General features: G+C 38.7%; 3 protein-coding genes and 1 pseudogene across 6 annotated transcripts; 3 read left to right on the top strand and 1 right to left on the bottom strand.

Moving 5' to 3' along the window:
• The first annotated feature begins 2,953 nt into the window (after positions 1-2,953).
• SOG1 (NAC (No Apical Meristem) domain transcriptional regulator superfamily protein) lies at positions 2,954-10,101 on the top strand. 2 transcript variants are annotated; one of them, XM_088714325.1, is made up of 7 exons: positions 5,208-5,602; positions 5,697-5,803; positions 6,822-6,963; positions 8,381-8,567; positions 8,651-9,123; positions 9,272-9,628; positions 9,719-10,101. In XM_088714325.1, exons 3-7 carry the CDS (start codon positions 6,907-6,909, stop codon positions 9,773-9,775), a joined length of 1,131 nt encoding a protein of 376 aa, XP_088570451.1. In that variant the 5' UTR covers positions 5,208-5,602; positions 5,697-5,803; positions 6,822-6,906; the 3' UTR covers positions 9,776-10,101. The 2 variants fall into 2 exon arrangements, with proteins under 2 accessions (XP_008800750.3, XP_088570451.1); XM_008802528.4 differs by lacking the exons at positions 5,208-5,602; positions 5,697-5,803 and adding an exon at positions 2,954-3,183.
• Positions 4,898-5,671, bottom strand: LOC148699512 (uncharacterized; annotated as a pseudogene).
• A 1,376-nt stretch (positions 10,102-11,477) lies between the features above and the next one.
• On the top strand, positions 11,478-44,474 carry LOC103715027 (autophagy-related protein 2-like). 3 transcript variants are annotated; one of them, XM_008802525.5, is made up of 14 exons: positions 11,478-11,975; positions 16,594-17,642; positions 18,303-18,451; positions 20,086-20,339; positions 20,453-23,701; positions 23,791-23,903; positions 27,225-27,429; positions 28,570-28,683; positions 31,954-32,061; positions 32,164-32,296; positions 34,554-34,756; positions 42,963-43,159; positions 43,872-44,124; positions 44,204-44,474. In XM_008802525.5, the coding sequence occupies exons 1-13, from the start codon at positions 11,790-11,792 to the stop codon at positions 43,930-43,932; spliced, it is 6,021 nt and encodes a 2,006-aa protein (XP_008800747.3). In that variant the 5' UTR covers positions 11,478-11,789; the 3' UTR covers positions 43,933-44,124; positions 44,204-44,474. The 3 variants fall into 3 exon arrangements, with proteins under 3 accessions (XP_008800747.3, XP_008800746.3, XP_026663471.3); XM_008802524.4 differs by having other exon boundaries at positions 43,872-44,135; XM_026807670.3 differs by lacking the exons at positions 32,164-32,296; positions 34,554-34,756; positions 42,963-43,159; positions 43,872-44,124; positions 44,204-44,474 and having other exon boundaries at positions 11,603-11,975; positions 31,927-32,063.
• Positions 44,475-47,469: 2,995 nt separating this feature from the next.
• On the top strand, positions 47,470-60,321 carry LOC103715023 (cysteine-rich receptor-like protein kinase 43). Its single transcript, XM_017844710.5, has 5 exons — positions 47,470-47,641; positions 47,786-47,922; positions 48,009-48,225; positions 55,772-56,184; positions 59,754-60,321. The coding sequence occupies exons 1-5, from the start codon at positions 47,578-47,580 to the stop codon at positions 60,177-60,179; spliced, it is 1,257 nt and encodes a 418-aa protein (XP_017700199.3). The 5' UTR covers positions 47,470-47,577; the 3' UTR covers positions 60,180-60,321.
• Positions 60,322-62,866: the final 2,545 nt, after the last annotated feature.

Here is a 62,866-nt window from a genome sequence, read left to right as displayed (position 1 = left end):
TATTAGATAGCTTTCTAGATCTACTACGATGCCAATCCATCCTCTATGTCAAAATTGTTGGAGAATGGTAGCAGCTCTTCAGTTTTTTTTAAGTAAAACATATCTGCTGAGAAGCTAATAGTGCAGAAGACTAGATAGCATTACATATTGCTGCATCTACACTGTGGATGGCGGTAGCAGATATTTCTTTTCGGTTATCATTTATTTTATTTTCTTATGCTTAAGAATGCATATATTCTTGATTGATTTAATATATCTATTTTCAATGAAAAAATAAATAAAACAAAAAACAAAAACTTAGCGCATTTATATATATAATAGGAAACTTTTATCTGCGTCGGGTGATTCTTCATCTGTTACGATTGTTGGAAATTGTATCCTAATAGTCAATCGTCAACATATTGATGATTGAATTTTGTAAACGAATTGACAAATTAATAAAGTGTTATTTGGCATTATTCAGCATTTTACATCTTCAAATGAACTCTTATATGATGAAGTCTTTAGGACTTATTAACGATAAAGGAGGATTTATCTTCGAGTCCTTAAACTAGTTTGCGACCAAATGATATGTTGTTACAAGGACGACAGCATTATCGAGATTAGATCGTTGGGTGATATATACGTTGGTTGTCCTCTTAACCAAGGAGTGTGGAGACACTGGTATGCCACACAGGTGAAGTGTAGGAGTATATTTCACTGAACGTGACCAATTCCGGAACGCTCTACTGTCAAGAGATGTTCCGAGTGGATATGGGTATAAGTTTGGCCTTCTGACCTGAGACAGCAACCTGTGACTAGCAAGCAACTCATTGTACCTTGGTACCGGACTATCTAAATTTCCAATTCAGTGACGGAAGGTCACTGGGTGTAATCAAGTACTTGCGTAGTCAGTTGTGAGTCTAGATGGAATTGACCCCTCTTGAAAATAGGAGATAATGTCTTGTGATTAATTTAGCAAAATCTTGGCCAGGGTAATCCCAGTGAGGAGTCACGGGATATCTAAAGTTAATCACATAATGGATGTATTAATTATAGGGTTGACAGTGAGCTCTAAGTCATCCTAGCATTAGGAGTCAAAGGATTGAATTATACAGTAACCATAGTGCAGGGTTCCAGAATATTTGCTTCGCATATATTCGGCCAATCCGGACATCGGGTACCGTTGCTAGATGGTCACATCGATTAGTATAGGAAGACGTTCCTATACTACCAACTTAGGTTCGAACCTATGAGGTCACACGCATAGAAGTTTCTAAGTTGATCAAATGGCTGATTGATGATTAAGAATCATTCAGGGGTAATTTGGTCAATTCGATTGACAAATTATCCAAAGCAGAAGTTGCATTAAAATAATTATTGAATTATTGGAGGATTAATTAGCAATTAGATTGCTAATGAACTCAATTTGATTGAGTAATTGGGCTTAGGTTGAGCCAAATTGAATAGGATTCAATTTAGGCTGCATCAGGGTTTGACCTAATTGGATTGGGTTCAATCCAAGTAGATTGAGCTTGACCCAATTGATGGAACTTGACCCAATTGGATTGGGCTTGATCCAAATCAATTAGAAGACCTTATTTGATGAGGATTATGAGTCCAAATAATCAGAATTGGATAAGAAGAAGAATCCCTAAATTTTAGGAACCCATCCTTATCTTCTTGGAGAAGAATGACACCTTAATTTATCCCCAATATTTTCTATGCCTATCCTCTTTAGTTTTGGCCAAAAGTTGGCGTGAGAAGAGAGGGGGCGTGGGGCTATATTTTCTATAAAAATGACGCCTTAAATCTTTCTAGAAAGATTTAGATAAATTTTCTAATTTGTAGGGATTGCATGGCGCATGAAATAGGATGGTCTGCGGCTGAACTTTGGACGCATGAATTCTTATATTTTAGGGATCCAAAATATACAAAATTTGGATATGTTTATCTTCTCTTAGCTGCCAAACCACCGGAATTTTTTGAGAATTTTATCAGCCAAATTAGTTGGCTAAATTAGGTGTGAGGCCTGGGGTGGTCTTTTGGCTATAAAAGAGCTCCATGCCTTGGGTTCAAGATATACCATATTTAGAGGCTTCAAAAAATTCTGAAAAAATTCCCTGAGGGCCTCCATCCCTTCTTCTGCTTCTTCCTCATGTCCATCCTCCATCTCCTTGAAGAACAATCAAAGGTTGAGTGTTTAGAAGGAGAAAGCTTCAGCCATTGCTGCGTTCCTGCGCGAGCTAGCACTCCCGCGGAAGACGATCTACCTAGGGCTTCGCGTGTACTTCTCGTAGAGGCCATTCATGTGCGTGGCTGTGAAGTCAAGGATCAGATCCACAAGTTTCTTCCATCATAAAAGGTATTAATTCTATATTAATCTTTTTATTTTGGAGTCAGGGTCTAGGTCCGATTCCCTGAGGTTTTATCCTCGTTTGGGGCTTCTCACGGAATTATCTCCAGAATCCATTCGATGGATATTCGGAGATTTATCGGAATAGAGTGTTTATCTTTCAAATCTGATAGTTAATAATGCATGAAAATTTTAGCATAATTGTTTAAACGATTCCGGCATAATCTTATGTGTTCTTAAGGTGCTGATTTCTAGATTTGATCTTGCAAGCATGCATGAATTAAATTGTTTGATTCGGTTTTTCCGCTGTGTTTTAAAACTGAAAAAAGAACTATGTATGGCTTGATCCCTCTTATGAAGGGGTACGTAGGCAACCCGATCAAGTTCAGCCATGGTTTAAAAAAAAAAAATAGCATGCTTAATACCGAAGAATCTAGGATTCACAAAAAAAAAAATCAAACTTGATTTGGATTAGATTGAGTAAATCTTGATTTCAGATCATTTTAGATGTACATTGAATTAGGGTTGTGAAATCCAAATCCAACTTTACTTAATTGTAGCCTTTATCCGTAACTGCATAGGTTGGTCTACTAATTAAATTAAAATAGTTATCTGCCTATGATACGTATTATAATAAACAGAAAAAATATAGTTTGGAAGTGGGAACCCCAGTTGAGCAAAGTCTACTCGTCCAGTCGTCCTCTTGCTTTCCCCAACCCTAAATTGCTGGGCGTTTCCGGCGAGCGTCTAATCGTCTCCTCACCCTTTCCAAATCTATTCACCGAGCGGAGCCCATCGATCATCGACAACACTTCCGATCGTTCATTGATTCGTTAGAGAATGGCCGGGTACTTCTTTCTCTCTTGATTGTTTTGTCTTCTAGGTTCTCTTTCTGTTTTTCTCTGATTTCGCCGTTAAAGATTTCTTCTTTTTTTTTCGCTTACTATTCCGTGGTAATCGGTGAATTGCACTTTCTTGGGTTCTGTTTTTGGAATTAGATTTCAAAAATATCAAAGGATTCGTTTGTTTTTTCTTTTTAATTACTCAGCAATGATCTAAAATGTTCCCTCGTGATGTTTGGATTTGGGACATAAACTTCTGTTCCCCATCCCTCTCTCCTTCTTAAAAAAAAAAAAGTCCAGGTTTTCGACATTGGTGGAATGGTATACTACTATGCCGCCTGATACAGAAGGATGGAAGATGGGATTTTACCCTAGAAACTTATATCTTTCTTATATAGATAGTTTTAGTTATTAATATGGTGACAGGAACATATATTTGAATATTTAAACTGCGTATTTCAGTAACCTAAGCAAGTTCAACATCCCAAATCATCTAAAGCTAGCATACTTGATGTTGACGGACATGTTTTGATATATGTTCTACTACATGCTCTAATTCATACTGTGGAACAATGAAAAGGTTTCTGGTTTTGAGAAAACTAAATACACCATCTTTATTAAAACATTAGATGCACACTGTTATACGATGTCTTAAAGATGCAATGCTACCGCTGGTGTAACATAATGTGGTGGCATCTGATGATGTTACTTGGCAAATGTAGAGTTTGGTTTGATGCGAGGACTGTTGTGCCGGTACTAAACCCCGAACCGATTGCTCGGCGGCATGGGTCGGTATGGCCCCGTGCCAGGCCTGTACCTATGTAGTAGAAGAGGCGGGAGAGAGGGAGAATGGAAGAGAGGAAAAAAGAGACAGAAAGGGGAGGCCAATGGAGGCCGGCGGAGAGCCAGGAGGGGGTCGGGGAGCTGCCGCATGGAGGAGGTGAAGGCCAGAGAGCCGCCGCACAGAGGAGACGGAAGAAAGGCTCTGCCTCCGGTCTCTTGTTTTGAACTCCTCCGCATGACGGCTCTCCGGTCTCCACCGACCTCCACCTTCCTCTCTCTTCCTTCGTCTCCCTCTCCCTCCCTCCCCCGCTCTCTCTATTTCTTTTCCTCTTTTTTCTTCTTTCCCTCTATTACCCGTTCTCATTTTTGTTGCCGGAACTATCTTGGTCCGCCGTCGGTACGACTTGAGATACCCCGAACCTGGCAGTTTGGGATGGTTTTGTCGACCATAGTGATGGGGATATTAGAGCCCCTCATTCAGATGATGGAATCAATTTGTTGCTTTTGTTATTGGTCGAGTCAATTTGGTTTGTTTTATTTTAGTCAAGTCAATTGGGTTAGCTGTTGAGTCAAGTGATTTGATCAATTGATCATTGTAAGACCTAATTATAAAAGTCCAATTTTGGGTGTGATCAATTGGTTTAATGGTTTAATGTTAGTAAGGTTTAATTTGGTATGTAATCAATTAATTGATTTAGTCAATTAATTGAAGGGTCCAAATTCGGTTAGTTGTTAATTGTTTGACTTGGTCAATTCATGATGTAAGGCCTATATAAAGGCTACCCAGCTCATGAATTAGGGGAATTGAATGATTGAATGAAAACCTAGCCTTCTTTCTTCTTCTTCTTTTTCTTCTTCCTCCTCCTCTTCTCTTCTTCCTGCATCTCTATAACCTCTTCTTCCTCCTCCTTTCCTTCTTCCTCTTTCTTTCTTCTCCCTACAGTGGTCCTTCATCACATGGTTTCATGCATATTGGATATGTAGGATTGGCATGAACCTTGTGAGTGTTCTTTTCATTCCTTGAAAGAAGCCTTAGATTGCTATGGACAGACAAGATCTCTGGCTCTTTGAGATGCCGATTTGTCCCTCTTAAGATTCTTTATCATCGATTATGTGCTCCAATTTCTTTCACAACATGAAAAAGAGGTAGGTTGACAAAGCAATTTCCATGTCATACTTCTCAAGCTTAAAACATATTCACATCTTTCAAAAGATAAAAAGTAAAGCAAAGTGAAGCATTTATGAGTTACTAATATATAAAATTATGAAATGGTAGCATTGCCTTATCAGCCAATTGTTCTAACATGGAAGCATGAAGTCCATGGTTAGCCCACCATGATTGTGGAGGAGAAGAATATCTATCACGCATCACATCCCATTGTCCAAAATAATATTCATATTTTGCAAATTCTCCATATTCATTTTGTACTTGTTCCAGATATAATTCACTTGGAAATAATTGTCTAAAGGCTGCATTTTGACCACTTGAAATCTCTACATCATGGTGATGAGGCACCCAGCTACGTCCCTTAAGCAACCTTCTTCACTATGATGCAAGGGGTGCAAACAATGTGCAAGGCAATGAAGTGGATTTATGCTCTGTCTATTTCTCCACTAGAATTTCATGGGCCTCACATACAAGGTCCTTTCATCATTTATTAGATTCTTTCCTCCATATTTTGTGTATATCATCATGAACCTCTTCTATCATTTTGTTCCATTTTTCTTATATACAGTGTAGGTTCATCGGTATGGGCTTCTCTCAGCAAATTGAGAATTGGATTGCTAAATGAGAGCAAAAAAAAATCAATTTTTGCTCACCATTCATTGAACAACATTTTAGGTCCTATTCCAGCAACCTTTTCCAATCTTCTTGCTTATATTCTTCATCTCTCCTGATGCGTCAGTTGCTCTCAAAAGCTGTTAATGATGCTGAAATAAAATTTAGGATTTTTGAATGTACACCTTATAAATATCGAATCTTGCATGGATATCCTTTCAAAAGCACTATTTGTGGGTATACCCTTCAGAACCCTTTTCTATTGCACATGTGCACTTGTCATCGCAGTCTGCTGGTCTTAAATAGGGTTTAACTGAATTCAAGTCTATCTAGTCTGGTAATTTGACTGAGTTTGCCCTTGGTTAAAATGTTGTGCACTGAACTTTTTATTGCTTGGTTTGTGGTCATTTAAGTCTTTTTATTGTTAAATGACTAGTTTCTGCATGGCCAGCTAAGGGCGGAAGTGCAAATAGAAAGGATTCTAAAGGGTATAACCGCAAATAGTGTTTTTGGAAGGTTATCCATGCAAAATTGGATATTTGTAATAGTTTGGATGCAAAAAACCCAGAAAGATTTTATTGTTGGATAAGTCTAACGATCGCTCACAAGTGATGCGCCCAAGGTTCGCCGTACCGACGTATCGGTGCTGTTCGGTGAACCAAGCCGAACCGGTACCATACCGAAAATGCCACAGTGCGTGGCACTTAGCGCATGGCTTTAGCCATGCGCTGTCTCTCGTGAAGAACACCTCGTACCGGTGCGAACTGACCGATACGGGTATGTATGGTGCGAACCGGCTCGGTTCGCACCGGTACGGCCATGAACTGATCGGTTTCTGATTTCAATAGCCGTACCGTACCAGTGTCTGTCGGCACCGATACCGGTCGGTTCTGCAGACCATGGATGCGCCTTTATGATTTTTTTCCCTCGGGGCATCTCAAATGTGTTGTTTATTCTTTTAGGGCATTTTTGTGAAACCATATTGGTCATGCTCTGGAGAAACTGGACAAATCTACTCTAGTCATCTAATTTTATGATATTAACTTTGTACTTATATCATTCATTTATGCATCACATGCAGACCATCATGGCTGATTGACAGTAGAAGAATTGCTACAAAGATAAAAAATGCATCTGAACCAGTGGATTCTAGCAGATACAAATGGATGAGTAACCCAACTAAGGCTTGCCCGAGGTGCAACCACATAATAGATAATAGCGATGTATGTTTTCATCTTTAGATCCTTGAATTCTTTATTAAAGGACAACTAAACATATTTTGTAAATCATTAATCATGTTTTATGCCATATATGTTATATAAAATAATGAGGCAAAGAGATGTAAGAATATAAATCTTATTGTAAAGTGTGACTGGTGGATTCTTTTTCTGTCAATGTGGATTTCCTTTTGGCAAGATTATTGCTGCTTTGTTCAGATACTTACAAAGAAACCAAGAAATAGTGAAATGAAATGCCAACTCTTTCATGCATGAAGATTTGTTAGATTAAAATTAAATATGATTGTTGAACATTTACTTCCCATTTACAATAATACTGCCACAATAATGTAATTTTTGTTTCTCTCTGTTTTTTGGACATGGTGTCTACATTTTGCAGTACAAAGCTTTTTAGTGATGAACTAGACAGATGATTTAGCCAGTTTACTGAAATTCCATGGAATACGCTTTGCATTTAGCTGGGTTTTGGATCAATATCCTTTTCAAAATGAGAGCTGAATCTTTCACTTATACATGCTTTTACTGATACTGTTTAGATTTTTAAAATAATTTCTGTTCACACCAGGTAGGGTTATTCAAACCATTGACATATTTGCTATTTACCCCTGCTTAAGGTCCTGTTTGGCATTGCTTTGGGAGGGCCAAAAAAAGCTTCTTGGCGGTGATTTTGAGGTTTTTGGTAAAAAATTATGAAATAGCTTTCTTTCTGGCTCCTCCAAAAGTCTTCTAGGCAAAAGCTCTAATTTGGAGCTTCTGGGTGAAAGCTCTACTCGAGACATGTTGGGAAGCTGTTTCATTTTAATGAAATTTTTGCAAGGACAAAAATACCCATGGCAATTCATCACAACAATATATTATAATATAATACAATTTAAAGCACTTGAGTTTCACATGTTAATTTGAGTTTCTACACAATGTGCAATTTCTTCCTTGACTATTGTCCTTCATAGACAGAATTACTCTCTAAACAGAGGAATAAAGAGGGTAATACCATATGCATTAAATCATCAGCTGACATAATCTCCAAGCTCTAGCTTATCCTTGCATTACTTTCTCAAGATACAGGTGGGAACTTTTATACTATGCAGCGACTTCTGATGTCTTGGGTTGTTGTAAACTAACCTGATAATATGCTTATATTATATTCATTGTAAAATAAAAATATATTTTTGCATGGAGGTTGGTCAGTGATGTCCCATTAATATATGGCTTTTTAAACCTGCCTGGCAAGCCATGCCTTTTAACAAGTTCAAAGAAACAATGACCTTCAAGATATGAAGCAAAACATACTATGCAACTTAGGTTACTTTTGGATCATTTGAAAATATAAACTAATGAAAACACCTTGTGTTCCCATCATCTTATAAAATTTTCATGTTCTATATTATCCTTCTATGATCAGGTTGTCCAGGAATGGCCCGGCTTACCTAGAGGGGTGAAATTTGATCCATCTGATCAAGAGTTGCTCTGGCATTTGCTGGCAAAAGTTGGAAAAGGGGATGCAAAACCTCATCCTTTCATCAATGAGTTCATTCCAACTGTTGAGGAAGATGATGGAATATGTTACACCCATCCTCAGAAACTACCAGGTAACCAGCAGAAAAACCACGCCTTAATCTGTTTGCTCGAACATATATTGCATTTTTTTACCTTGGAACTTTCATTTTTTTAGGAGTTAAGCAAGATGGAAGCATGTCCCACTTTTTCCATAGAACTTTCAAGGCATATACAACTGGTACTCGAAAGCGTCGAAAGATAAATAGTGATGACCTTGGGGATGTCCGCTGGCACAAGACTGGGAAGACCAAACCTGTAATAATTGATGGAAAACACCTAGGTTGTAAGAAAATAATGGTTCTGTATGTGAGCAGTGTAAAGGGTGAGAAATCTGAGAAGACAAATTGGGTAATGCACCAATACCACCTTGGCACAGGAGAGGACGAGAAGGATGGCGAGTATGTTGTCTCTAAAATATTCTATCAGCAGTCCAAGCCTGGTGATAAGAATGGACTAGACCCGACCCTGGAGATTATGAAAACTGTTGTTGCAGATGTAGACCTTGTAGCTGATCCTGAATCAGTTTCCTCTGAATGTCATGTTGGTAAGCAAGATCTTGTTCATAGCCCTGAGCAGACATCTGATCAGGTATTTATTATTCAAACTGTATTCCAACTTTGAAGTTAGTTTTTTAATACCAGCTTGATAATCTCTGCTATACATATGCAAAAGACATACCCGACTTCTGGATGAAAAATGCTATAGCAGTTAACCGACTTCTGGATGAAAAATGCAGGTAAAGATGTACCATGAGAACAGAGTTGAAGAACATAATGCACAACTTGAATGTGAAAAGTTTAATGATCAAGATAACCACCCAACTGAAGATACAAAATGGTGGGAGGGTGAATCGCAGTTTTTGTTAGATTCTCAGCAGCTAGCAGAAGGAATTGCAATTTGTGATGAGTTTCTTCAGAGTCAGTCATCATGTGGTGGGGATGAAGCAAAAAAGAGCAGACCTCGCTTATCAGATTATGCTCACATGGGTGTAGAGGACTTGAAAAAGGATTTAGAAGCATGCCAAAATCTGAGCAATAATGATCACACAAACATTGAACTCGATACACCCCCAGATTTTCGACTAAGCCAACTTGTAATTTAAATTTTGTTTCTTTGTCAATCTTTTTAACTGAAAAGCTTGTCAATTTTTTAATTGAGCCAATTCTCAAATCTCTCTTTGTAGGAGTTTGGATCCCAGGACAGCTTTCTGGCTTGGGGTGGGAGCAAACTTGCAGACTGACTGAAGTCATTGGTTTCTTCTACTTTGCCTGATGTATCAACAAGCAGCTGTAATTTTGTGAAGCAAATCCCAGATTGATTATGTGTTGTATTTTCTACTTTGCCTAATTTATTGAAACGCAGCTGCAAGCTTCGTAAATTTTGTCCCATTGGCATTGTATGTCACCTAGCAGTGCGTTTTGTAAAACAGCCAAACTGGCTTCTGTACATCATCTATCATGTAAACTGTGAGAACATCATCAGAACATGTTGTAACAAATCTTAAAGGCAATGACATATTTGAACACTATATGTTCAATAGAATGGAGGTGTGTTAAAAAGATCAAATGAGCTTCATTACATGGAAAGATTTTTAATGGTTTCCACTTATTCACCTAACTGATGTTGGGAGTGGCTGCAGGCTTCCCTTTAGCGTGAATGTACTGCTGTGGTTTCTTTTCTCTCTCTCTCTCTCTCTCTCTGCCTGCTACCTAGTTGCTGTTGTTTTTAGGGGGCACTTGGCTACATATCTTTAAATCATGGATTGCTCTATTGCTCAATATAGGATGTTACGTGAAATTTAAGTTTGGGTCGGTATAGGTCCTACACCAAAGTATATTGAGGTCTATTGATGTTTGTACATAAAATAAAATAAAAAAAAAGATTAAAGAGCTTATTCGGTGCTACACATCTTCATGCTGCTCATCTTAATTTATACTTTAATTTTGTGCACCAGCCTCCTGCATATCTTAATGCCACTCATTGGATCTTAAGATACTCGAAGGCCTTGCCATCTCAAAAGATTTTACTAACTTCAAATTTCAATTTAAGTCTTTTTGCCTATATGGATTTAGATCCCAATTGGGCTAGCTATGCCATGACTATGTATTTAATAGCTGGTTACTTTCTTTAGAAACAGTCCCATCTTATGGTTTACTGGGGGACAAAGCAATGCCTCTTGCCTTTCTACCAAAACAATATGCACAGGCTAATACCTTTGTGCAAACTTATATGGCTATAATACTTGCTTTTGGATCTTGATATTGCGACAGCCACTTGACCTTAGGCAGTACATCCAACTCGATATTTCGTGAAGGAACTAAATACATCAAATTGGACTGTCACAGTGTTCGAGAAAAATTATATAATAGTGTCAATATCACTTTCTTCATTACATCTCAACATCATTTTGCAAATATCAAGGAAATTTTGCAAGGCTCAGATTCACATAATAATGGGCAAGTTGGATTTTCCTACTTTGCACCCACTAATTTTAAGGAGGCAACTAAGTTAAGCATATATATATTGTCATCTCTCTATAATTATAAAATTCATTTTTATATTTGTATTCTCTATAATTATAGAATTTTTTGTTTGTACCTTTTTTAAGGCAACCTAGTCAAGCACTTACTGTCTTTCATCTTTCGATAATCATTAAAAATCAATTTTCAAATGTATACATCCTACAACTGTGGACAATCAAAGGAATCCATTTCTGTATTTGTTCTCTCTTTATTTCATTTCCAAATTTGCACTCTACCATTAGGAATCCTTTTGTTACTAACTTTCATTATTGTATATGTCATACAGCTTTTTCTAATATTATGGATTTATATTTACATTTATACCTACAGTTTTTTTTTCATAGTTATAATCTATATTCGGATGGAATTTAGATTCGCTCGTATCCGTTTTCAGATCTAGTTACGCCGTCTCAATCAATCGTGACGACTTTATCAGGCGACAGAATTGGAGCGCCCTAGATCTCGCAGGTGAACAAGGACCGCAGGGACATCACCACCGTTAATCCTTTAGAAAAGCACTCAAGCGAACGGCAGGTGATTTACACGTGCAGGACCGGACTCCATCGGAAGAAGAGACAGATAAAAGATTCTCGCGCCACCTTCGGCCTCGACATACGCCTGCTCCTCCTCGCGTTCGATGGAGGGAAGTGGTGCCTCCTCCGCCCTCGACGTCGACGAATTCCGCGAACTCTAACCCTAGCCTCGGGTTCTTGAGATCGAGAGGGAGAGAAGATGTTCTCCCGGTGGGATTTATTTCGGTCGACGGCGATCAAGCGCGTGTGCAAGTTCCTATTGAAGAAGAAATTGGGGGAGTTCATCTTGGGGGACATCGACCTCGACCAGCTCGACGTCCAGCTCAGGGATGGGACGATCCACCTCTCCGACCTCGCTCTCAATGTCGATTTCCTCAACCAAAAGGTTAGGTTTCTTGGCAATCCTTTAAATCTCTCTTGTTCTAGGGTTTCTTTGATTCTTTTATTGCTGTTTGTTCGGGGATTGTTCATTTATTTCTGTGGGGAAAGACGTTTTAGGTTCGTTTTCCAAATTATAATTGGAAACAAAAGATTTTTATGAGAGAAAGGCTGAGTTTTGAGGGTTTTGGGTTATGCAACTGATGTTTGAGGGAATTAGTTTAATTTTGATTGTTATTTATCTTAGAAAAAGTACAGAGATTTGAAAATTCTTAGAGAACGGAGGAAAAAAAGGCAAGAATACACAAAGATAATGCTCCTCGAGTTTCCTTTCTTTTCTTAAGGGTTTCGACTACTCCATTATGTGTGAGGAGGAGGATTTGACAATTTGGGATAGAAACAGTTGTTATTTGAGAATGGGTGAATGGGCACGTAGAAAGTTTAAAAAACGAATGAAGGAAGAAGATCATGTAAAAATTATAAGGCTCCTCTAGAATTGCTCATTCTTGCCTGAAGATTTTTGGCTTGCTTGGCTTGTTTAATGGGCCGAAATCGTGCAATATCTGGTGTTATAACTATAAACCATGTGCTTCTAGAAATTGTATGGGGAATAGCACTGTGATTTATTGAGAAGGTTCCTTTTGGATTGGTTTAGGATAGCAGTACCAACATAAAACCTCAATACATTTTAACAAAAAGAGATAGGAGTAAGAACTGAAGCACATGAAACAGAAGCAAAAAAGAGTATCATAAGTATCCTTTGAGTTTTATGTTACTTTTGTGCAATCAGGCCTATCTTTAATCATCTCACCCCACCCTAGTTATGAGGCCATATTGCATGGTAATGTCTATTGAAGTTGTTTATGGCTTACTAAGCTCCAATTATATCCATCACTTTGCATAAGCTTGTATATCCCCTTAGATACCCATTATGATGACCCTCATGTGAATAACATATTTTTGATATAAAACAGATATAGCACTCTATAACTACATGGATTTGATTAAATAGCCACACCACAAAAGTATAAGAGAAATGACAAGATTTAATATATTTGTGAATTCTACTAAAAGGCAAGGAAAGATAAGGCACTAAAAAGCTTCAGAATTGCTAACTATTAGGAATTTTTAAACAATTGAAGTTCTAGACAAGTAAATAATAACACACACACACACACATATCTAATACAAGATACCAGCATATTTAATGAATTTCACTTGTATGTAATATTAACTTCAGCCTAAAATTGTCAAACCTGTACATATAAAGAACCTACACAGCATAAAATACTTCAAAATATTGCATGAAAATTTTGTATGGGCCTTTTTTTCCCTATTTTGGATTTTTTATTTTTATTTTTATACCAAAATTCCAATAGTGAACTTTTGAAACCACCAAAACTGTTAAAATCGGAGCTCCACAGGCCCAGCCAAGAACAAACTGAAATTGAAGCCGAGTTTTCAAACCTTGGGGTTAAGCATGAAGCTCGAGGCATTAGCTTTAGATTTCAAGAATTCATGTTTGGTCATGTCACATCTAGAAAAACAGTCTTGATCGAAACATGATAGCTTGCAGGAATTTTGTTAGATGATAATTGATGGAAGAAGGAGGTTGAAAAGTGAAAACCTTTCTTTAATGGAAGTAGTGGAAAACATGAACTTGAATGAGGATCAAACTCAGTTGGTGTGGCTGCATAACCTTGACAGGATAATTGTGAAGGACTTGCGCTCCTCATTTTCTCTTCTCTTTTAAGTACAAAGATCAAGTACTTTGTTACATCTTCTTCTGTGATGGATATTGCTATTTGGTAGGAGCATTGAGCATAATACCGTAGTTCATCTGATAACAACATTACAACTTCCTGGTGAAAAATCAACTGGATTATGATCATGCACTTGACATTTCCTTACTTTTTTTCTGACTTGAGATATTCCCATGCATGTCCCATCTCTAGTGTGTAACGAACCCTTTGACTATTTTGTGGATTGTTGGGTTAAGCAACAAGTGGAAAATTGAACTCAGGTTGGTTAAGTGCTTCTGCAACCACTCTGAAGTAGAATCGGAATTGATATTACTATATTTAAGGCAGAATTTTTAGCTCATTTGACTTCAATTTGTTGGGAATATTATAATTTTTAAAGTAGATTTGTTCTTCGTACATTGATTAACAGTGACTATATCATGTTTATCTTTTTTAGTGAATCTTTTCGAAATTGCATAAAGTAAATGCCTTGAACGTTTATTTGTTCATCATTAAATACATATAGGAATTTGATAAGGAGTATTGGCTGTTACTTAAAAGGCTAGTTTGTGTTCTTGTCGCATAACATGCTCTACACATAGATATAATGCTCAATTTAATATAGGCATAATCCAAGATTCAGCATAGGCTGCAATAGCTCAGTCATATTTGATGAGAAACAATCATGATTTTATCTAATAAAGTTATATCTTTTATCTATTTTAATTTGGGGGAAGAAGTGAAATAAGGGAAATAAAGAAGAGAGGGGTATGGCACCACAATAAAAGTATTTTCCATTTGAAGTGTCAACTGCAAACTACAAAATTCAGATCTCTCAGCACATATAAAAAGACACTTAAATGACAATAAGATACAATTTTAGTCAATCGATGTTTTCCTAATTCCACCCTATTGCTTGACCAGAGCTTTTTCTAGTATACTACAAATAGGACTCCTGATTAAATTGAATGTTTATTTTCCTTATCAGAGTTATTTCCTAACCATGATTCTCTCATGATTTAAAGAGTTGAGACTTTTTTGATGCATTTTGAGGAGTTAATTATTAAACTTGCTAATTTGCAGCCCTAACGTAAATTCAGAAATATTAAAAAATAAGAAACATGTCTCCATCTAAACATCAATTATATCAATCAATTTCCGGTGCATAGTGTCCCAAAATCATGCCAACTAATGCTGCCTTTATTAACCACTGAATCTCCATGATGGCATGTTAGTATTGGTCCCCTAAATGATGAAAGTATTAATCTTAGTGTCATTTGATCTTGACTGGTGATCTTGACGTGTGCTGGCACATCGAAGATGCAAATATGATGAAATCCTTCTTGTCTGATATGAATAATTTATTTTACGGTCATTCATGATCACAACAATCAAATGATTCAAATCTTTTACTTTGTCAATTGTTTCTCTCTTTTTCTTTGATCAGTGGGTTCTAATAGACTTGGATCTTTGCTTTTGTCTCGTTAGCATTTGTCTCATGAGAATATAAGGTGGTTGAACCTTTCTTCTTAATCCATCATTTGTTAGATAGGCTTCACTAGAACTTGCTTTCAACCATGGTATTTTGAAATCTTCTACCTAAGGTAATGCACCTGCTTTGGAATATTCCAAGAACCTCGAATCCACCCATCTTCTAAGTGTTTGCTTACTAAGAGTGTTTCTAAAATATCCACTTCCACTTCCACACACCCGCATCCGCTCTTGCACGTGTTTCTGATTCTGGCAACTAAGTTTTCACCAGCTCAAATAGTTACCTTTCTGAGATTGCCAACATAAAGGAGGTCCTCTGAAAAGGCATAGTTTATCTTTGTCCTTAGGCAATCAGATCTTGTTCTTCTTGATTTGCATTAGAAGCAATCATCCATAGTGTCCATTTGATTTCTTTTAGTATCATTTCTTGAGAAATGATCACGAGATTGGATATTGTGATGTTTTTCCAATATTTTCTTTGAGAGGAAAGAAGAGAAAACTAAGAAATGGAGACAAATAAGGAGAGAGCAATGTGAAATTCACTAGAAGGAGAGAGAAAACTATTTAAGAATTATCTTCAAATTACATAACTGGTGCCAATAAACTAAAATCATAATCAATCCATGACTTTCCTTACCAACCTATTCACTAAGTGGGGTTTGATACAAATCTACTTAAAGTAGGACACACAGTTAGACTATACTGACTATCCTAATCAATATTATTACTCAACAACTAAGGATCAAACTTTTAAATTTGAGGATTCCTAAACTGATTAAGACTCTTAAAGTTAAAACCCTTCCTATTTTTTTTGCCTGAAATGACTTGAGAAGCACTTTAAAAGCAGATTTATAACCTAAATGTTCTTCTAACCAACTAATATTCAAACATTTAAAGTTGAGGATTCTTAAAACAATTAAAACTCTCAAGAAACTTTCTAGAATAGAATAACCTAAATGTTCTCCATCTAAATTTAATTACATCAAATATATTGGTTACTGCTTTACTTGTTCATTTTATCTGGGAGAAATAACCCACTCTAAACATTCACTATCAGAATACTGAAATTTTAATCCTTCATATCAGGATTTATTTCCTAGAATAGTTAAATGTGATACCTTGGAGGATGGAAACCTTGTCATGTCTATCTTATATAGATTTGATCTACGACTAATGTAGAAGGCCTCTTCTTGCACAATATGCATGTCTTTTAATTTTGGTAACCTTGTCATGTCTATCTATATAGATTTGATCTACGACTAATGTAGAAGGCCTCTTCTTGCACAATATGCATGTCTTTTAATTTTGGTAATTGTATTTTAGCTTGCATTTCCTTGCATAAGCCTTTGCACTCCCAAATTATATGGAAGTCTCACAGTTTTCTTGTTGCAGTTGGCCGGGGCAGCCGTTCTGGTGAAAGAAGGATCTATTAAATCCCTATCAATTAAAATTCCATGGAAGCGAAAAAACTGTCAGATCGAAGTGGAAGTACTTGAGCTTGTCCTTGCACCATTTGTCCAGAGAAATACTTCTCCAAATGACGCTGATTCTTGGATGCCTAGTCATGATGAAGAACAACATATGTACAGTGATTCAGAGAAGATTGAGATGGGAACACTCCAGGAAAACTCTAGTGCTATTTCTCAAGATGTTCATGAAGGAGTTAAGACAATTGCTAAGATTGTGAAATGGTTCCTTACAAGCTTTCATGTAAGATTAAATGAAATTTTTGTTGCATTTGATCCTCATTCAGATGTGGAAGAAAGGGCTTCAGCATTCCACAGATCCCTGGTTCTCCGAGTTAAAGAGTTAGATTTTGGAACATTTGTTTGTGAAGATGCTAAGGCTAAGTTGACTAATTTTGTAAAATTTCAAGAAGCAGTCATTGAGTTTCTTCAGATGGAAGATGTTGATAATTCTCCCCAGCTTCATAGTGGTTCAGAAACAGGGTTTGGTGAAAAATATGCAGGGCAAAGTACTATTACAATCTTGACTGGACCAAGTGGTGGCTTCTCAGGGACGCTGAACTTAAGCATACCATGGGAAAATGGATCACTGGATATTCATAAAGTTGATGCAGATGTCTCAGTTGAATCTGTGGAACTGAGGGTACAACCCAGCAGTATCAAGTGGGTCATAGGCATATGGGAATCCCTCACGAATGTTGGCACAGCTCAATGGAGTAATATTCATAAGCCTGGAGATTCATCTGATCAAAACTCTAGACATAATGTCTGTTCATCTACATTAGGTTCTTCTATAGCAGATCCAGGTAAAGTCACACCAAGCAGTGGAATCTATCCAGAAGACACGTTTCCTGCAATCAATCAAGAGAGAGTTCCAGTTGCTTTTCTTACAAGGGCACATGTGATTCATGACTGGGTTCCAGAATCCATTAACCATGAAGACCGAACTGATTTGGAGCCAGATTATGGTGCAAGGTTTGTTTCTTATTTCTGATTACTAACAACGGGATATTATTTGGGAGATTTAACCATATTTGTATAAAATTCTTTCTTACATTTACCATATGAGGTTTGAGATGGTCCAAAATTCTTTTATGTGAGGAACCTTGGATTAATGTAAGTTGGGAGTGCTTCTTCTGATTCTTATTGATCTTATTTTAGCCAATTCCAGGTTATCTAGGAAATATCTTTTATTTATATGTGCCTATTCATCAAATTCTTACATAAACTTGCTATCTTAATATTGAAATGTATTATTTTGTTCGAAAACCTAAAATGACCCTTTCTTGGGGGCATATATTTAAGCCTGCCCATTTCCCCATAAAACATGGCATCCAGAAAACATACATTAGTGGGTCCTCATTTGGCTCATCTGTGACAAGACTGGTCTTTGTTGGAACCTGCAATCACAAGCTTGCTAGTGCGATAACCTTTTGGTATTACACTCAGTTTTTGTCTGCCTGGTACACTTCCTAATATGATCAATGTCATATACTGAAAAAAACCACCGAAATGAGACTGTACCATCGGTAGCTGTTCTGATGCCAGATTGGCATTTTTCTTTAGCTTACTTTTTAGCTGTGGTTATAGAGGCTCATGAAATCTTTGGTTATTGATTTAGTTATATTTTTGCAGTATTGATGAGTTTTTTGAATGTTTTGATGGAATGAGGAGCTACCAGGCAAATTCAGGAAGTAGTGGAATATGGAACTGGACTTGTTCGGTTTTCAGTGCAATAAGTGTTGCATCTAATCTTGCTGCTGGATCAGGACATGTTCCTGAAGGTAACATCTTAATAATTATGAGCATGCATCTTGTTAATATCATACAGTGATGCTTCTTCGACCTTTTAGTTTAGGTGTCAAGTTATTGTCATTTTTTCTGCAGTTCTGCATGCTGAAGTAAATTAATATTGTCCTTTACTATTTCAGAGTAATTACTCATCAATCATTATTTTTTCAATATATTTTTTATTGCTTACTTTTGTGTCCAGTTTTTTTGCTCCAAAAGTTGAATCTATTCATAAAAATATCCAATTATCTGCATTCAATCATAAGGAGTATCCCTGTACTATTCTATAAAATGCACATACACTTTTCTATGAAAATTTTAATCTATTATTGTGTATATTAAGACATAATAGCGATTTTAATAATTTTATTTCATTAAATTAATATCATAACTTATAAATTGATATCAGAAATGCACATGATGTGGCAGAAATTAAAATTACTAGTTTTTCATGATTTCTTTAATTTATTAATATTTTTTGTTGATTTTTATTGAATATCTGTTTTAAATTAGAAAACCTGAAAGATACATTTTGATTTGGACTAATGTAGTACCCTACAAGGGTACTATGTATATCTTTTGAACCCCATGATTATACTTTATTGACTAGTTATTTTCGAAATTTGTTAAATATGGGCTTAAGTTTAGGTAGCCATGCACATGCCCAAATTTAAACAAATTGCTATTGCAAAAGATAGCAACAAAATCTTCTTATGCTTAGGTGCACTGAACTTCTTAGCTCTAGTTTTTCTTTCCTTATTCTGGCCTATCTATGGATTTGTTTATCACCTTTTCCCCCCAAATCAATTAAAAAGTCATGCTGAGATGCATGCTTAGTCTTGGTTATTTTTTCAATCTGTTATAGCCTTTTAGCTCTCTTCCAAGGTCCAATATGCAATATGTTTTTTTCCATCAGTTATTGCATGTCTTTGATTACCTCTAGAACATCAACATTTGACCACCAATTTACTTACCTATATGTCATTTGCTTATAGATTCTTCTACTATATAAAAAACTTCATGGCATCTGAAATTCCCTCATCAAATTCTTAGCAACAATCGAGTTCCAATTTCCTCCTTTAGTGTTCTCATATGAGTTATACATCATCTGCTTTTAAAATCCAACTACTTTTACATCTGAGACGAATGGTGAATACAAATTTTTCATGCTTGTCATTGGATACTTATCATGTTCTCTTTGGCCATTACTACTGATATCTTCAGGAGGCTGACTAATATCATTGTTGTTTTTCCTTGTGCAGAACAAAATGTTGAGACTAATATACATCATCTCCTTTTAAAATCCATCTACTCTTTACATCCGGGATACATAGTTAATGCAAATTTCTTCGTGCTTGTCATTGGATACTCATTATGTTCTCTTCAGTCATTACTATTGATATTTCAGGTGGCTGACTAATATCATTGTTGTTATCCTTATGCAGAACAAAATGTCGAGACTAATATATATATCATGTCCTTTTAAAATCCAGCTACTCTTTGCATCCACCATACATAATTACTTCTTCATGCTTGTCGTTGGATAATCATTATGTTCACTTTGGCCTTTACTAATTTGATATTTTCAGGAGGCTAACTAATATCATTGCCACTATTCCTCATGCAGAACAAAATGTTGAGACTAATTTACGAGCTACTATTGATGAGATTTCTATTGTTCTTTCTTTCATGGATGAAGATCAGACACAGTCATATGATTCCAGCAATATATTCAACTCATTATTAAATGGCCTAAGCCCTGATTCTTACATGAGCTGTCACTCATCAATGAATATTGAGCAGTCAACCATGACTGAAGTTAATTCTGTGAAAATACACCATCTTGAAGCAAGGTGCCAGCATTTGGCTCTTGATTTGCAGGTAAATATTGTGCCTTTTATTTTTGTTCTACAAGCATTATTTCCCAATTCAGTCTATTACCTTTCTTCACAAGACATGTGTAACTAAATCCTCACTTTTGACAAAGTTAACAGACTTATCCTCAAAACATGAAGTTTGGAGCATCACTTGGACATATTTCAACTGACGAGTACTATGATACTAGGAACCATGCTGAGGGATCTAGCTTCCTTGATTACAAGAATGATTCCTATTACCAAATGCTTTTAAATAAGCATTTGCAGGAACAAGTTCAAGGTGCTCTCCCACCATATCCTTTTTCTGCTCAAGACCATGATTCAGAATCTTATGTCAGTAATTGCAGGAATGGATTGATCAAGATTAAATTGTTAGAATCTTTTGGCAAATGCAGCTGTCAATATACTGTCAGTGCCACAGGTTTAGATGGCAAGCCAAAAGCATCAACATCTTTCTCTGTTCATCTGCCACCATGTGTATTGTGGGTTCACTTTCCATTAGTAAATATGCTGCTTAATCTCTTTAAACAAGTTGAATACTCATTTAATAAAAGCAGCATGAACAAAGATTTTGTGACTGATGTGACGTCTGAAAGGCATAATTCTTCGTCTCTTGATGATGCTGAAAGTGGCCATATTTCTTGCATAACAACTATGTCTCAAAGAGCAAGTCTGGAAGGGAATATAGTCCTTCCCCAGACAAGGATCATAGTGTGCTTTCCTTCTGAACATTATGGAGCCTTCCGACATTCAGCCTCTTTGGATAAGTTCATTGTTATTGACCATTCTTCGAGTGTGGGAGATGTTTCAGATGTCTGTCAACTTCCAAATGGAAGTTCTCCAAATGACAATTCCTGTACACCTTCCATTTCTGTCCATCTAAATATGGGAAAGTTTGACATTTACTTGGTTAAATCTTCAAGCGAAAATGCTTTGGGTGATAAATTCCATGCCTTAGACAAGCAATACTTTTCTGCTGAGAAGATTCTCTCTGTCACCAACAGATCAAATGACTATCATTCTGGAATTACTATGCTCTGGCAGAAGGGTCTTGTGACTGGTCCTTGGATGGCAAGCAGAACTTGGAGTTTGTCCAATTTGCATGATCAACATAGGAACAAAGTTGTTGGAAAAGGAGCTGAGTATTCCTCGGTGACAACTGCAGAAGACTTTGAGGAGACAAGTTCAAGTATTCGTCAAGAGCTGATTCTGAGTTCTGCATTTTTATTTCATTTTAAGTTTTCTTGTATTTGTGTCAGTATTGGTAGCCATGATTATAAATTGCTGAATCAGCTGCTTAATTATCTGTTGGATGAGTTGTCTAGTGGAGCACATGGAATGGACACTAACTACGAGGAGACCAAGAACAAGAAATTGTCCCCGACTGACTGTTATGCATCCCAAACATCTATTCATTTGGAATGTGATCTCCTGGACATTTGCATTACCCTAGATGAAGTAGTAGAGGTCAGTCGCTTAATACAGAAGGAACTACCGGGCTCATGGAAAAGCCTTAAACTGAAAGTTAAGAAGTTTGAGTTGCTGTCTGCATCAAATATTGGTGGAATTAGTGAAGCAAAGTTTTCATGGCTTAACCATGGTGAGGGTGAATTGTGGGGTTCTATCTTTGATAGGAATGCGAAAGCTTCTGAACTAACTCAAGATTTTCTTCTAGTCACCTGTAGAAACTCGGCATTCAGAAGGGGTGCTGGTGAAGGTACTAATGCATTATCTTTTGGCTCTGCTGGTACTACTGTTACGCACATCCGGAATCCACAGTCATGTCAAAGCTCCACATCTATAATTGTTCGTAGTGGGACAGTAGTTGCTCCTGGTGGCCGCTTGGATTGGGTCAGTGCGATATGCTTATATTTTAGTATGCCTTATCAAGAGAATGAACAATCAGGCAATAGTAAAGCATCAGTTAATGGTGCTGCTTCTGAAATATTGTTCTTTCTTGATTTGGTGGATGTTGCTTTGAGTTATGAGCCCCACAGCAAAGATCCCCTAGTTGATAATGGAGTTCCTGATGGAGAGCATAGTTGTGCTATTGAATCCAATGAAGAGACAGACAGACAATATGTGGGATGCCTTTTAGCTGCAGCATCATTTAGCCTTTCTAATCACACCAAGGCAAACTTGTCCGCTGTTGATTACAATATCCAACTGCAAGATGCAGGACTTCTTATCTGTGAATCGACTGGCCCAAGAAATGACAGTGGTGATTATCATGTAGGTCTTCTGCAAGAGATTGGGTATGTTAAAGTTGCCCAGGTTTCTCTTGTTGAGGGTATTCTTAGAATTAAAGGCCTTCTTTGGGAAATTGAATGTTCAGAATCACACATCTGTCTGGATACCTGCCATGACACAACTTTTGGTCTTGTTCATTTGGTTGCTCAACTTCAACAGCTTTATACACCTGATGTGGAGGATGCTGTAATGCATTTGCAATCTAGGTGGAATACTATTCAACAAGCTCAAAAGGATCACAATTCAAATGATGTGGCAGATAACTCAGAAAGCCCTGATGTTGGATTGAACTCTGAGAAGAGTTCACCAACTAGTGATGAAGACCATACATCTGTTGGACTGCTGGATGAGATACTTGAGAATGCTTTTCACATTCGTGAAGAATGCAAATCTCCATCCGGTCATCATGAAATGCATTCTCATGTTTCACTTGATGAGTGCATGCTTGGAGATAGGTTTAAGTTGAACGTAAACAACTCTGCAGCTGGTGATGCTTCTGCTCTGAATCGTCCTTTGGATGGTTCATCATTTGGTTCAGGAATGGGAAACACTCAGCAACCATCTGTGCATAAACCATGCTCACCTCAACTTATTGAAGGCTATTATACATCTGACTTACTTCAGTCATCAACGTTAACTGCAGGCCATCATTCACCTAAAGAAGGTCACAAATGTAGATTAGTCGATACTTCTCATCGGAACATGGAATGTGGAAAGGGTGGTTGGTACAAGGACAGTACTCTAATGATAGTAGAGAACCATATTTCAGAAATATTTAATCAGCCAGAAGGCGAACAACATGAAGAAGGGGAATTTACTTCGAGGAACTCTGATCCTGCTGAGTACTGTATTCCGAAAGGAAGGATACTTCTTAGAAATATTGATGTGAGATGGAGAATGTATGCTGGCATTGACTGGACTAAACCAACGAATAATTCTTACAATAGGTTGACAATAAATGGAAGAGATGGAAGTGTTTGCCTAGAATTTACTTTGTCAGGGTTGAATCTTCAATATGACATGTATCCTGACGGGGAAATTAACATATCAAAGCTTTCGATTTCTGTTCAGGACTTTCATCTTCATGATATGAGCAGAGATGCTCCTTGGAAGATGGTATCACAAATTAATTGATTTTTTTTCTTCTACACTATATCAAAGACAAATGTCTGACATGTGCTTTTTTTTAAAAAAAAAATTGAAAGGTTTTGGGTTATTACCATTCAAAAGATCATCCAAGAGAATCCTGTGCCAAAGCATTTAACTTAGGGTTAGAAGCGGTTAGACCAGACGCATCAACTCCTCTGGAGGACTACAGGTATTTGCTAGATACCTTCATCTTTGATACCTTGTTCCATACCATTTTATTTTTAGTGGCCCTACTATCTATTAAATTGACATTTTACCTGAGAAATATACTGGGTTGATTTCTGTCCTTTTTTTACTTCTTTAAACTGGTGGAGGGAGTGCTGCAACGCACTACTTGTAGTACATAATACCTGCATGTTTTGGATTCCTCATTATGACGGGATTTCCCTATTTATTTATCTAATGTTTCTTTCCCCATGTTTCTCCTCATATAGCTCTAAGCTACAACATTTGCTGTTGAAGTAAAATTCATCAAATGAAGTTAAACACAAACCTTGAATTATATTTTTTTAAACAGTTGATATGAGGAAAACAACTAGATACTTATTATTTTCAGACTATTTATACCAAGGTTTGCAATCTTGGTACCAAACTGCATATTGGTAGTTGAATGGTGCGGTGAGGTAATGTACCATATGGTACCAACCTGTACCGGGAAGAACCGCCCTCAATTATTGAGGGGGAGGGGTTAATTGGTCCCAAACCAGACCCTTACTAGGCTGAACAAACTGCAACCGCTCAGTTTAGAGTAGTTCAACCCAGTAAGGATCGGAACCGAGTGGTTTGGGCCCATTTTGTATTGAAACCTGTTAGGGAAAAAACCCAAGTCGTCCCGGAACAAAGGCGCCGACCAGAAGGCGCCGACCAGAAAGCGCCCACCAGAAGGCGCCGACCAGAAGGCGCCGACCTGACTACGCTCGAACTGAGGGCGCCCGACTCGGCAACTGCTTCGGCTCGGCACCCGACCAGGCGCTGAATTCTGAAATGCCTTGCTTAAGTATTCGACCCCAGCTTAAGCCCTTAAAGGAGCCTTACTCCAAAATACTCAATCTCACCATATCCTGCTACCGTTGTCAAGCCATAAATGCACATGACCTTTGCAGGCCTCCGGCACACCCGATCATTAATGCGCGTGGCCTCTGCAGGCCTTCGGCGCACTCAACCATTAAATGAATATGGTTCATGATGATCTCCGGTTCATTCAGCCACCGAAATGTATGACTTCTCCTGATCTCCGGTTCACTCAACGATTAAAGCGTATGGCTTCTGTCGTCTACGGACGTCGAGCCTCTTACGGCAAACCCACTTAATCGCTGATGATGGCATAGACTCGACGACGACTTAAGGGCTCCGGCCTGATCTCCAACAGCAACGGTGTTGACTCACACGATCGAACATTAATTCTACTGCATGCCAGACTGTACGACAGGCCGATTGCCCCGTCACATCACAGGTAACCCAGCTCCCTCTATAAAAGGGGAACTCCTCCATTGGAGGGAGGGAGGAGGACTCCCAACTTCTTACTGCTATCTCCACCCCCATACAGACCCCTGACTGACTTAACCATCGGAGGGCTGGCGCCGGAGAGCCCGGCCACCGGCTTCTTGCAGGTCTCCAGGAGGATGCCGCCCGCTGACGCGCCGCCACCCAGGCAGCGGAGCTCCTCTTCTCCAGCCGACGGCCGCCCCCGGGTCCAATTTCCAGCAACAAAACCACAAACCATGGTCTGCTAAACCGGCTCGTACCGGCCGGTTCAGCACGTACCGTACCGGTACCGACCCCCACTGGTACGGTACAACCACATAAAACGGTTCAAGGCCGGAACCGAGCGGGAAAGAAGAAAGAAGAGAAAGAGGAGAAGAGGAAGAAAGAAGAGAAAGAAGAGGAAGAAGAGGAAGAAGAAGAGAAAGAGGAGAAGAAGGAGAGAAGAAGAAGACGGTTCGACGTACCTTGGGCCGACCCCCTCCTGAGCATCCCAACGTGCACGCGGCCCTCCCAACGGTTCCTTCCTTGCTCGCGGGAGAAGGGGGAAAGAGAGGAGAAGAGAGGAGTAGAGAGGGGAAGAAAGTAGAGGAGAGGGTTCGGGAAGGAGGAAGAAGAAGGGAAGGAAAGAAAAAGAAAAGAAAAAAAAAATCTTTTAGCGTGTGGGGCAGTACGCCCACGGGCCCGTGAGCGGGGAATCTCTCGTCCCGCAAGCGATTCCACATGCAGGAATCTCGCTCCCACGCGGTTCCCCGCGCTCGCACGATTTTCCCGCGCCCGTGCATGGGGACTCGCGCAGTGCAGCGAGCCCATGCGGCATCGCACGCAAGCGCGAGCCCATGCAGGGCCGCGTGCAACATTTAATGCCACTCTGTGGCTAAAATGCGGACGCGCGCGCGTCGCCCCTTTTTTTTGTTCCGGTTCGGTACCGGTTACCGAACCGGTACCGGAGCCCACCGATACACCGGTTTGGTCGGCTCGGCGGACACTACCACAAACCATCCTAGTTCATGGTTGATAACTTGATATCATGGTATGCTGTACCGGTCGGTACAGGTCGGTATTGGGCGTACCGTAACCGTACCGATGGGTACCGGTATCGGTACGCCAATGTCGGTACGCCTGATGTACCGCATACCGTACCGTACCGACACTCGGTACGCCTATACTAGTGCGGCACCGGTACGGGGTTCGGTACTGATATAGCGAACCTTGCTTGGTATAGTACGATACTAATCAAACCATGCAGTTCGGTCTGTTATTGTATACCATGATTTGTACTACCTTTATTATCCAGTATACACCAGTTAATAGGCAAGAGCAAACTGATTATTTTAAGTTTAAAATCTCATGCACTTGTTTAGTTAGCTATTAAAGTATTTATAATGAAGTTATGATGAACTTCTGTGTGTGTTTTCCCAGTTCTTTGTAAAAGGAAAAGTTGATGTGGTGTATATTTTAATAGAAGGAAACGTAGGGAAAATGCATGGGAGATGATTGGAATGATTTAAATTACCTTTTTTATTTGCTGAGCATCTGTTCTTGTGTATTTATTATGATTAGTGTAACGGACACCAGGTTATCTGAAATTTTAATTGTTAATTAAGTTGACATATTTTGTGTTAGTACAAATAAATATTATAATCATATTGACTGACAAGTTACTTATCTTTCTACTTCACGTTTTTCTTATCATGCCTTTTCTTTCTACCATCTTTATAATGAAAAAGATGGTGGCATTAAGTTGCTCTATGAGAATTAAAATTGCATATCTACTTTTCTGCATCTCAATTGAAGTTCCACGCTTAAATCTTGTTTATATTAATTTTAGCATGGAATTAATGATGGAGAAAGTTTTGTAAAGCAATAGCTAATGAGGGGGATGTAGTTTTGTTCTTGTGATCTATGTTTTGAGCTTGTACCGAGAGCAGTTTGTAGGTTTTATTCTCATAGCAAAAGCTGCCAGCATCTAAAAGTTTCTCAGGGATAATATGTTGGTTGCTCTCAGGTTACATCTCGAGTTTCTGCCTATGCGGCTGCATCTTGATCAAGACCAACTCAACTTCCTTATCAGCTTCTTTGGCAAGGATTCCTTTGTTGATGAGACTCGTAGTCCGCCTAATAATTCAAGTGAGTCTGAAATGACAGGGAGAAAAAGCAGGAGCTTTGGGAGCCAAACTATTGTGAAGGAGGCGCTACTTCCTTTCTTTCAGGCTAGTTGTTGAAGCCCTTATATTTCCCCCCTCCCTCCAGAGGGTATTTTTTATATGTTTTCATTTAGGAAGTATTCTGAATCAGTACCTTTGATATATTTTTAAGTTCTATTTTTCTGTGCAAATGTTCAAACATTCTCCTTATATACATAATCTTTCTTAAAATGGGTAGCATAATTGTCAAAGTATAGATCATATAAATTTTCTAAAATTGCTAATTTTTTTTGATTTCTTAGTTTCACCAAGAATAAGCGGCACCCAGACCTTTAAACTTATTAAGCCTTTACATAATCTCTATTTCACGAAATTAGAAGATTACAGGATGTACCATGTAGCCCACTTTTTAGTACCCTCATGGGAGTGATCTGAAGTTTGAGTCTCATCATGTGTATCCCGGATTTTGAGTTTGTGTGGCTGGAGCAATTTAGTAACTTCAAATATGTGCCAACTATGGGATTGACTATAACAATGTGTACATGGAGGCAATAAAGCTAAAAGGAATGGCCAAGATAAGTAGTCATCTAGACTTATTTATGTTATAAAGATATGAATGTTGCAGGATATAGGATGGTTACTTATTGGACCAACAGTCCCACACACAACAACTGCTTCACTTTTAGAATCAAGGCAATATGGGTGGGCCTTTTATCAAGCCCAAAAGGGATGGAAGTGCCTAAGGGTCTTATTTTACAATAAAGAAAAAAACAAAATTACAGTGTACATATATAGATGCTGATTTGACAACCCAAATAAGATATTAGGAGCAATATGCTACTCTATTTTTCTTTTAAATTTAAATTATATTTTCTTTACTTATCTAAGATTAGTGACATGCATTAATTTATCTCTAGATCATCTTTGAATCAAAACTATAGGACCCTAAAGTAATTGGTTCCACTATTTCAATGGAGATAACTTCCATATTCTGTTCTTTCTTTTTGTGTTACTACTAGGATGACAGCATTTGAATGTTAACATTAATATGCTCCTACTGTATGTGATGAGTGTCACAAGTCACAACAGATCCTCTTTGTTATAAGAGCAAATTATGTTTCATGTTTGTGTTTCAGGATAGGTTTGACTAAGAAGGCATTTTCCAATTTTCATGTTTTATGATTTTTTTGGGTTTCCTTGTTTCAGAAATGTGATGTGAAGCCCTTAATTGTGCGCATTGACTACATTCCTCGGCATTTTGATCTAGCAGCACTAAGTCGAGGAAACTACACTGAACTTCTCAACTTAGTTGCATGGAAGGTAACTTACTGATACATGGAACTGTTTTCCATTTTTAATTACTATTATTGTCCTATTTCTGTTGATGTCTAATAGAGCTAGTGTCCATCAAGTTGTCGACTTGTCTTGGAAGGAGAATAATTGATTATAGTAGAACTTCCTAATAATTATGGAAGAGAAAATCTTTTACTTTATCAAAGATATAAATGATGTTATCGAGGAGGTTAAAATTTATAACAAGCTGGTGACCCATTTTTTTCGGTGATAGCAAAATTTGGCTCTAATTCTACAGCAGAGATCTAGCTTGATATAATCGTCCACGAACCATAATTTAATAAATCAATAAACCATTGAACCACAAGATTGGATACTGATACATTGTATTCTCAGCCATCATTGCATTTGTGGAATTGATTGCTGACACGGGGAAACTGAAAGAGACACGTAAAGGCTCATTGAAGTTAGTTCCAAAAGCGCCAAAGTTCTGTCATGTTCTATTAACTGCTCATCTAATAATCTATTTGTTCTTATGCTTGATTCATCTTCTCTAGAATCAGAGTAGTTGATCATATCCTTCCTCTTCATGAAAAGATGCTGTTAGACTTTCTTCTAAGTTTTTTTTTTTTGACCCCTTCATGTGATCGCACTTGCGGAACTCTCTTGAGCAGCTTGTGTAACCCTCATCATCTTATCAGTGATTCTCCAAGTAACGTCCTCATTTGGAAAGACATGACCCTTTTTTTCATGCTGCTTAGTTGGGTAACTAAGTATGCACTAGAGGGATTGCCTTTTGGAATTCTTTGTCTTTCCTCATACCCCTTCTAAACTATGATGATATTGGACATAGAAAAGATCACTCATTATTCTTCAAATTTCCTTTGGTATACAGAATCATTTAATTGGCAGAAAAGTGAATGTGCTTTATTTGCACTTGCCCTAACATGTGGAGCAATAGAGGTCGAGGATGCAAATTGATGCAACATGCAATTTGGTGTACTACTATCCCAGAAATCTTTTTTCTCCATTATGAGAATATAGTTGGAAATTCCAATTGTTTCATTGCAGTGGGTAACAGATTTTATAGTGCAATAGTACTCCTCAATTGCATACTGTGGCAAAGGTTGCCCTTGGTCTGTGTAGTTATATCATATTTCCCTGTACATGTATAACTAAGATCTAGCCTATGCTAATATTTGTGAGCCATCCCACCATTCAAAGTGCAAATCATGGTTTCAACTGCCATTCCAAGACAGGGCCGGTACTAGCACTTGACTTGGGTCAGCATGACACCTATTTAACCCCTTTTTAATATTTTAATTGAAAAAGGATTTTCATATTTTTTTATTTTTTTGGGTGTTAGAGTACTGTAGCATGCAGTGCTCGCTCAGCATGACACATACCATTTTGGTTGGTGACAGGCAAGGCCATTGTACCATACTTAAAACCCTGGTGCAAAACATCTAACAATTACCATTTCCATCAAAGCCACTTGAGATCTTGTCACCTCCTCTTGACCTTGGACAAAAATCTGAGATCCACTCTTTATTGGGGGCTCTTCATGTACAAATAATGCCAATATTGCAGCTTAAGCTCATCTATTGCACTCATGCTGACATTATTTTTCTTCTTGGTACAAACAAGCATGCATAGGAATAGCAAGTCAGGTTGGGTTGAATTCAGGTTGCGTCGTCGTTTTTTGGTCAAAAAACTCAACCGAAACCTGACCCATGGATAATTGGGCTGGAAAATGTAAACCCATACTCAACCCACTTATTTCACGTAACCCATATCCACCAACCCATTTAAGTTTTCACTTGTCAATCATATGAATCACTAAAAAATATAGGCAAACATGGTATATAAGAATCACAAACAACAAAATCAAATTAACTTCAAAAATATCATCACAATCACACAAAAAATAGGAATTTAGGATATATATAGTCATAAACTAAGTGATGAAAAATTAGCTAAAATGCAATCCCACATCTGAAAACCCATGATGCACCTTATCCATCACTGTCTATTACCCATTTTGTCACAACGTGGGAAAAAGTTAGATAGCTATCAACTATGCTGGATGTAAGAGCTAGCTAGTTCCCAATTGGTTCACCTCGGGTGACCCATTGGGACTTTTTTTTTTTGGGAGCAGGGCCAGATTCACCCATTTATAATCAGCTTGCTTTCAGGTCACCCAGAACCGACCTGACTTTAAATATGCCCTGCTCGAACCCGTTTATTCTGGGTTGGTTTGGGGCCTTTGGGCTAATTGGTGGGTGCAGGTCAAACTTTGCTGCACCTAAGCTTGCATTCAGCATCCTCTTTTCTAGATGCTTCTTGCTTTGCAGGTTCTCCCTCTAGTGCCCAATACTTTGGTTACTATACAACATTGCAGGCCTCACTACTGTCTCATGTAATTTACATAATGTCTGAACATGCAAAGATCACGAAAAAAAATAATCACACTCTACTTCATCCATGCTGCCCTGATTCTATGAGGTTTGTCATCATCATCTCTCTCTCTGTCTCTCTGTTCTCCTGTTTATGGATCCTAAATGGGAAAAAAATGTTCAAGCTTGTGTATCTCTTGGCAATCAGCTTTTACAGGGATGTCATCCAGAACTACAAAAATTATGTAAACTATTTGAAATCAACATAATGATTATTGTTAATTTTATTGAATTTGAAACACAATGACTCTTGAAGGTGTTAAGAAAGATCATGCTTCCAAAACCATTCTCTGCATTTTGTAGTTTTGTAATTCACATCTGAACTGAAAGTTCAGATGTTTGTACTGCTCAAATGCAAATTACTGTTTGATTCTCCAACTCCTAGTCCACCAGTCAGTCATCCTTTCTTGAACTGAAAGTAGCTCCTTACTTTTTTTTTCTTTGGGTGTGGAGGAGTAATCACTTTGTTAGTCTCTCACTTTTAAACCCTGTTTGAGAAAAGCTCGGCACCGAGGAATATATGTATCAGAAAAAGGAGGATGGTGTTAGATCAATGCTCTATCATAATTTCAACATAGGTTTATTTACTTTTTGCTTGCCTAATTTAACTTGACTAAAACTGACGGAGACATGCATTTGCAGGTGCCTGATTTTAGTAGTCTACTATACATATTAGAGATTTGGTCATAACTTACCTCTATTTTAGTGGAGCTTGACCAAGCAATTAGTTTTAGTGATTGATATTTGTTTTGTATCTCTGCTGGCATATTACCAACTTTAATTTTGCTTTAGCTTTCCTGTAATTTAACTGCAGGCATGATGGTTGTGTGGCTTATTGCAGGGAATTGACCTGCATCTCAAACATGTTTGTGCTGTTGGTGTTTATGGGTGGAGCAGCATATGTGAAACAGTATTTGGGGACTGGTTGGAAGATATTTCTCACAACCAGGTTTTAACCTATTTCCTTCGTGTTCTTCAGGAGAATAATAATTGTACTATATGATATACCAAATTTTTCATGCTAACTGGGAATGCATACGTTTTGTCTTAGGTTCATAAATTATTAAAAGGGCTCGCTCCTATAAAGTCATTGTTTGCTGTCAGTTCCGGCACATCAAAATTGGTTTCCTTGCCGGTAAAAAGTTACAGGAAAGATCACAAGTTGCTTAAGGGAATACAAAGAGGTAAGACGGAAATTCTGCTTTTTTTAGATAACAAATATACTTTACCATTTGTAGGAAAATATGGTCTTTTGCCCTTTTCAACATTATGGTCTCCAATAAGACAACTGCATCGGAGATTATATAATTGACAATGATAAAAATGAAATTAACTAGCGATCTGGTGCCTTCTATATAACAACTCCAGATGATTTGAGCAAGAGGTAAGAATCACCATGATGAGGAGACACTTTAAAGCATGGTCCGCCGTGCCTCCCTGTACTGCCCAGTACAGCACATACCATACTGTACCGGCAGAAAACTAATACGAAATACTCCTTTAAGTCGGTACAAGCTCCGTACCGTCCGTACTGAGGCTTACCGCCCTGTACCAAGGTATATCGAGGCATACCGATGTGCATTCCTATTCATACCGAGGCATACCAAAATAAAAATTAAGAAAAATAATTGGAGAGCTATTTGGCATATAAGTGTACCATATCATACCGTACCAAATCAATAAGGTACCGATACGATACTCAGTATCAAGATTGCGGATCTTGCTTAAAAGTATTTGCAATACCATTACAAATTATGCCCTTCACGTCCAATGCATTACATTTTCCCAAAAGTTACCTTGTTCTAGACCATGGTTAACATAAATTAATTTATCAATTTACCCCGTAAAACTCATGTTAGTAGAACATTAATTAGTTATATCTCGAATAAGTACCTATGCAACCACCAAATGCTTAAGGGTTCGTTTGGTTGGGGGTAATCTGGCATTGGAAAATAAATTCTATGTCAGATTACCATGCTTGGTACAATGTGAGGATGAGAGAGATGGTAAAATAAATAGTAGGTCCCATGCCTATTTTACTAAGAAAGAAGGTAAAATAAATGCCACCAAGGGGGTCCTAGCCAAATTACCAGGTAGAGGTAATCTAAAATTGCTTGACGGAAATGACCCACTTTTTTGTTGAAACCCACAAATGTCATTACTTGTATTGTTTATTCAAGAGCACTATTTTTGGAACTTGGAAATTTAGCAATACTCCCACATAAGCTTACCTCCAACTAAAAATAGTAATCTCTTTCCTGTGCCATTTCCACAGTAATTTTTCCACCAACTAAACATGGTAAAATTTATTTTTCCCCACAATCATTTTCTCAAATAAATGATTCCTAGAAATCATCATATTTTCCTGTAATCTAACATACCCTGACCAAATGAAGCCTAAGTGACCTCAAAAGTAGCTTTGTGGTTTCATGCCGGGTTAGATACTCTTCAGTTATTTAGTCTGCTTCAATATTAAAATGATAATTTAATAGTTGAATACTTGAATCCATAATCTTGAATTCAGTGTTTAATATCTGATGATTATAAAATATTAGCTAACATATAATGTAACAATGTTCTTTTGATTGAATTGGGTTTTTATTTCATCTAATATGCTGTCTTTGAAGGTACCACATAACCTTGAATATGATGCATGTAATGCACCATTATGCCATTTTTGATTAGATGAGGGAAAATGGTCCCTTGCTTTTCTGCCCAACTATAACTTATATTCTCATGGAACATAATTGTTTTCAATAGCATCATTGGAGAAAAAAGTGTTCCCTCAAATTGCTCCAATGAACATTGTGCGTGTTTCCCCTTATTGCTTTCCCTCAATTTCTCGCTCTGTAGTATGATTCCTAAGCTTCTTTATTTTTCTTTATCAAGTTATTTTGTTTTATTCATGGTTGAATAGAATTTTTTGTGCATTATTCTGTCTTTTGAGCATACAAATCTTGCTCATAGGATTCCTGTATTTTGCATCTGTATTATGTTCCTCGAGAAAGGGGCCATTGCTTTGTGCAATGGTAAATACTTGGGAGGCAAGTTCAATGGCATGGTTTCTAGTCCTGGGGCAGTCACTTTGTATAAAAAAATGCCAAATGTTAGGTCTGTTGCTAGTTTTCCCCTCCCAAGGCCCTAAGTTGACAGGAACATAACTGAGTAATGACCTTTTCCTTATTTATTCTATGCCTCCAGAACTAGTTCCATTGTCTAGCAACAATGATTTTGCACAGGAGTTTCTTATCAATGCCTGCTGCATCTAGTCTTTGGAGCTCAGGCCCTATTCATATAGCATAAATCCTAATGGATAATTTCATTTAATTGATTTTTTTTCTTTTTGTCTGAGCATACTATGCTGCAGTGTCCTTGTTTCTCAAACTTCTGCATTTTGAGCAAATGATAATTAAAATGTACTGATTGAGGCATATTTGACAGGTGCAATGGCTTTTATTAGAAGCATTTCAATTGAAGCTGTCGGGCTAGGGGTGCATTTGGCATCTGGAGCCCATGATATCTTGCTTCAAACAGAATACGTTCTTTCGAGCATTCCGACATCTGGCTCATTATCTGAAACAAGCAGAAGAAAAAGTAATGTACGATCTAATCAACCTGAAGATGCACAACAAGGGATCCAGCAGGTAGACTTCCTTGAGTAGTGTAACAGTGTAACTAACTTACTATGACTTTATTGTAAAACACATTCTTCTTGATATTTCAAATGTTTGTTCTGTTAATATTGCTCACTTGGTTTCAAATAAGCAGAATTAAGCATAGGATTTAGAGGTAGCTTTAATAATTGATTGTTGGGTATAAATTACTCATAAATGTGAAGCTTGATCTGATATGAAACTAATTATTCATGTATTGTGGCTTGAGGTATCAGCCACAATCACAAGTTGGGGTTTAGTAAAGATCTTAGCTGATACTTGAAGTTCCTCAATGAAAAGACCTGAATAACTTTTGAAAAGTCCAAAAGGAAGTAGTAAAAATGGAAAAGAAAACTAATTTTCCTAGATATGGCAGGGAAAGAAAAAATTCACATTAACGGAGATTTCCTTTTTCCAAGATAAATTGGAGAGTTATTACATCACTAGAGTACTAGATAATGAACCATGCTATCATGCTATGCATCCCATGAAGAGACGCTAACATACAAAAGATATCTAAAGTTTAAGATTAGTTTTGTTAGTTGTGATTATAGTATTAACAATTAATTATGTACTGATAAAGTACTGCTAACCAACATAAGATATGTAAAGATTAAAATTAGTTTTAGTGTTCATTTAATTCTGGCATTAACAGTGTATCATATTTCACTTTCACAAACAAAATTTGCATTCCTAATCATCTTGGATGTGTATTGATGATTATACCTTGTTACACAACAATAAAGAAAACTTTAGTTATAAATTATGTAACATTGGATATAAAATATTTTTAACCTAATTGAAGACCCTAAAATCACTATTCACTACTATTAAAACCTTAACGGAATTGCTGGATGCATCTTGTGGGCTTTGAAAGTATAATTGACCTTTTTCAAAATCGAGGAATAGATTCGGAATGAGCAGCATTGTAATGACCAGACCTCATCCCAAAAAGCTAGCTAGAAGGTTATTAATTAGGGCCCTTGACATCACTTGCGTACCTAAGACCTCCCCAATGCACACTCAATGTGGGACTAAACACACGCTAATGCGGGTTTTTATACACTCCTACTATTCTAATGTGGGACTAAACACACGCTCATATAGATTATCACACTTCCCTCCACCTGTCCTCTGCTTTAAGCCCTAGCATCCTCGTCGAGGGAAGGGTCCAATAAAAGCATCACAACCAGATTGTGGTTAGCTTGTGCTCAAGTGTTCTTTGGTCCACATGGGCATGGGTTGGATCAACTCCAGCACAATTGGTAGTGACCTAAGACCTCACCTCAAGATTAGCCAGAAGGTCCTTGCCCTACTTAAGTACTGAAGAGCTCCCCAACACACACGTGGTATGGGACTAGACATGCCAACATGGATCATCACACTCCCTGCATTTTGATGTGGGACTAAATACACGCTTGTGCAGGTCATCATAGGTATCATATGAAATGCACCGATACATTGGTACATGCTGCATATGGTTGATTTGTTATGCTTTATTTTCTTGTTTGAAATATGCATGTAGAACATTTTTCAACTTCCGATGTCTAGGTTGTAGATATGGTCACAGTGCAAGTTCATTGACTATTCAAATCTTCGTTGAAGGAGTGAACCTCATAATGAAAAGAATGGTGAATAGTGCTTGTAAATTGAGAGTTTGAATGTACAGGATTTGAGTGTTTTGAAAAGGTAAATGAACCTTTTATAAGTATTTTGCTTATCATATTGACTATATCATGTGATCCAGAAGACACTTTTTTGTCAAGCTTCTAGCCAAATTATATAAAGTCTGTTTTTCAATAATAGTCATAAACAGCTAAATCTAAAATGACTATTAGTGACCTTGGGCCTCTATATCTGGGGATGGCCTCCATCATTCTCTCCTAAATCAAATGGAAGGAAAATCACTAATAGACTATATATACAAAGTTCTGAAAAAAAAATTTGTAGATAAGAAAGAAAAACATTAGTTATTATTTGATAGAATTAGATGTTTGTGTCTAATGATTGTGCAACCCACGAGTATCTAATAGCAATAACTATAAAAATTGCTGCACTCAGGATCAACTAAGGAGGACAATATAATGAGTTCATGACTATGAAAGGTTAAGGGAATACCATATGTAAGAATTGTTATACTTGGTGAATAAAGGCTTGGATTACAAATTATAAACCTCCAGAACCCGTATATTAGATATATGCTAGGTCTTTGCTTAGACTAATATCTTTCAAATTAGATTGAAATGTTCATACTAATGTTAATATATTAAAAAGAAAAGTGCAAAGAAATATTTGAGCTCCCTTTGATTACAATTGTTTCTTTTCAGGATTCTGAAGATAAAAGATGAGAACTACCAACAATCTAGAACTAGGATTAAAATACCGTTGGAATGGGATGGTACCGTACCACCACTACCGTACTATTCCAATAGAAAATTGACACTAGTATAGGTAGGGGTGGCAACTGGGTCGGGTCAGGTCAGGTCGGATGCTAGTTGGGTCAAACAATATCAACCAAAATACAACCTATTTATTAAATAGGTCAAAAATCCAAATCTTAATGCAACATCTTTATTAAACAAGTAACCCAACCCAATCGCATAATTTGTTTAATAAGGAAGTCCGATTATGATAAACAGGTTATAAAAGTTTTATATGGATTTTAAATAGGTTAAACAGGTTAATCGGATATAAACAAGCCAGGTTGCATCAGAACCTAACTATTAAATGGGTTAAACAAGTTATGACTGTTAAACCTAAACCCAATCCAATTCGTAGTCAAGTTGACCGGTTTGCAGCCTAGGCTCATTTCCAAGCCTAAAACCTCTTAAACTATGTCAATTGTGGGTCGAGTCATAAATTGCCATCCCTAGTACAAGCATCGAAACATTGAATGATGTGGGACAAAGGCGGGGCAGTGTCAAAGAAGGAGGTGGTGGGGTAGTGTCAAAGGAGGTGGAAGCAAAGTAGGGGTAGTGGCCTCAAGCATGGTGGTTGGAAGTGTTAATGGAAAAAAAGGCAAGGAGCTATGCTGACCACTTCGCCATCACCTCCTGTCTCTCGCTGAGTAGCAGAAGGCGACAATCGCACAGGGAGAGAGAGAGAGGAGGAGAGGGAGTTATGGTTCCTCCCTCTTTGCTTTGCATACCCAACCCAATGTTAAATCCGCTTTTGCACACCATATACAAGGGTAGGTGGTTTATTTGGAGCTTTAATGCACATTTTATCCCCTTGCAATTACCATCCTAAGCATTGGAACGAGACTATACATGCGGTATACTGTTCCATGGAAGAGACATTTGCTATCTTAGGAGGGTTCACCTAGCGTATATCCATAGTTTCAATTCCAAAATTCTGCCAGAGTATGAAGACTGATTTAAAACGTACTATATTTGTTGCACTCTAACAATTGGTGAAGATAGCTCATAACCATAAGAAATTTTAATCCCTCAAAGATTGTTGCTCCTCACAAAGTAAGCAAGTTTTTTCATTCAGATCAACAATATGGTTAATGTCATGTAGCTGATTAAAAAGTCTGTGTTCGGATTTTCTTATATGAGTTCCTTTTTTCACTTCTGCTGAACATATTGCACGCACACGCACCCACACCCACCCACACACACAACACACACACACACCCACACCACACCCATACAAATACACATTAGACACACACACATGTTGTTAATCACATATATAACTTTTCCATGTATCTTCAAGAATCCAGAAAGAAAATGTATAAATGTATAAACCCATTTGTGATCATGTCTAATTGCTGCTTCGGCCATATTTCACCTAGTATTAACTTTTTCTTGGGGTACCTTCTTATGGATTTTCTGACCACATCAAACTTTTCTTTCTTATGGTTCAGAACACTTGGGATCTCATTTAAATAAGGATTGGGTTTATGTTGGATTCATTTTTTTTGTGTCTCATTCAACGCTAGTGCTTCATGTTCATTTGATGAATGTGTATGTTATGCTGATTCAGGATAAGCTTGTATTTGTAGCATGCTGATGGATCAATTACACTTACATAAGTGCATGTTACAATAGATGACACTATTAAAAGTTAAGTTTACCATGCTAAGATGCAATACAAAAAACTGTTGCATCTTCATTTAGGTCACTCATTCTAGTAGGACATAGATCTGTTTGAACAATCAAACATGAATTAATCTATTTAAATTTTAAAGTATAAATTAATGTAGAATCCTAAACCATATGATAGCATTATTTTTTTGCCGATGAGAACTTCTATATATGCAGACTGTTCTATCGAAAGAATTCTATAGACAAACTAGCATGATCAAAATTAGATCAGATAACAAAAGCAATTAACTAAGAAAAGAAAGCTTGACTTTCAAGATAAAAATTTTAAAATACTATATACTACTTAAAGAAACTAAGATCAAGGATAAAAAAGCCCTCCATACTTTACCATAAAAGTGGTGCATATGGATTTTGGTGCTGGTGTATTGCTATTGTGATGAAAGGACACATACTTCTGTACCTTTTGTTATGGCCTAAACCATTGCATTTTGGCTTGTATTGTTATTTGTCAAAAATTAATCTATGTTGATAATGACCCGTATACTACAATATGGTCATGAATCTTTTCTTATTTTTAAAATTATGCCCAACTATCTCAAACAGTCGTCTTTCTATATGAGATGGTCCAAAGTTCTTTCCTCTTGTTTGTTTGTTTGTTTATTATTTATTGGTGCTAGACTTAGCCATTCTACATATGTTTTTTGTCAACATTGTCATCTCCAAGGGTTTAATTTATAGTACTAACTACCATATAATTTGTCTTTATTTTACTATTTTTTAAAATTTGTTTTAAAATAAATCTATAATGAAAAAGAATGACCAGATGCTTGGGAAAGGATTGTAAAGCCATTACTGTGGAGAATGCAGCCGGGAACGGCAGAATTTGGCTGATCACCTCGGGAGTCAGTATTTTCTCGAAGAAAAAAGGCTCGAAGGAGGAATTGGTCTCAGGGTCGTGTCTCCGGGGCACAGTTGAATGTAGATATCATAAACGCGAGGTGCAGGATACCAGGCCGAGAAACCCGGGCAAGCACTCCCCTAATGTGCCGATCGCTAGCGCATCCAGGGCCCCGGCTATATTTAAACATTTTAAATTCTAAAACAAGAAAAACTTTATAAATTCTACCATATAGTACTAACTACCATTAACCTCGGTGATTCAACCGTCAAGCTGCCTTGATCAAACAAGAAAAACCTTTGGGTCAACTGGTGAGAAAGAATAGGGAATGGGATAAAAATAAAAAAAAGCTCGATCTCTTATGCCGATTGCTAGAAACTTCATACTCGTTCCTTTGGCTAATGCAAGGGCTAACATGGGAGGTCTTGGAGGTGAAGACAGACAGCAAGGGGAGATTGATGGTGAGTATAGGGGATAAGTGGTCGGATTGTCGGCCATTCTGCGATTATAAAGAGAGGAGCATGTCATGTGGAGGGCTGGATGTTGATGGCTTGAGGAGGGCAGCCAATGAGGGTCTTGACAGTGCAAGTTGAGTAGGGACGGCTTGGGGGGCTCAATGGCAACGTTTCGAGGAGAATGGCATGTGGAGGCTCAAAGACGGCAAGAGTAGGACCATCTAAGGAGGCTTAATGGCAATGATGAAATTAGAGGGGATTTGAATTGAAGATGGTCAAGTATCGGAGATTTGAGGAGTGTGATGTTAACATGGAGACTCAAGGGAACAAGATATTTTATCGATACATCGAACCACGAACTCATGACCCGATTGCCAATCTGGTTTGGTCCAAGTTAGAGGGTTCAAAACACTAGATTGAATTAAAATCGTACTAGGCTCGAACTTACCACATATTACCCAAACGTTGCAGAATCAAATCCAATTTCAATTATATAGAATTATTTTATCTTTTTATAAATATATATATACTTTTTACTAAAAATCCTAAAATCTATTCTCATATCTTCCTCCCATTCTCGTTCTTTTACACGCTTGTTACCTCTCCCGTTCCCCCAACCCATCTTTGGCACGGCCGACCATCCTTGACTACCCATGCATCAACCAAGTCACCCTTCTCTTGATCTACTTCTCCCCTCCCTCTCCTCATGGCCATTAGAGCAGCTACTTCTCTCATCCCTCCAATCCCTCCAGCACCCTCTCCTACCTCCATCCTAGTTGCTAGAACAACACCCCATCTGCGTCCTCTCATCCCTCCATTTTTGTGTCCATACCCTTCTGATGCCAAAGCACCTCGCTCTATGGTATGCGATATCATATCGAACGAGCAGTATAGAGTATACCATATCGTACCAGTTCGGTACTAATACATGGTATGGAGAGTGTACCGACACTTGGTATGCCGAACTGGCCGTCATACTGGACATACCAACATAGTGATAGAATGGCACCAATACGAGGCTTAGCATCGAGACGACGTACCTTCTCTCCCTCTCTCTCCCCCGCCTCTCCAATCCATCTAGTTAATCTTCCTTTCTTTCACCTCCCACCTAGCTGTGGGAGCCATTGCTTCATTATTTGGCTCAAGTTGGTCCGAGCTTGAGTTAGGTCACACTAAGCTCGTTTAGTTGAACTTCTTCAGGCCTGATCAAGTCAGGTTTGGGCCCTCTTTTTTGCTAGTGGGCTAGGTTCAAGCTACGATTTTTGGGCCAAGATCAAACCGATCCAAGTTTGATCCTACTATGTTGATGTTGCTATAAACCATCGACCCAATCACCAAATCTAGCTTGGCCCTAGAAATACTTAAGTCTATCTTAGCCGCTCTCTTGAGAAAAGAGAACAAGGGGCAAGGAGTTTTTTTAAATTTTCAAAACAATGGGATCTAGCTGTCTCAATTGATACTAGCAAACCAAGCTAGCATATTGGCTTGTCCCGACCGATGCCTATCAAGATGGCCAACCTCCTAGTCCATGCCTGAACCGGTGCCTCACACCCATGCTACAAATCATTTATTCTATGGAATGGTATGGTATTGGTGAGACATTCTAGTGTTCTTGGGTTCTTAATCCTTGATCATCTCTATTACAACTTTTTGATACTATTGTAATTTTCATGGCCTATCTTTTTGATCCATCCAACAAATTCATAAACAAAATAATATTTGTCCCATCAATATAATTTCGATTCTATGAATGTTATTTTAACCTTGCTTCCTTTACAAAAGCATGTCCTATGAAATGAGAACATTCATATCACTTCTCACAATCATTGGTTTTTAATATCATATTATCTAACCTCTCCCTGGGCCATCTTTGGACTACATTACATTATAAGACCATGATGAATGTTTGGTTCACAGCTAAAATTTCAGAATTCTTCAATGCCATTCAAGGTTTGCTGTCTCAATACTGGATCCCATATCGGTACCATGCTAGTATAGTGTCGGTACTCCCCGTATGGAGGTCAGTTTGGCGTACCAAGATGGTACACTCCCATGTTGAGTCTTTGTTCAGTATCAATGCCATACAGCCACACAATTCAAGACGGTTGTAGTATGTGCCAGTACGATGCACCTTTGCCATTTATAAACATCTCATTTTAATACGATTCAGCATATCTCATCATGGGCCACAAAGATGCAAATTTTGGTAAGCCTTGATCTTGATCTTCATTTTGTTATATTTGCCCTTGTACTCCTGTGTCTTTTAGTAAGTATGGGCATCAAATTGCCCCCACACATTTATTTAGATATTTTTCTTTACCATGGAGGGAAGAATATCTAGATAGGAGAAGCCACTGTAATATTTTGTGACTTATTACTTGGGAATTTGTGTTTGATTAGTCTGGTTTTCCACCTTACTTATTTGCTCTTCTTCCTTTCAGTGAGAATGAAACTATAAGGTGATACTGAAAGTTGCTAAGATTTAATTAGGAGGGGGTTTGACTTACATCTAAGAGCATGAAGTTTGTTTACTGCTGAAGTTCATGTGCCTGGATTTTTATCAGTAAAATTAGCCAATTGATCAAGCTATCTTGTTAGAACTAGCTTCTATTGCTAAGCAGAATGTCATTGATAATGTCATTCTGCATGGTAGATCTCCTCGTCCATGCTTGCTTTGCATGATTGACCCATTTTCCAGTCTTTGTGAGATCTGTTCTGCTTATAGGCCATTTTTCATGTCATCTTTGGCTTTATGTAGCTTGACAAGTCTTTTCCATCTTATTTGTCTGCAGGCTTATGAGAGTCTTAGCGATGGCCTTAGTAGGACTGCCTCTGCTCTACTTGGGACTCCTCTAAAGGCTTACCAGCGTGGTGCTGGTGCTGGATCAGCTCTGGCCGCTGCTTTGCGAGCAGCTCCTGCTGCTGCTGTAGCTCCTGTCTCTGCTTCTGCTCGTGCAATGCACTGTGCACTTCTTGGACTTAGAAACAGGTTATTTCTTCACATGAATTGCTTAAGTGGAAATATTTGTTAAGTTAATTTATACACCTTGTGCAAGTACACTGTATGTCATAATCCAGGCAATTTCATAAGTTCAGCAGGACCATTTCCACTTTATGGACATAACCCAGAAAATACACCAGCCATTGTCCTGCCTGTTAGATGAGTTCTACTTTACATTGCAACTGGTACATCTGTCAATGTTGGGTACTAGAATGATTAATATAAAGTAGAAGAGTATCAAGTATATAGCTCTTTGCAAAAAACAGGTGCTTGAAGTATTTAGTTTCTTCAATCAAACAAGTACAAAACTGGAATAGAACTATTTAATGAGACTGGAGTCTTTGGTGTCTGATTTGGACAATTAGAATCCTTATTGTCATGTTTCTTGCATAGGTTTAGCAATCTGGTACCAATGCAACATAGATTAAGGTACTTTTTGAATGGTAATTGAAAATATAATGATCATGTAGGAATCGGTGACTAACTGGACAGAAAATACTCTGGGTACTCTGTTTTCCCTTTTTTCTAAGTATGACAACGTTTCAAAAACCGTGTTGGTGCACAGAGCTTTCAGTAGTAGTGAAGACTTCACTGTGAAGTAGACGTTTTTTTTACTTTTGTTTCTTTTCCTTAGGAATTGGCATTACTGAACTACCCAGCCACTCGATGCTCTTTGCTAACATTATGTTTTGAACTGCAGCCTTGATCCAGAGCATAAAAAAGAATCTATGGAGAAATATTTAGGATCTTCTTCATCATAGGATTACGAAAAGAGAGAGTACAGCGTTTTAAGCAGTTGCACGTCCATCCCATCCATGAATTGTTGTTGGAAGGGAGGCTAAGCCATGTTCTTCGTCCTCGTCATTTTGGCAGAACTCATTTTAGTTTACTTGTTGGATATCTTCTCACCAGATTCAGGTTGCAGCTGCCTGTGCAATGTATGCCAGCATCTTGTAAGAATTAGGTAAGCTTGACTATTTAATGGGCCATAATTTCTTCAAATATTTAATGTTTTTCTCTGGATGATGGCAGGTGTATAGCAATTTGAACAGAGATTCTTTATGGAACAGAATGACGGCAACCCTATACAATATGTAAATAACTATACGATCTTGTCGGCATTCAGTTGTATAATTGTGATACGCCTCTTACGATTCGTATTTACAGTTTTACACCACATCAATTGTAATATTTTTGGCTCTTTGATTGTTTGAAAAGGAAATTTTTCTCCTGACGAACTTTTTGTAAGCAGCCTCAGAAGAAACATGCAATTTTCTAGTAGTAACTGCAGTGATTGGTCAAACCGTCATCCCTGCTAGTAGTCATAAGCATCTGAGATGCACTTTTTTGCATGGAAAATGCTATGTGAGGGATGGTGTACAGTGTGTGATAACTGGTTTTGGTTGAATCAGCGAGGGCAAAATAAGCATTTTTTCCTGATAACAACCCAACACTGTCTATTGCTCAAAATACTGGATTTGCAGAGCTGTGCATTCATATTTAAGAAGACTCGATGGCTAAAAGCATTTTCTTAAGATGCGGTATTTATCAGGTTCTTGTATACAACGTGCCCGGTACCACCTTTCTTTTTTCTTTTTTCTTTTTTTTTTGCTAGATCGGGTGATTCATACAACACATGTACGGATGCATCCAATAAAATTGAAAGACAAAATATCACGGAGCTTTCGAGGCAGCTCCCCAATCCTCATCCACAGGGTGCTATTGGCATGATTGGCCATGTACATGGCCATCCAATCTGCAGTCCCGTTGGCTTCTCTAATACATGCTTTGTTTGGACAATTCCTCCGTCCTTCATCATCATTCAGATATTGCGAATCAAGGGATAGTCAGCAGCAGCAGTGACTCTCGGACCCTTCTAAATTCAATTGATAACTGTAGTCGGGTCATCCTCCAAGATGATTAAATTAGCTGAGAGCACATACTGAGCATATCGAAGACCTGCCCAGGCAGCTCTTAGCCACAACCCTAGAGTTCGCGTTCCTAATAATGAAACCCGCTCCGAGGATATCTTTTTCACCACAGTTTTGTACTGCTTATTGTGCTTTCCCACTCTGCAATTTGTCTGCCACTATATCTGCCTCCCTATGGTCAGACTAGTGTTTCTCAGCACCTGGAAATTTAATTGAAGATCTCGTATTTCTCGAGGCAAGTAACGGGCACTTTGATTTGGGATGGGTCATGAGCTCCATAATTGGGACTTGCCCTCTCCCAAATAATATGCCAACCCTGCAATGTAAGGCAGCAAGATGCAGTTAATCCACTGTCTGGTCTTCATAGGGCCTCGGTAGAAGATGCTCAATCTCTCACTAGTGTCTCCTCCTGAACCGCATCGGGCTCCTGAACCAAAAAATGAAAAATTAAGTAGCTTTGGGATTTTATGCTGAGATTCTAATTCTGAGATCATACTTTCGCCCTCACTTGCTTATGACATGATGAAACCCTAGGACAGTCAAACAACATTGGATGGATGCTTGAGAGTAGAGCTGCTCCATTTTTATATAAAATAATAATAAAAAATTAGGATGTGGAGTTAGCACTTAGCATTTATCCAACTCAAGTCCCATCACTGTCAAGTCACTCTAAATAGGAGAGAGAAAAGAGCCAGCCAATCAACCTTAGGGGTGCAAATAGGTCGAGCCGGACCGGATCATGAGTAACCCCGACCTAACCCAGTTACTTGTTCGGACCCTAATGTTGGACCTAGACCCAACCCAATAATATATCGGGTCGGGTCCATGGCTATAATTTTTGACCTAATTGATCATTTGGGTCGAGTCAGGTCCATGTATAAACTGGTCTCAACTCAAAAAATTCGGATCCAGAACGGCCATATTATAATTCATAATAAAGAAACATAATTCACTACTTTAAAGTTGAACTTTTTATCTGAAATTTTTCTTTATCAAGATGAACAAGTTTAAACACATTGTAGACTAACTAGTCCAAGCTAAACATCCTAAAATACATCGGAAAAAGTGGAGACCCTATTAACAAATGGAATTTCATGCATATTTCGAAGAATAACAATGTCGTATCATGATGAAATTTACATAATTCAACTGGAAGCCTGCCACAACCTTTATTATGGAATTAAAAAATATCTCATAATACAGAAGGAAAAATGTCTCATCTGCTGTTTGGATTGGAAAAAATGGTTTGTCACATGGACCTTTCTAAGAGTCACAGTTTATTAACCAGATGTTCCACATCAGTCCTATCAGATTAATTATGCTTACTTAAAGTGTTCTAACAACTCCAATAACATTAACCACCTAAAGAGACAATGGTTCACTGGCAAATGCTAACAAACTAAAAATATTGCCAGGTTAATACTTGACTATGGCAAGTACAAACAATGATATGAATGCAGACCAAGCAATTCATCAAGCCCTATAGAGCACTTAGAAGGATATCCAAAAGTGTCATGCATGACCGTCTCGTATCCATAGATATATACACCGACATTCTCGAAGCTGTTAGACAATTCAAATTCTTTCTTTGAATACCAAATCGTATGAGATCTGGGCACGCTTCTCTGCAAAAAGATTTCCAAGCACTAGCTTCTGATCCACCCCCGTCACCTTCTCTCTTTTTCATAAAGTGCCCGAATCCACCTCCACCATTTACTAGCTCTACCCTCTATATGGAAACTGGGAGCATTGGACTTCACAAAGATTGGCACATTTCAGGTTCTGTGTCCTTCTTAGATTCCCCAAGCGATGCCTAGACAGAATCCAGAAGCACATGAGTTAAAAGGATTCTTCAATGTTAACGCATCACAGTAGCAGCAGTAGTAACAACCTGAGTCAGTCAGATGCAAATACTTGAGTTCCCTAGGATCCCACTTGAGTCGAAGACAGATGATTCCAGCATATACACATAGGAGGAAAAATGATGCATAAAACCTTAGGAAAGATGTAGTAAAATCAGCACAATCCGACCTTGTATTTTTCATTTTTCTGATCCGTTAACTGCATCTGAGAAAGCAAAATGCCCTCCATGAGATTCGCAACTCTTTTCCTGATAGGCTCCAGCTTACGAACCTAACAGGTTTTCTAAGTTCGGGTCGGGCCTTAGGTTAGAAATTCAAAATTTTTCAAAAATCAAATGAATTAGGTTAGGTATCCAAATTTAGTAAATCCAAACTTGTCTAAAAAATAAAATGGGTCCAATCTTAAAATCCGACCCGACTCCATAAGTTCTTTAATATGAGTCGATTTGGGTCTAAATAGGTTGGATCAGATCGGGTCAACATGTTCCATTTGTAGCTTTGACGGGTCTCAATAATGGGATCATCAAAAAGTCTCCGTGTGGTCTACACGAAAAGTCGGCTCCCATGTATCAAAGATTAGATCGGTTCTCCGTAGCAGCAACTCGCACGCCTGATGACGAAACCTCGGAGATTTCTGGAGACCCTCGTCAGGCCCTGGTTGCATCATGAAGACAGAGGTAGGTCATGGTTTTAGAGATCTCATCGCATTTTTGGCCTTGTAAATTAATTAGTTAATTATTTACTTCCAATTTGGATATATATATATTTTTTAATGGCGTTATGGAAGAGGTTTTTGATCTGGATCGAGTATTATAAAGCAGTGGTGAAAGAGGAGGAGGACTTAGAGGCGATCGCCGCTGAGCAGAAGGTGTTCAAGTACGGGACGCTGGCGGCTGCCACCCATAATTTCCACCCTAAGAAGAAGCTCGGGGAGGGCGGATTCGGGCCAGTTTTTAAGGTACGTAAGAAGGTACGTGATGACGGAAAGGTGTTCGAGAGAAGAAATATTAAATGGAATTGGATCGGGCGGTCACTGGTTTCCAGGGACGGCTGGAGGACGGGCGAAAGGTGGCGGTGAAGAGGCTGGGGAGGGGGTCGATGCAGGGGGTGAAGGAGTTCACGAACGAGGCGAAGCTGCTCTCGCGGGTGAACCATAAGAACGTCGTCAACCTCTACGGCTACTGCGCCCACGCCGACGTCAAGCTCCTCGTCTACGAGTACGTCCCCAACGAGAGCCTCGACAAGCTCCTCTTCTCCCCCCGTAAGTTCCCCTCCTTCCTTCTCCTCCTCGATCTCCCAAGGCTCCACCATTTCTTTTTCTCCTTTTTCTCACCCTACCTTCGCTTTAGTTTCAATTCATCTGGATAGGTTGGTTCTGGGTGATTAATTCTCTCGACTGTAAGGCTTGTCCGAGGGGTTACGGACTCTTTCCGACGTTCTTCCGGTCTCTCTGCGTACTCGGTACGCGTTTACCGTAGCGGAGGATCGAAGGAAGCGCACGAGAAATAAGGAGGAGAGTAAAGTGGTCATAAGATATTGCGTTTTTGCGTGTACGGGGAAATCCATGGCTATTTATTTTATTAATTTCTTCCACACGTTTCGCTTATTGTATTAACCCATGCCTAAGCCTGCTAATGGGTCGGATTGACCCATGAACCAACTCGACCTTTTTTAGGGAATTCATGAGACCGGATCGGATTTTAAAATTAGACCCATTTCATTTTTTGAATCGGATCTGGATTTACTGAATTTAGACCCTACCTAGTTCGACCCGTATGAATTTTGGTTATTAATAAGTTATTGCTGCTTTTTAACAATCTCAATATGTAGCACACTACCGCCACTTGCACCAAAAAGTCTTGAGGTATGAGCAATAATAGATATGCGCAACTTTATCATTTTGTTTTTGTCCCTGCCCGAATTTTATTAAGAATGGAACACATTAATATATTGCAAATTAACAGTTTAAGCCTTTTAAAAAATCACCAACAAAAAAAAAGTACAACAGATTGATTCGGAGGAAGACAGTTTTGGAATAGTTGCGTACAATAATTTGATACTGCAAGAATGGGTCTATTCTTTTGGAAGATCTTAGCTTTCTTGGATGTCATTGGCTTTCCAAAGAGAAACAAGGAGAGGTGATTTAACTCTGCCGTCATTATAGAATTTATATATGTTGCTGGTGAGAAGCTTCAGAATGGACTTGGATTCCCCCAATACTACATCTGTGGTGGTCCACAACATGGAATTTAAGAGGAGGGCAACTAGTTGAGTTTGTTCTAATTAAACTTGAAATGTTGTTGGTCCTCCGAGTTTGAACTGCCAACTTTCCATGCCAACATGGTATAGTCAACGCTTAGACAACCAGGTCGTATAGAACATCTGAGCTATAGGTTTTAAAAAGAAAAATATGGTTTTCACTGTGATGATTTGTTTATTCTATTGTATATAGTTTATTTTTCTACTTTGTAAATCCTGCAATAGATTCCAATGTTCTAACCCGAACCGGACCCTACCCGAACCTTATTTTTTTGGGTTGGGACCGGATTATACATGAACCTGACCCGACACGAATGACCCACTGAGTCAGAAATTTTAACAATGGATCCGACCCGATATTCTATTGAATTGGGTCTATGTCCAATATTAAGACTCGAATAAGGAACCGGATTGAGTCAGGATCACTCATGACCCAGTCCAACCTGATCCATTTGCACCCCGACCCATACCCACCTCCACCGACTGTTATGATCCCCTTGTAGGATTAAGACAGTCAAACTAGTAATCTTCCATCAAGTACAATGAATTAATAAGCTCGGTATAAGGCTGAAAGTGGATAAACCTATTTTCGTATTCGAATATGATGGGAGAAATATTGGATATCTTGACCTCAGCTTAGATCAATCTCTTTGACCTCGGCATTAACCAAGGTGAACAACTTTGGTGACAATCGAGGTGCCCCTCTACTTGTGCTAATAAAAACTAGTAGTTATAGTAACATTGCAGTCAATGCATAATCGGCATAATTGCCGCCGCATGCTACTCACGTTGGACGGTTACCACGTTGTGAACATGCAGTCGACCGTTACCATACAATTAAACTACGTTGCGCTAAATCAGGTAACGGATCAGTATACTACCCTATATAAAGGGGTGGCCCGGAAATCCTTAGGTAAATTCATTTTGGAGATTCCATTCGATGAATTTTCTCTCTTACACATTGTTGCTCAACTATTTTAACCTAAGCAGCCAGAAACCTTCTAGCAAGCGGACTTTCTGCAAGTTGGTCTCGGCGACATTCAACTTATTTTCACATCGGCCACATCTGACCTTACTTCTCTTCAGTTGACACCAACTCTAGAGCAAGCCGAGCAACTGTCAGCCTCGGTGTAGAATTTAGAGGCAACATATTGGCGTTAGAGGAAGGGCTTTGCACCGACATCTAAGAAGAGGAGAAATTATCATCATGAGGTCATGAAGGAGTCGTGAGCACCCAATGCCTTGCAATGTTGAGCTTCGACCTCATGAGGTTCACTGCAGAGCCAGGAACACACCCCGTCGACACAACCCGCTGCACCTGTGAACACTGAGCATTTTAATTTGCTTGTATAATCGGTGCATGCCTTGACTGCAGCAGTTCAGGGCTTATAGCAAACAGCAGCATAGCCAGCACCAACCCGGCCAGAACCTGTTCAGCCCAATCACCATTCTCAACAACCAATGTGCCATACATGCCAAATTAGCCTCCATCCAAGGCCCCGAAGTCCTAAGCGATCTTAACAGAGTTGACACACCCGTCATAGGAGTCCTGTTCAGGATGAGAAGTGGCATACTCCATGCCTCCATTCCAACAAAGATTCCACTCTGGGTCATTCATCTTCCCATCGGATGGAGTTCCAGCCCCGATGAGATGCCGACCTTGATCAAAAGATCTAGGAGATGGGTCGCCAGATTCCAGCACTTGAGGGGCAGTCTTTGAGGTCAAATAATGACCTCAACTTCTCTATAGAACCTCCTTTTTTCCGACAGATCATGAAGGAGCCATCCCATCTCGATTCAAAATGCCTTAGGTGGAGCCATACGACGACACATCTGATCCTATGGATCATTTGGAGAGATTCAAGGCTCTCATGATGTTGCATAGAGCCACCGACGCTATACTATGCAAGGCCTTTTCTACTACTCTTCATAAAACAGCTAGGTTCTAGTTATGAGGCATCAGTCTGGATCGATTCATTCTTTTGAGCAGATCAGATGCCACTTTATAGTGCACTTCATCTTTAGTCAAAGATAGCATCATGGTTCTGATGCATTGCTCGATGTGAAAAATAGGGAAGGAAAGTCCCTCAGGAATTACGTCAATGGCTTCAATGCGGCGACGTTGGAAGTCCGCGACCTAGATCAATCGATCATGATTTCGGCGATGAAGGCCATTTAAGACCGTCCCGCTTCATTTTCTCTTTGGAGAAATGTTATCCTATATACTTCGTCGAGATGTTGGCGTGGGTAGAAAAGTATGCCAATGCTGAGAAAGCTATCGTCTCCCATCGCAAGTCGGCAAGGAGACAACCCAGCCGAGGAGGTTGCCGATCTGACTAAAGCCATATATGTCGAAGTTCTGAAGATGCCAAGCATCAAGGAACCCAAGTTCGTGATGAACACCACAGTCAAGCTGAGCTGGATGGATCCTCTAATCGACTATTTAAAGGACGAAAAATTGCCTACAGGTCGGACTGGAGCCCGCTGGATAAAGCATCAAGCTTCCATTATGTCCTTCTAGATGGCAAGCTATATTGGAGATCATTCTCATTTCCACCTCTCGAGTGCCTCCATCCAACCAAGAAAGATTATGCACTTCGAAAAGTATATGAAGGAATCTATGGCAATCATCTGGAGGGTAGATCTTTGGCCTACAAGATTCTGCAACAAGAATATTACTAGCCGATGCAGCCAACTTCGTTAAGAAATGCAATTGATGTTAACACCACACTAGCATTCAATAAAGACTAGTGGTACCATTAATACTAATCAATGCCTCTTGGTTGTTTTCACAATGGGGAATTGACATCTTCAGACCTTTTTCGGTGGCAACCAGACAACACAAGTTTTCCATCATGGCAATAAATTACTTCACCAAATGGGAGAAAGTTGAACCGGTAGCTCAGATTACCAAGGTAAAAACTTGAGACTTTGTTTGCAAGGCTACAATTTGCATGTTTTGACTTCCTCAAGTAAACATTATAAATAATGGGCGTCAATTTGACAATGCTCGGTTCAAGAACTTCTGTCCTCAGCATTGATCACTGGTTTACTTTGGTAGCGCATCTCTAAATCAATGAAGACGCCAAAGTGACCAATCGGCCGGTTTTGCAAGTTCTCAAAGCAAAAGTGGACCAAGCAAAAGAACTATGGACCGAAGAATTATACACTGTCTTATGGGCATACCGAACAACATATCGACTTCCTACAGAGGAGACGCCCTTCAACCTTGTGTATGAAATAGAAGCAATAATTCTAGTGGAGATTGGGCTACCATCACTTTGGGTGGAATGCTTTAACGACCGCACAAATTTAGATCAGCTTCGAGCTAGTCTTGATCTTCTAGTAGAGATTAGAGAACGAGCTCAAATTCGTATGGCAATATATCAACGAAAGATAGCTCAGTATTATAATTCAAATGTCAAGGGAAAGCTCTTCCAATCTAGCGACCTCATCCTAAGAAAGATTGAAGCGTCACAACCAAAAAAAACTCTAAAAATTGGCCCCAAATTGGGAAGGACTGTACCAAGTAATCGAAGCAATACGACCAGGGACGTCTAAGTTGGAGCATCTCAGCGATCGGTCAACTATGACTAATATGTCTAACTCAATAAGATCAGGGATATCCTAGGAATGCTTGGGCTCCGACCTAAGACTTTCGAGGCAAAGGAGAGCTCAATAATGAAACCAACTACTTTTGTGGAGACACCTCGGACATATCAGGGACCTTCGTAGGATGAGATCACTTGGAATTTGATATGGGGATGAACTCCGAAAACTCATATGAGGATAACCCAAGATTGGCTGAAGATCCTTGCTGATCCTCTGATTGGAATTAAGCCTAAGAAAAGGCATCAAAAGAAAGAAGTTTAGTACAATAAATCAAACTCAAGCAAAACAAACTGTGCAAACCAAATTCAAGTATAGAGAAATTTCATTTTTTTTGACTTGGAAGAGTTTGTAGAAAAATCTCAGAATACCCAAGCCAAAACAAGATACAATGAGCTCGGCAAATCCAAGTGAAAACAAAAAAGGAAAAAGCTTGAGTCCTCATCGCCATCCTTAACTTCATCATGCTCATCACCGAGGTCGATGTGAAGACTGTTGAAGTCCATCTCTGGATAAAGTCGAAGGACTTGAGCTCGAAAATCTTCGAAAACTTTGGCGAAGGCATTGGTGGCATTTTCAACGAACTCTGCCTTGAATATGTCCGAAGAGAGAAAATTCTTAACCGCTTTAGCAGTCCTCTCCCCTACCCTACTTGCCATCTCCTTGGACTCAGCAGCCTCCTCGGCTTGAGCAATTTTCGCAGATAGCTCTACTACTCACTATTTAAATGCCAAGAAAGCCTCCTTAGCCTCAGAAAGATGATTGTCGGAAATCATCGTGCAAGTCCAAATGGATGGGGCTTAAGCTTCTACTGACTTGATCTTTTCCCCAGCCTTCCTCACCCTCTCCTCAACTAGCCGAGCATGCTCCTCTGTCCGCTCGAGATTGGCCCTCGATTCACCTCAACCTCCACAACTTTTTGCTCGGCAGCCTTCCAGTTTGCCTCGAAGTTTGAGACATGACACCTAAGCATCATAACAGCCTTGTACATAAAGTAAGCTTCATGGGCATGCTGCAGAAAAGAAGTGATTAGTATTCAAAGTAAAACACTATGAAATTTGGCATAAAGATACTTACCCAAATGACTAAAGTGAAGGTCCCGTCGATCAATTCGTTGACATGAACATCCCTTACAATGCTTTTCTTGGCCTGCAATTATATAGCACGAACAATAACTTTGGCCACCTGAGGAGATGTCAAGGCCGAGTTAGTGGTTTTCACCGACCACCTTGGAATGTAAGACTCGAAGGTAGGAGGAGCAGAAGAACTTGGGGCAGAGGATGAGCTCGAGTCAGCCAAAGCTGAAGTAGTTGCCTCGAATGAGGACGAACAAGAGGTCGAAGCAGTGGATGACGGCTGAGCGAGGACAATCCTCTCTGGAGGAGCCGACCTGATGGGTGACATGATCTCGACCTTAGGGTCACTCTCCACACTTTTTGTCCAAGGTTCCTGCAACTCGGAAACAAAGGCCTCAACTGTAGCTTCAAGAGGAGCCGAGGTGGATCCTCCCTTTGTCTTCTTTTTCTTCTTCTTCTTCTTCTTAGGGCCTTCACCCCCAGACACTGCAGCTACTCTCTTGTGCATAGCTTTTCGGATCGATGTCATCATCACATTAATAGCGCCTCAAAAAAATCCAAAATAATGACATCTCAGGTAGCCCCGATATGATGGTGCTTCGAGAAAATCAATCAAACACATTAAAACTTCCTTCTAGATGTTTTATCCTCGATCAAGATGACGATACAACTTCTGTCACTCGAACTAAGATTTAGTTCAGTCTCAGAAGTTGAGGGCAAGTGATGGAGAAGATATTAGATATCTTGACCTTGGCTTGATGACCTTTTTGACCTCAGTATTAACAGATGTGAACAACTTTGGTAAAATCCGAGGTGCCACTCTACATGTACTAATAAAGATCAACAGTTATGGCGACACTGCATTCAATGCATGATCGGCGTAATAGCTGCCTCGTGCTGCTCACACTTGGTTACCACGTTGTTAACATGCAGCCGACCGTTAACATACAGTTAAGGCACGTTGCACCAAATCAAATAACAGATCAATATACTACCCTATATAAAGAGGTGGTCCGGAGATCCTTAGGTAAGTTTATTTTTGAGATTCCATTTGATGGATTTTCTCTTATCCACATTGTTGCTCTACTATTCTTACTTAAGTATTGGAGAGCTCCTCACCAGAAACCTTCCGGCGAGTGGACTTCCTCTAGGTTAGCCTCGACGGCATTCAACTTATTTTCACCTTGGCCATATCCAACCTCACTTCTCTTCGATTCACACCGACCCCAAAGCAAGCCAAGCAACTACCGACCTCGGTGCAGAATTTAGCGGCAACAGAATCTGCCCCGATATTGATAGAAATATGAGCATCCACTTAATATCAGCATCTGTATCCATTTCCGTCAAAGAAAAATGGATACGGATAAATAACTATCCGATCTGTATCCGAATATCTGATTCTATTTATAATCTTATTTAATTTTATATAAAATTTATTAACTTTCAAGAAAAATATATAACCATATTAACACGCTATTTATTTAATTTACCATCCACTTAGTAATATTTTTGATTTTGTGGTTTAATTATCCAACCTATATCCGTGCGTGTGTATATATATAGCTCCAATATCGAATTTATATCCGTATCCGTTTAAAATAAATATAGATATTAATTTTTGCATCTGATTATTATCTATATTTTTATTTGTATTCATCAAATAAAATAAATATTAATATGGATATACCGTTATTCGATCTGTATCCGATTTCAGCCCTACCTCAGTATAAAAATAAAAATAAAAAAAAAGTAAGCCAGTGGACATGAACAAGAATGACCCAGAAGCCTTTTAATAATAATAATGATAGTCTTCCTTTTTGAAAAAAAAATCAAATTCAATGACATTATGTATACGTGTGGCAGGAGGAAGAGGAGACAATCCGGAGGTTGGCCTGAAGCGGGCGGAGCCGCTGGACTGGAAGCGGCGGTTCGAGGTGATGCGGGGGGTGGCGCGGGGGCTGCTGTACCTGCACGAGGGCGCGCACACGCCCATCGTCCACCGGGATATCAAGCCCGGCAACATCCTGCTCGACGAGCGGTGGGCCCCCAAGATCGCAGACTTCGGCCTATCCCGCCTCTTCCCGAAGGACCTCACCCACGTCAACACCCGCGTCACCGGCACCAACGGCTACATGGCTCCCGAGTACATCATGCATGGCTCCCTCTCCACCAAGGCCGACGTCTTCAGCTTCGGTGTCCTCGTCCTCGAGCTCATCTCCGGCCAGAAGAATTCCTCCTTCATCCCCAAACCCGAAGCTGAAAGCCTCCTCGAATGGGTATGTGAAGCTCCTTCTCTTTCGTGCTTCTTTTTCCCCCTCGTTAGCTCAAGTTAGCTGCCATGGAGATTTGGATTTAAAATATATTATTTTATCGACATTGTAAGTTTTTCTTTTTCCTTTCTTATAAAATATTCAACTGGTTGAATCTTCCGAGGGTTAGAAGCTAGGAAATTTCCAAGGAAGTACGATGTCGGGCATTGATTAGTTGACAACTTTAATGTTTATCTTTGGAGTGGGAAACATTTGAAGTGTCTGAATGGGTACTGATCATCAGGCTTATACACCCTCTGGACCAGGTTTCAGTATTCCTTACATTTTGAGGTGCAGCTTTAATTATGAGACTTCCATGAGCAAGAAGATAGATAATACGATATTGTCATGTTTGACCATTAATCAACTAGGCCAGAAAAAACTTCAAATACCTGTATAAAAGAGATCACGTCTGTCCAACTTGGAATGATCTTCCTTTTTTTATGCATTAAATGCTGAACTAACTTCACGTCTGCTTTTGTGCCGCCTAGCTGATAGCTAGAAAATTGAGAGGAGTCAATGTGCAAAAGGTATTTTAGGGTTTGTTTGGCGTAGTTGTTTTTATATTTTTGTTTCTATGCAAATTAGTGAAATACAGCATAGAGATTGATGTTGAAGATAGAACTTGCACAAAACTTTTGTTGTTTTTTGATTCTATTTTCACTCTTTTCTAAAAGCAACAAATATATGTGACTATAAAACACTTAATCTTCATTTTTAATGTTTGATAGCACCATAAAACACTACAGTTTTTCGAGCTTTCAAGAAGATTGTAACAACTCAGGATCTCACCCAAAAAGGCTAACTGAAAGGTATTATTTAGGTTCTGCTAAGGGTTCAAATTCATTTAACTCTAATCACAAGCATCAGAGAAAACACTCTTATTTAGAGAAAACCTTTCACTAGGGGATCAATCCAGATGACTATATCAATGTTAGAGAATATACATAGCATGGTAATCCGTTGAAATACAGAGTCAAGGTGGTAACCGCATACACCCTTTCGTCTAAAAGCTAAAAAGGATCGAGAAGAGGAACAACAAAGGGGGATCCTCCATAGGGTATGCATGTCAAGAATGACGATCTTGGTGCCAGCAGCCTTCACAAGGGGCAAGAAGGTGTCCTTGTTGACATCAGTCACCTACCTGACGGCCGACGCCACTGTCTCCAGGCTCAACGAACTCACCATCAGTGCCCCCCCTTGCCTGGCAGCGCCCTTCGACAACCCCAAGGCAGCCACTCCCGTAGCTCTCCGGTTGGCCCATTTGAAAGCCGGGTTGAGACAAAGAGACAAAGATGAAGGAGGAAGAGGAGGAGAAGGAGAAGGAGAGCATCAGGGAGCAGGAGAAGAAGAGAGAGAGAGATCTGAAGAGCCATCATAGTATCAAAGATCTTCGGGGCTAAAACTATGGAGAGAGCCATCATACTCGACACAAACCTCGTCGGGGGCCTCCTTTTGGAGCACCACCTCTGCCCGCCGCCTCTTGAGGCATACCACCCCGATTGGAAGGGGGGTGAAAATGGGGATGATAGCGGTTGGGTTGGAAGGGGTTAGGGATTTATTGGGAGGCGATTAGGCCTCCAACGACACTTATAAGTATCATCTTAGTGCAGTCTAAAACAACGCTTATAAGCATCATCTTAATGCATTAAGGCTTCCGACGACGCTTTCTAAAGCGTCGTTTTAGCTTAGGTTTCCGACAACGCTTATAAGGGCCGTCAGACCTTACCCTCCCCCACTTCTGACGATGAAAGCGTCATCTTAGCCGAGGCTTCCCACAATGCTTTTAACAAGTATCGTATTAGCTTAGGCTTCTGACGATGTTTATAAGTGTCGTCGTAGCTCTCTTCCTACTCCCAACACTTTTAAGCGCCACAATATACCAATGCTACTCACTCACGTCGGCAAAATTTGGCATGGTGACTAAATTAGCAATGCTTCTTTATAACATCGGCGGATCACGGTCGGAAAACCTTCATTTTCTTGTAGTGTGCCCTTTGGAAGCTGAAATTTAAATATAGGAGATTAAACGAGAATCTTCTAATTAACCAAGCTGATTTACTGTAGGATTTACCTCTTGAAAGTTTACTTGTGTGATTTAGAAGGACGGCTTCATACATATAGGATACAACATTCTAATTGCAAAATTTGGATCTTGTTATACTATCATTTTAAGAAGCCCATGCTACTGACCTTTATTATAAATAATGATCATGGAGACCTCTCAATTACATTATTCAGGTTTTGCCTCTTCATTCCCTAATTTAATTATATAAGAGCATGAAACTACATTTTTTTAGGAGATAATGAAACCTGACATAATCTAATTGATAGGTTCATTGCATAGCAAAAAAATCAAAATCAATTTTTCATCTCTCTTTCTTATAAAATCAAAATCACTATTCGGGCTTTCATGTTTTATCTGATGATAAACAAGAGACATAACATCGCATAAAGTTCTAAACATGCTATGTTTACATAAATATCTTGAAATCATGTAATATCATAAGATGACAACCGATTGAAAAGAACAACATGATCATGGCAAAGCCTTCCAAAGAGATTGTGCTGAACATAAATTCTAGAGGTTTTTTGTGTTTACGCTTATAAATATTTCAATTTGTTTATAAAGTGGATACCCTAACCAATTTACTAGTTATTTGTATCGTCATATTTTTTTTAATGTATACCCTTATAAATATCTAAAATTACATTACTAATCAAGACGAAAAGCTAAGGTCAGAATTTGCATAGAGATGATAGGTGCTTATTGTGGAGCTCGATAGTTTCTTTTAAAATCGCTACCGATTCTTGTGTTAATTCGTATAAATTATTTCTTTTGGCATTTATACCTATATTTTGGAGCCCAACAAAAGAAATAAAGGAAATGAGATGGGGGACAAGAAGCACACCTTATTTAGACTTGGATCTTCCTTCAATCACACTGAATCAATATAATTCTGCAAATTGAGGAAATGAGGAGTCAGGAGACCTCTAAACATTACAAAGAATAAATGTTGGAAGGCCTCAAGCCTTCCCAACATTTTCTTTTAACAAAAGAAGGAGAGAGGGAGGGGGCCCAATTCCGAACCGGGCCAACTCGGTGCCAACCGGATGGTTCGCACCGACTTTGGACGGAACTGGCTGATTCGGTCTAGTTTCGGCCTTTTTCGATTGATTCAAGCCGGTCCTAATTTTAATAGGCGAACCGACCTGGTCCCTCACCGAGTCAGCTTGGTTTGGGCTAAACTGAGCGGTTCGGTCTGGTTCGGCCGACCTTAAACCCAAATATTGATGTGGAGTCGTTACTCCAACAACTAAAAATGATATAGCTAGCATGTTGTTGTCACCAAGTTCAAACTTCAGTTGACAACAAACAATGACATGGATATATCCAAAATTTTGACCGAACAATATGAATTCTTGTGTATTTGTATCCAAATTTCTCTCGCCATCTGTCTTTTGTGGCTGCCATTTATGTATTGATAGTGTTGCCTTTACTTTATGTTTTAAGTGGTGCATTGGAACTATCTCAGGCTTGGAAGCTCTACAAGAAAGGACAGAGCCTGGAGATGATGGATCCTGCACTGAGATCCACTGCAGTTCCAGAACAAGTAGCAATGTGTGTGCACATAGGGCTCCTTTGCACTCAGGCTGATCGCAAGCTGAGGCCTGACATGAAGCGGGTGGTGGTGATTCTGTCCAAAAGGCGAAGCACATTAGAAGAGCCCATCCGGCCTGGCATCCTTGGGTCCAGGTACCAGAGAAGAGCTTATGGATCCCGAGGTTCCAACCTCGCCTTGGGTGAATCCTCAACGGGCACGATCAATGCCTCCAACTTTGCTTCTACCTTTGTCTCCACCTCCATAGCAAACAGCAGGGCTACAACCTCGACTACCACCACCAATGCAAGAACCCAGACACCATCTTTCTATCAAGAACAACACTCAACACAACACTAGCATTATGCTTATTTCTTATTCTTTCTTGTATTATATTAGTAGGTGGTAGTTTTATTTAGTTATCTAGTTTTGCATGTAAATTTTTTTTATCGAGATTGCTTGGTTTGAGTCTAGATGAAGATGCAGGAAGTGAATACTCTTTTGCTCAAGAAAAATATTGATGCTAAAACTTCTTGTTATTTTATCTGTTTTCATCAAGGAATGTATGTGCAACACCTATAGCTCTGCAAGGTTGGGCAAATGGCATGAAATGGATGCGTTTATGCCAACAATCGACTATCATAAATCCCTTACTGAAGCAGGTTGCCTTTAAATTTAGTGTACAAAAAATTTTATTGTATCCATATCTTGGTTGGTATTGGCACATGGCTCTAGAAATCCTAGAGAAGCCACAGTTTCTTGTCTATTTCTTTGACAAACATTACATTCAGAGATATGGTTAAAAACATCATTTCCCTTTCAATAAAAGGACTATGCAAACATTTGATGACATTGTGCACTCTTGAATGCCCTTCAACCAGATTGTTTTAGATTTTTTTTCGAAAATGCAGACCTGTGGGGAGGTCATAGATCCCGCCACTAATTGGCCTTTACAGCAGAATTCTCTGGAGAATCTGAAGTATCAAGGTTGGATTTTTGAATCAACATAAATCCGCTCAATAGTTAAGAGCCTCACAGTTCCCTCTTCCCTTGTTCTCTCCTCTTCCTCTCTCTAATTTCTCTCTTCTCTCTCCACTTCTCTCTATACTTTCTCTCTCTACTTTCTCTCTCTATAGAATGTTCAAGAAACTCAGAGTTGTGTCATGTCGACCTGATCTGCGAACTCAAGTTAATCCCTAAAAAAAAAAAAGGCCTTGAACTGCCTAGGTGCCTAAGATCGCCTACTCGACCAATCACCTAGCCTTGTCAAGGTCCATGGAACCCACTAATGATGAAGGCCTAGTGAAGTTTGACGATTTAAGACGAGAGGTAAGTAGATCTTGCACTCCTTATTAGTTTTCAAATGATCATGTTTTCTATGCATAAATTTTGCTTATGGAAATATCATATTTTTCTAAAAATTATAGATCAGCATATATATTATGAAAATCAGTTTTATTATAAAAAATAGTTTCATGAATGTTTTGATGAAAATAGATTTGTTATGAAATATAAATCTGATCATGCCATTTAGTGTTTTTTACCTATTTATGTATATGTTTTAAGAAAAAAATAAGAGCTTTCTAAAGGCTCTCAGATTGCTATGACCGCCTCTATAAATAGGGGTCAATTGACATCCTGGAGCTAGCATCTAATGAAAATGACCCTTTGCCAACGGGTTAAAATTGGTAACGAATATAAACTATAATATTTTGTCGATTACGAAAATGACCCTGTCACGAGTTATAGTGACTATAGCACAAATATCTATGAGCAATATTTTGATCAATGATAGAAGTACATGACATAAAGAACGATTTATAAATTTAATTGCAGTATAAACTTGGCACTATGTTTATGAAAGATGGATGATTTGTTCATGCATGATTTACTTTATAACCTCTTTTTAATATATTGCATTATCAAATACTTATTTTAGAATATCTGTTATTTTTCTTAAATGATGCATTAGCATAAAAACCTATGCTTAATCCAGTAAGGTAGTGTCGCTTATATACCTCTATTTTTTTCTCTCTCCAAGCAAATAGGATCAGCAGGGACGAAGGTTGGTCCAGGCTTAGAGTTCGTGCTAACAAGCTTGACAATTTTGTAGAAGAATTTTAGTATTGACCATAAATTTGTAGCTAATGATTTTTTTGAATGTTGAAGGTGATGGGTTTGGGTATTGATATAGGATTTAGATGCTCTGAACCAATATTAATTTTATTTAATGGATGATGAAATTAGATATTTAATTATTATATTTTATTGTAATGGATTTGAAAGCTAAAAGTAATGTTGGCACATCATGTTCTGGATCTAGACCGGTTCATTGATCAAGATTCCTCCCCAAGTCCCTCTAATGCTCCCTTCCTCCCCCACTCCCCACTGCCAAAAGAAACGCCAAAGCTTCTCTCTCTAATAGCTATCTGTGTAATGTTCTCTACTAGAGTTGTACAATGAAAATTTGTGGCATTACTCGGGAGAGAGGAGGACTGGATGGGAGAAGAGGGAAGGGGAAGGATTGATGGGGAATGGAAGAAGGGAGCTGGGGAGAGTTGGAAGGGAGTGATGTTTTGGTTTGGGCTGGTCTTTGGTTGGTGCTTGTGACATCATGGATTCTGATGAGTGCCCCCTCTTTTAGTACGGTCGTGCACCATGGCTTCCTTCCGATTGGTAACCCTCAACAAAAATTAACGGTATTTTAATCATTTCACTTTTAACCTTTACAGTTTTAAGCAGATGATTGGGCTACATTATAATAATTTTGAAGCTCTAGAAAATTTAATCGACACTTTTTTTAACTTTTGGGACCTAAATATATTCGACCCAAAATTGGAAGGATGCCTCTGTAGTTTACCAAAGAAGATGGTGGTCCAAGATGGTAGTAATCAGCATTTACCTCGATTTAAGTAGTTAACTTCAAAATTATATTTCTTTCACCGAAAATGACTGGATTAATTTTACTAAAAAAATGACTAATTGCTTTCATATGACATGGATGATTCAATCTTAATTTCAGTTTTCTTAGGAACAAGACTTAACAA

The sequence above is a fragment of the Phoenix dactylifera genome, chromosome 18 (genome assembly GCF_051530095.1).
Source record: "Phoenix dactylifera cultivar Ajwa chromosome 18, Ajwa_hap1_PhDact_Kaust_v1.1, whole genome shotgun sequence".
Classification (NCBI taxonomy): domain Eukaryota; kingdom Viridiplantae; phylum Streptophyta; class Magnoliopsida; order Arecales; family Arecaceae; genus Phoenix; species Phoenix dactylifera.
The sequence above is the reverse complement of the archived record's forward strand: the minus strand, read 5'-3'. Positions and strand labels throughout refer to the sequence as shown.

Excerpts from the sequence above, each read along its gene's own strand:
- SOG1 (XM_008802528.4), top strand. Across the intron at positions 8,568-8,650 it reads CCATCCTCAGAAACTACCAG|GAGTTAAGCAAGATGGAAGC; the intron begins GTAACCAGCAGA and ends TCATTTTTTTAG. Across the intron at positions 9,124-9,271 it reads CTGAGCAGACATCTGATCAG|GTAAAGATGTACCATGAGAA; the intron begins GTATTTATTATT and ends TGAAAAATGCAG.
- LOC103715027 (XM_008802525.5), top strand. The coding sequence starts at position 11,790 with ATGTTCTCCCGGTGGGATTTATTTCGGTCGACGGCGATCAAGCGCGTG. Across the intron at positions 23,904-27,224 it reads ACTCCTCTGGAGGACTACAG|GTTACATCTCGAGTTTCTGC; the intron begins GTATTTGCTAGA and ends GGTTGCTCTCAG. Across the intron at positions 43,160-43,871 it reads CTTCTTGGACTTAGAAACAG|CCTTGATCCAGAGCATAAAA; the intron begins GTTATTTCTTCA and ends TTTGAACTGCAG.
- LOC103715023 (XM_017844710.5), top strand. The coding sequence starts at position 47,578 with ATGACGAAACCTCGGAGATTTCTGGAGACCCTCGTCAGGCCCTGGTTG. Across the intron at positions 47,923-48,008 it reads GATTCGGGCCAGTTTTTAAG|GGACGGCTGGAGGACGGGCG; the intron begins GTACGTAAGAAG and ends ACTGGTTTCCAG. Across the intron at positions 48,226-55,771 it reads CAAGCTCCTCTTCTCCCCCC|GAGGAAGAGGAGACAATCCG; the intron begins GTAAGTTCCCCT and ends TACGTGTGGCAG.